The sequence below is a fragment of the Frieseomelitta varia genome, unplaced genomic scaffold (genome assembly GCF_011392965.1).
Source record: "Frieseomelitta varia isolate USP_RPSP 00005682 unplaced genomic scaffold, Fvar_1.2 scaffold_857, whole genome shotgun sequence".
In the NCBI taxonomy this organism is placed as follows: Eukaryota; Metazoa; Arthropoda; class Insecta; order Hymenoptera; family Apidae; genus Frieseomelitta; species Frieseomelitta varia.
The window spans coordinates 59,882-127,963 of NW_025110653.1; the positions used below are offsets into that span (position 1 = coordinate 59,882).

Consider the following 68,082-nt stretch of genomic DNA (forward strand, 5'->3'; position numbering starts at 1 on the left):
GAATTTTCGACGTTCTCCAAAGTTCTATTCTCTTTCAAGAAAACAATCAACGCGTACGAACGTGAACTTCCTAGTATCGACAGTATATCGATATATAGAAGTATATATCGTTTAAGGGGGTATTTTAGTGTGAACTTTTGAAAAAATCGAGTCTTTTTTTTGCATATTCTTAAAAGATAGTTTCAGAAATAAATCTCTGTAACCTTACTATTATTTCTAAAATTAACGAAGTTATGGTTATAAATCTCTGTAACCTTACATATTACTCCTAAAATTAACGAAGTTATGGTTGTTTGAAGGAAGCGACGACCAGCGTCGTTATTACCGCAATACAACTTTGAAGGCATTTTTCTGGAAACTATGTTTTTCAGAACCGTGATATCCCAAACCTAACCCAAACCTAACCAATTGACTCGAAATTTTAAGTATTTGGTACATGTGTGACTATAGCCCCTAACAGAATCAACCAAAAAATTTTATTTTTTATATTTTTTTGGGGCTTCCGAACAAGTTTAACAAAAACATGCAAAAATCGATAATCGAACTTCAAAGTATCGCACCCTTTTTTTAATTACCGACTTTTTTCTTTTGCTTTGGTATCTGCTATAGCCAAACTCATACTAATTAAGGAACATTCACGTTCTTTTCATTTGCAACAAGCAGAATCGCCGGAAGCATGGACGCCGTGAGACGACCTTTTTTGAAAGCGACTATGTTTGAGAATATGCAGTGCCACTTATTTTAACTTTTTTTGTCCCAAAAAATGTTAAAACATCGTTGAAACACGTACAAATAAACCTTGTCAATTTGACTGCAAAAGGTATAATAGTTTCTTTGCAAAAAATTCCCTAACAAAGTTAAAAAAAACACGCACTAGAATATCCCACTTAAGCATGTTCTGAATATTTTTTTCTCTCGTAGTTTAAGTCGTGTCACTTCACGAAAACTTCGGATTTAGGTTCGTTCAACTTCGAGCGTTGACTTGTTCGGTTGCTGTTCTTTCTGAGATTGGAGATTGCTCGACAACTTTGGAAAGCTAATTATATTCTGCATTCAGGAAGAGTGTCTTCTTCTTTTAATGAATTTTGAATTTTAGTTCTTTCCTAAACGAGAAACCTTTTCAATATGTTGCCAATTCGTATTCTTGTTCTGTATGAATTCAAATTAGATCGCGACAGATTTTCAGAAGTGTAGGATCACCTCTGCGTGAGAAAATGTTTAGAAGTTAAATTAATTAATTCAAGTCGAAAATAATTTAGAATTAAAAGAATTGATTAAAGTCGAGAATAATTTTCGAAAGTATCATATAATGACTTTTTATATAAGAATCTGACATTTCATGGGACACGTATAATACATGCAAGCGCCGGTCGACCTTAGTTTTGAAAACATTTGTAAAAGTATCTTTAACACTATAAATTTTAATGTCGTGCATTTTGTTAATAGCTTTGGCTTTAGATTTAATAGCTTGGATTAAAATTAAATTGATTTACTGGAAGAAACATCGAGATATGAATTTATCCAAGGTTGGATGCCAGTTTAAAAGTAGATAAATCGTAGTAATCGACCAAAAAAAAAAAAAAAAGAAAACAGATGATTCTTAATCAAAAAAGTTGCCAGCGAGATTCGAGGTGTAAAGAAAGAAAGAAACACAACTTAAGTTATAGAAACATAACAGAAACTTTGTCAATCATCTAAAACTACCAAGCTACTAAAGTCACTAAAAAGTGTGAAAAATATTTTTGTGAATATGCATCTCAACGTGTATAGAAAAAAGTTATTAGCATAATTTAGTATTTATTTCAGCATTTGTATTATGTCAATTGGATCAGACATTGATTAAAACAAATGAGGGGGGTGATTTAGAATTTGAAAAAAGTGATGAAGTTGAAAAAATTTGAAGAAGGAGTTAAAGATTTTGCAGGATTTACGAATGGATTTAAAGAAGAATGAGAATCGGCGTCTTTAAATATTTTGAAACATCATTTTGACAAATTTTCGTGCGTTTGAATTTTTTGAAAAAACGAAAGGGATGGATTATTTGAAAAAATCGTTTCTGAGTAGAAGTGCGTTCGAAATGTCTGAATTAAGATCAGAATATTTTGTGGAATGTGTAAACAATAAATTTTAAAGGAAACTTAAAGATGATTTGAAAAGAAATGACAGTTGATGTTTTTCAGATGTGGATGCCAAAAAGTTAAAATATTTAAAAGTAGTAGAGAGGAGATTTAAGGATTGAGGAAGACTATCACAAGTAATGAAAGTATGCTACGTTAATTTAACAAATAAAAAAAAATCCAAACTAATTTGCTGCGTGTAATTAATTCAATCTTTTCTCTCAGAAGCTACGTTCGTAATTGACAATGGATAAAAATAAAGTAATTGGCGTGATTGAATAATCAAAATGGAACGCTATTGAAACAGGGTTATTGAATTATCGAATAGAAGGACATTAAAATAAAAACAACGGAAATTAACAATGCAAATCATTTGAAACGCGGAAACTTCACGCTACTATTACATTTAACTTTACATTAAGAATAAATATGACTTGCGTAACTATAAATATGAGACCCTGAAGAATGTTAGTTACAGCTACTAGTGTTGTACGCGTTCGTTGCAAAAAAACTGGGAATGTTATGCGAGTGAAATTGACGAACTGAGTAAAAACTTGTAAACAGTCGTAAATCATGGCAAACGTTACGTCACAGTTTAATTTAAGGGTTAGGTTAAGCTGGTTACGTAGTTTTTTTTTTGTAACGAAGAAAATGTTGCAGGGATAATGACAAACTTTTTCAAGCACTACATCTAGGAACATAGCAGATTAACGAGAAACTAGAAGAATAATCAGGTGAAAGGTAGTAAAAAAGGTATAAAAGATAAATGAGAACGCTGAAAATGGATTTATGAGAATCGATTATCAATGTAAATTATGTTACATTAATTAATTTTAACAATAATATGTACATTATTAATTTTTTAAGGAAGATCGTGATTTTTTACCGAAGGTCGTTATTTTACCGTAGAAGATAAATTCTAGAAGTTCATTTAACCAGATGGAAGAGAAAACACTTGTTCATTCCGGTTATTCGAATGAAGAATGAGAAAATCGTAATATACGTAAATAAAGTGTAGTATCATTGAAATAAATTTTATTTTTGGGAAAGTGTAAAGATCAATCCAATTCTTTTGATCTCAATATGTATTTTATGCTCGAATATTTGGAACTCGACTTGTGACTACGTTCGATTTTCAATTAATTTCGCCTTTTAATCCGTCAAAGATCCATTGAACTGAGAAAAATTTGAATTTAAATCTACCCGCGGAACTCAGACGTCAAATCAGAAGTTCAAAGTATATACTTTTTCCTCTTGAAACTAACAGAAAAAGATTTCCATCCAATCTCATTCTTTTGATCGGAAAATTTACCAAACTAAAAAACTGAATTCATCAAATCCACAAACGTTTGATTTGCAACCAAAAAATCGAGTGATGCATGCACGCTGTACAGAAATATTCAAAATAGATTATTCGTAACATTCAACACGTGATGAATTTCTATAAAACACGTAAAATATTCAAACTATTTATTACAATATTTGTCACACTAATTTCTATTCATAAAAATGCGTTATAAATTATTTATATATATTATAAATTATTTTATATATATTTATAATTATTATATATTTTATATATATTTATATATATTTATAATTATTATATATTTTATATATGTTATAAATTATTTTATATATATTTATAATTATTATATATTTTATATATATTTATATATATTATAAATTATTTTATATATTTATATATGAATAATTATACATATATATATATATATAAGTATATTTAATTAAAATACTGTATATAAAATAATGTATATTTCATAAAAATACAAAATTATATATAATTACATATTCGTATCATCATCCATAAATACGTATACGTACAAAAACACAGAAACGCATACAACAAAATGTTGCAAATGTATTCTATCTCATCTTAAAACCTGATCGAACCAATTATATTTGACGCCAGAATGTTCACACAGTTGTCGGGTAATTATCGTTATTTAATTAGCTAGCCGTCAATGTCTGAGCACTAATCGCGATCGAGCAAGTAAATTTTGCAAAACGATGTCCACTTTCGCAATCGATCGTTACAAACGGTGGTGATCAATTGGAACGATAATAATCGGCTCGTAAAAAAGCGGTTGCCGCGATTCGCTGATGTTTGATCTTTTTATTAAGCGAAGTCGTTCTTCCGTCATCGAGCGTGATCGAATTGCGTGAAGGAAAGAGATTTTACGATTTTTCACGATTTAATAGACGGAGTTGTTAAGCGACGGCGTTGCAAAAGCCAATTAATTCCAAGAACCTGCGATCCGTGACAAAATATGCGAGCATACGTAGTCACTTGCCTCGAAACGTGATTCTTAATCATCGTGAATCGACAGTTCATGGAAGAATGTTGCATATTGTAGTAGCCACCTATCATATCATTAGCCTTCCTAGCTTTCTCATTTTACAATGTTTCGTTATCAATTGCCTTTTATCTAGCTTCCTTCTTCTCCTTCTTTTTGTTATTTTCTTTCTTTTTCTTTTTTTGTTTTTTTGAGTGAGTATCTCCTCACTAGAAAACCTCGATACCTCTCACTAGGTGTTTTCTTACGGAGCAGACTTTGGGTTTTCAATTCATCATTCTGCTTGAGACTGTTTGTGTTTGTGCCGTGATTATTTCCGAGATTATGGGTGTGTCGACGTTCATCTATGATAATTGACCAACTTTTTACGTTACCAGATAGAGTTTTTAAGATACTTGGATCGTGTTTGTAATTTATAGCGGAAGTTACGTACTCAAGGTATGTGTCGTTACGCAAATACAATTGTACGTTTCATCGGTGGAGAATAATTTAAATATGTAATAATATGTAAGTACATTAACTTTCAAAGTGGTCAAAATGACCAATTTATAATTTTCTGTGGAATTATTAATTTTTTATCCATTTATGACAGCGTATTTTTAGATGCTCGAGTGATTTTTAATAAAATATATTAACAAAAGTTTGTGTTCTTTATATTTGTGTATTATTAATTTCTACTTTCATTACATATTAATTTCACAAATATTATGCTTTGGTCGTCGGTAGTTCTAGCGTTAAATTTATAAGAAATATGCAATAGTAATTGAATCAAATAACCACTGTGAAAAAATGTATTTTAGAGTGGTGTGTCGTATCCAGCGAATCTGAAATATGTCTGACTGTTAACGATCTGTTTCTCCTGCGCTTGTAATTCTCTGCGTTACATTACAAGAATAATAACAGAGCGACGGAATATCGAAATATCGAATGATTTAACGTGTAATACGGAATAAAAACGAAAAATAGTGATATGAAGTAAGAATTTTCCATGTGCTTGATCACTAACGTTTTTCTTCACTTATTTCCAGTTTTTTGCATGATATCGATAACGCAAGAAAAAAGTATTACATGTAATATGGAAAAGAACATAAAAATGAACAAAAACATGTCTCGACAGTCATCGAAAAAAAAAAAAAGAAAATAATTACAACAACGTATTTTATATCTGACGAATAACAATCTTATTTCTTCTTGTCCACTTGTAGCTTTTTTTACTTTTTTATTATAAAATTCTTATCTCGAAAGTGTCATTGTTTTAATTATTAGGAATGTGAAATTTCTCATCCAGCGAGCTTGAAATGTGTTATTTAAATGGCCATCGGTTTCAGAGATATTCGTAAAAAATTTGTTTAGTTCTACGTATTTTTTTGAAGTTCTGATGTAGATCGAAGTTAAGCTGAAGGTATAATTACGTTGTACGTCAATCTGAGAACAAAAAAAAAAAAAAGATAATGATGAAAGTTTATAATAATAACCAAGTTTGAGGTTGATATTCAATCCGATCGACGACATTCGCCGAATGATTCAAAGAAATGAATGATTCTTCTTGGAGAAAGTTCCTTTCCTTAGGAATTTAAAAAGTAAAGAAAGAAGGAAACATAATCCAAAGGTAATTTAAACCTGGCCAGAAGCTAAAAAATCTAACTGAAAAGTGTTAAAAGTATTTTTTGTGAGATATCTCGAAAACTGAAACACACGAAGGGAGGAGTTAGTCAAAATTATTGTATCTTATCATTGAAATCAATGAGGAATTCTAATAATTACTAATAAGTAAGAAAGAAAGAGTAATAAGTGCAGTAAAAGTAATAAATATTGTATAGTAAATACATACTTGTTACACTCATCTGTAATTAAAGAAATTTTGGATTTTCTCTTCTGTTCTTTTATATAAATTACAGTAGTATTAAGAAATGAATTAAATTACAGTAGTAATTAAGACTGTGGAAACATTTTCAACAAAATTCGAAATAATGATATAAAAACGATTGATTTCGTCAATACTGTACTCAAAACAGATTTTCATAGTTGTATGCATTACCTATGTGATTATACACAGTTAGCCTGTATATTTCTACGAATTTTCAACGTTTAAGGAAAAACGAAGGTTCCTAATATTTCATAGGTATTAATTTATCTATCAGTTAGTGTTATACAATTTATTTATTTGTTGGTTAATTCTTAATGGCAACGCCACTTGAAATTATTTACTATGCAAAAAGAAAGAAATAAAGAAAAAAAAGGAATAGACTGGAGAAACGAATGTGTCAACGGGAGAATATTATTTATTATAAAGAATGTGCTCTTATTATTATAAATATGACCAGGATAAGGTTTTATTCACTTTATTGTACGTGAAATAATTATACATAGATTTTTGTCTGATCTGATTGAAAGTAACTAATTAATCAAAGCCTGCAAAATTATAGTTCGAAACACTTATTTTCCCATCATGTCTAATTTAAGTGTTTCAAATTTGACATGTGAACCTCTATGATTGACTGTATGTACATTTATATTACGTAGCTAATGTTACGTAGTGAATAAATTACACGAGGAAGATTATGACCCCAAGGTGAGAGAAAAAGTTTTATACTTCGAAAAAGTAACATATTTGTAACAGATACGTAATTCACGTAATTTATTTATTGAATTCTCATTGTGAAGCATGACGCTGAACTCATCATAGAACTATCGAAAGGGACTTTTTATCGCTTTGCGATAAAAAAATTAATTTCAATTTAATGAATTTAAATTTATTCTTAAATTCGATTGTTCCTTAGAATTTGGAGTTGAGAATTTCTGTTTTAATTATATTATTCCTGACGAACGAATTTGTCAAACGTTTCTTTCAAAGCGATCGAACAGAAGTATAAGAGAAAAAAAAGAAGTCCGAAGGTGTCGCTCACAACGAAACAAAGATTAGGGAAGAAGAGAATGACAAAGGACGAAGAGAGAAGCTGCAAATTAATATTAATCAGCACTTCTTCAAAATAGAATTCTCTAATTGAGGAGAATTAATTGACAGAGTAAACTTATATATTACTACCATGACCATAATCTATCCGGTGATGTAACATTATTCCTGATTTAATATATTCGCTGAAGCTATAAAAGTAAGTGTCACCGGCGCGCGTTGATCAGTGTCATTTAAATACGAAAGAGAAGATCAGTAATCAGTTTCTTGCTTTTCGAAAGATTAACGCAGAGAGATGTTCTTTCGGTTGTTCCTCTTTCTTGCGGCCATTGTCGGATTCGCAGTAGCTCAAATTCGTAAGTAAATTTTCGTTCCTCTTTCTTCTTCTTTTCCTTTCTTTACGAAATAATGCACTTAGGCTCTTCGTTAAACATGGAAGTTAAATAATATTTTAAATTTATGTAAACGAGAAATTTAGAGATGAAAGAAGAAGGAGATGTGAGAATTTCAAAAATTGGTTAATTATAACATTTGACGTTACGATAATCGTGATATTTGTCATACCGGAGTTGAACATTTGAGAAATGAGGATTATAAAAAGAAACGTGTTAATAAATTGATAATAATTTATATTAAGTTCTCTTATACAATAAATAATGTCCTATACTTTTCTTGAACCTGAAGTCGAAAAAAAACTATAATGTTTATAAAAGTACAAGCAAACAAATATGAAAACGTCTCTTACAATTAAAATTTAAGAAATTATGATGAAAAGAATAAAGTGATGAAATGCCTAATGTTTAAACTTTAAGAAATTTTAGAAAAAGAACAATGTATTAATAATTATAAATAATTATAATAATAATTTAATAATAATAAGATTTTTTTTAAACGTGAAATTTAGAAAATCACAAGTGAGTGTTAATATAATGATTCTTCGGAAATGAATGCATTCACCAAAAATCGTTCGTCAAATTTCAATGCGTCCTACGATAATCTTTGATAAAAATGCATACTACATAGTGTATATATGTATATTTGATCATCTGTTATATAAAAAGTTAAGCAGCATACAAAAAAATACTATTTATTAAATACTATGTATTTAACATATCTAGTGTTTAAATCTTTCACTTTAGTCGGTTTGTGCAATTCCTGAATTTCATTAGATACTAAATTAATTAAGATTAAGATAGTAGGTATTGTAATTTTTAACAATACAATTTTTAGTGATATAAAGTTTTTAGCAATAAATTTCAAATACTGCTCTCAGACTTTCTTGATGAATTTGACGACTCTGGTTACAAGTTTCATCTTCTTGCAACAAAATTTTGAAAATCGAGAGATACTAACATTATGCGTTTCCAGTCTGTGCACGACTGATTTCTTCTTCATGTTATCTTTGAGTTCTTTGGAACGGTAAGTCATCGATGCTGTAGCATTCTTTAGAAAAGCAAGTTGATGCATATTCATTTTATCTTGTTATATGTATCTAGATAAGAACGACAAGGACAATTTCGATAAACGTTGTTTACTCGTACGCGTTAGCATAAATTAGATCAAAACAAGTGGTAACTCTGTGCAGCAACTTGCAAAAAAGCTAATAAAGCTAATCCAGTATTATCATCTATTAGGAAGTTGTTTCGAATGGTATTTGAAATGCAAGGTAGATTCAAGGAATCACTATCCCAATCCATTAAATGGCATCCATTAAATAGCCTTACGTAACAGAAAATACGTTTCTTAATGCAGTTTATGAAATACAAAAAAAAAAAATGGATTATCATAACATCATTAGACAAGAAAATTACCACGACGTATATATATATGTATTCATTAATGAATAAATATGTCGGAGCCAATTTTTCAAAAAACTTATCAAATGATTGACTGCTATTCAAAAGCTAGAAAGTCGAAGAGTCTGATTGCACGTGGAATTTAGAGAACAATAAATGACAACAATCATCGATAGAATATAGTAAATATTAAGAGACATGTTACATAACAACGTAGATTAGTAAAAACGTAATGACAATATTTATAAATGTGTTTCTCCAACGATTATTATAACACGTGGTATTACTAAAATAATTTACAACAATATGTACGTTATGTATAAGTATTTAAATAAATATATTATAATAATATGTGTGATAAAGAATATAATAGAATATGTCAAATATGAAAAACTTTGCACAAAATAAATATAACGATATCTATAAATCGATTATTGCGTATCAGAGTAATTTTGAAAGCCTTCTCCTGGAACGTGGAAGAAGAAATTGTACGCAATTCTAGACTGTTTATAAATTATGTAACCAGAGTAGCTTCGAAATCTGAAACGTTCAACGAAAGAAGTAAAAAGTTTGCTATCGTTGGAACAACTCGAAACACTAAAATATTCCAACAAAAAAAAAAAAAAAAAAGAGAAAAGAAAAGAAAAAGAAAAAGTTTGCTGCAAATCTACGTCATTACGAACTTATTATTATTTATCGATTATTAATTGTCAAATCCATTATACCTGTTTGCCAGCTTCTTACATACCCGTATGCGGACTCAGAAATCCGAATCTCGACAAATGCATCATCAACAGCGTGATTACTGTGACTGAGAAGCTGCAGCACGGAATTCCGGAGTTGGATCTCCCGCCAGCTGATCCATTGAACATTGGAACATTCGTGCTTACGGACTTGCCGAATTTCAAGGCGGTCGGTTCGGACGTGAAGCTGAAAGGGCTGAGCAATTACCACATAAATTTCTTTCACCTGGACGTTGAGAAGCAAAGGACAGACATAAATATAACATTTGATGAACTGTCGTTAAACTCTGTTTTCAATGTCACCGCTCGGATCTTGTTCCCGATAGAGGAAACAGGAAACGTTCTGCTCACTGCAAGTAAGTTGAATTAATATATCACAATATCGTTAGATATCATTATATTCGTCCTCATCTATAGACGATGAGAAAAGTTAGAAAAATGTTAGAATGATATTTCGAAGAATGACAACAAACCTTGTCTTTTTCCATTTTCTTTTTCTTTTTATTCTTCTTTTTTTAAGTTTCGAACCGATACCGATTCCTATACACTATATCCGATACACCACGTGAAATGTGCACCACGCTCGAGTTTTCGAGGTTTGCCAGAAATTATTGCAATCGTTCACGCGCTAGCAGATAGCAGACTTGACGCTCACTGCGTGCCAACTAACGACACAGATGAAATATGTACATGAATCCGTGGAGGAACGCTGCTCCTTCTGCTTGAACGCCACGTTACTCTCGTAGAATGCCTCTGTATGCGATTTATATCGATTGTAGGTCAAACGATTTCTTGCCGGTAAGCGAACTGTTTCTTCCGAGCCGCGAGAAAATCGAGAAAGATTCTCTCGTTTCTTTACCGATCGACTTCGATGGTTATGTTTTCAAACGTTATGTTTGTCAACTCGGTCGGAGCGCACTTCGTTTAAATATTTTTGGAAACCACGAAGTACTCTTGCTTGCTGGGTGTTTTCTTCAAAAATAGTGTGAAACCCCGACCGTGTCATAAATCGAGGCAATTCCCAAGAAAGTTTTCTAAATAATAATGTTCCAAGAGTATAATAACATTTAACACGTGATTTCCGAAAGCAATGATATAATTTTCGGTTAATATATGTGTAATCGTGCAGTCCGTCTTTCCTTTACGTTAATAATGATACGAAGTAAAACTTGAATGTGTCAATATAATTCCATTATATTTTTATAAATAAATATATATATATATATATATATATATATATAATATAAATATAATAATATAATATATTATATACATAATATAAATATATAAATTTAGCATAAATAGCTTATAAATAAAAATAATTAGCACCTGAAAAATAATTATTTTAAATAAAATAATAATAAAATAATTAGCACGTGTGAAACTTGAATGCGTTAATATAATTCCATTTTTATGTCAATAAAATGATATGAAACAAAACTTGAATGTGTCAATATAATTTCATTGTATATTTATAAATAAATATATATATTATATATAATATAAATATAATAATATAATATATATAAAATATATATTATATTATTATTATATATTAATGCACGTGTGAGACTTAAATGCGTTAATTGTATTATACATTATAAACAAATATGTATATTATATTTATTTATATTAATATTTATTAATATATATATATATATTATATTTATAATATTAATATAAATAAATATATATTATATTTATTTATAATATTTATTAATATATATATATATTTATATATTATATTATAGTTATATTATAAACAAATATATATATTATATTTATAAATATTTATAAATATATATCATGTTTATATATACATTTATAATATATTTATAAACAAATATATACATTATATATTTTAATGCACGTGTATACCCGTGTAACATGTAAATCTGTAGCCATCTGAGCCGAAATCGAATTAACAATGAAACGCACATAGTTTTGTGCAGTTGATGCATCAACTGTGTCACTACACAGAATAGATTGTAGAGTTTTCCTTCAGAAGTTAACGTAACGTTAAACAGAGGGAGGGCAAAGTTAGAAAAATACCATTTCATTTCATCTTCACCACCAGAAGAATTTTGCGGTTTTGCCGATTGACGAAATTTGCCCTTTTCACTCAACGAACGGAATATTAATTCATTTTGCAGGGAACGCGAATGCTCACATAGTCCTGACGTACGTGGTGACCAAACGTGGTGACAAACGATATCACTACTACTCGTCAATGAGCATAAAATTGATTGTCACGGACTTCGACGTAGAATTCCACGGGCACAGCTTTGACAAAACCCTGCAGGAGGCGATCGAGCAAACAATACAACACAATAAGAAGGAATTGTTGGACGCAAGCATAGGGAACTTAGAGAAGGCCACTTCGAAGAAGTGTCTTGAAATAATTAACAACTTGACCAAGCATTTCACGTACGACGAGATGTTACCCGATCGGGAGTAAACCAGACAAGTTAAGCGATCGGATTTGCCAATCACCGGGAAAGGAGATGAAAGGGAAACTACAGACTAAACACCGAACTGAACTGAATCAAACTTTGTGTATTAGAGAGACGAAAGTGCAAGGAGGGTGGGAGAGAAAAGTTTGTACATAATACTGTGGAATAAAGAACACTCGTTCTCAAGATCATGTTCCCAATTTCAATTTCCCATTCGTCGAGATTCGTCGTTGCTTTAGAAGATCTGAATTTTCAGAAAATAATGTTCAAGAAGAGAAAATCTAAAAATGGATGTAGAAATTTTCGAATCATCCTTGAATGTATATTGTATACTTTGTCGCTCTTTTTTTGTCGTTTCTTTTTTTTTTATTCATATATTAAGAATATGTTGTTGTTGTTGTTGTTGTTAACAATGTTAAACGTAATTCACGTTGAGTTTAAAATTTCACATGAAACAGTGTAAAATTTGTGAAAAGGAAATTAAATTCAACGTAGATATCGAATGCAAAACTTGACGGAACATAATGTAAAAATTTGTTGAAAGAAAATTTCTTGATTTCTACGGCGGGAATTAATGTTCAATTATCAATTAAATATCAATTACTCAGTATTTGTTAATATTCTTAATTATGAAATAAGTCGGACAACATCTATCTTCTAGAATACAATATATTTGAGCGATATGTTTTCCAATGTGAAATGTACATTTTGAAAATCATATTATATATATGCTGGTAATAAATTCTGCAAAATAGCATTAGAGCTGTACTTTTATTTTAGCAAGACGGAATTTTATGTATTATCCAAAAAATTATTATACGTGATCAATTCGATGCATTGCCTCCTTAAACAACAATACTACTTTCTTTTGCTAACAATTTGTCAAAGAATAACGATCTTCAAATATCGAAGAATGGCCACTGAAGGTTTGTGATATTGCGAATGTATGCGTGATATGAATACGAAGGAAAAATGCAAGCTAAAGAGAAATAAATCAACGAGAACTGAGGAATTAACATCGCTATTTGTAAATAGTAAAGTATCATAGTCACAGTGAAGTATCATAGTCAACGAAATTCAGTCAGTTATATTTTATTGTAAAAATTTCACAATTATCCATCCCTTGCGTTTCTTTAACAGACTGTGGATATTTATGCAAATTCGTAATTTTTCCTACGCAACTGCATCTACGTCGAAATTAAAACATAACAGTTTGTATACTTTGCATATTATGTGTAATAAATGTTACAGATTTATAATACCAGATTTATAAAAAATTTACAAATTTACAGATTTATAAAAAAAGATTTATTTCTACAATACTTTCGATATTTATAGGATATTATCTACTCAGATATTAATACAAATATATTTCATACATTCTCCGTATGTCATATTTGTGTATTTGTAAATTCCCAGCAAACGCATAAAAATTCACAATCTACCACAAACTTCCAAGCAAAGAGAGAAAAAAAAGAAAAATCATAATTCCAGATCATAGTCTTTTCAGATCTCAAACCTTCGAGGGGGCAAAAGAAGAAGAAAAGAAAAGAAATCGTAATGCCAGATCGTAATCTTCGTTTCTCAACGACGTACTTAAAACAGAAGAATCTCTCAAAGTTGAGCGAGACGATGTTACAGCTGTTCTCGATGCTTGAATTTATCATCTACGATATTTCTCGACTGTGTTTACGACTCTGGGAAGAGCATTTTGTACGGAAACTGTTGTAAAATACCGTTTGCAATGTCTATGAACGCTTTCGAGATGGCGTTCTCGACAGCTGGTTTGATTTCAGTGACGAAACCGTTGAAGTTGCTGTTGATGGCGCTGTTGACCGCGTCGCCGAGAACTGGATCACCGTCGAAGAGGTTTTGCAGACGCAGAGCGCCGTCTTGTACGACGAGTATCTTCGTCTTAAGCTCGGCTACTTTTAGGTAACTTTCGCCGTCTTCCTTCTTGAATTCCTTCATTTGTAACTTCACGACTGCCTTGCAGTTTGTGAAGTTACCTTGCATCGGGCCATTGCCCCGTATATGAAGGAGAATTATTCGTCCATTGATGTCGTAGTTGCCACTGATGGAAAGATGTGGGAGATCCACATCGACTGTGAAGGTCAATGTTTCCAAACTGGCTCTGTGAAAAACGTACATTTTATATTTCACATATAACATGTTATGTGAAATATTAATACGTTAATATAATATTTCACATGTAATATGTTATGTAAAATATTAATATGTTAATGTAATATTTCACATGTAATATGTTATGTAAAATATTAATATGTTAATATAATATTTCACATATATGTTGCATAAAATATTAATATATGTTAGTATAATATTTTACGTGCAATATGTCATGTAAAATATTAATATATTGGTATAATATTAATATATTAATATAATATTTTACACGTAATATGTTATGTAAAATATTAATATTATGTTAGTATAATATTTTACGTGTAATATGTTATGTAAAGTATTAATATATTAGTATAATATTTTACGTGTAATATGTTATGTAAAGTATTAACATGTTAATATTAGTGTAATGCTCATACACTACCATCCTGGACTTTGGATCATCCTATTAATTTTAATAATTAAAATATCGATACTTATTACAGCAAGCTGTTACTATTTAAGTTATATTTATAATTTAAAACGACATGAATTTTGAAAATCCCTCTCGGAAGTTAAAGTCAAGTTGATGAACTTTCTCAATTGTATAAAGGGAGAATTATTACTCTGAAGAGTGTTTCGTCTCGTATGAAACGCAGAGTTTTGTCAAAAATTCTAATATTTAACAAGGTAAATTGTTCAATAATTATTTAATTATTGAATAATCTTTTTGATTTCAAAAGAAATTAACAAGAAGTTAATTTAATGACCATTAAATCTGTTCGACGGCCCTGAAACTGTTATGAAATAATCTTTCAATACTAAAATTCACAATTATCTAAATTTGTCATGTAAAACCGTGTGATTCGATACACCGTTACATTTAAATCGTCGTTTTTGTTTGGTACGAGCAAAGATCATTTGATCAATGGATCATGCGTCATTGACATTCAGCGTTTCCGTTCCATTGGGGTTTCATCTTCTTTTTGCAATTCCCGTGTCACGTTGGTCATACAAATTATTCGCAACTGCCAGAGACGAGTTCGTGTCACGGCCATTCGCGTACGCGCGGAATACAAAGAGGAGGATCTCCTCATTTTATTATTTATTTATGAGTCACTCGGTCAGAAATCAACGTAATTTCTTCTGCTTCACGAGTGAAAAATTGCATTTATTTCGCGTGGTTTCCCGACAAAGTGAATGGTCGTCCAGAACGTATCGAGTATAAAAATATTTCAAAGAAAAGTAAATGTTAAAGGAGGTTGTTGAAAACAAAAAAAAAAAAAAAAAAGTCTAGTCGAGGAATGAAAACCGAAGAATGCGAAAGAAAATTAATCGACCTTTTGGTACAATAAAATAACGAAATATACTCGTAGTGGAATACTCTTAGCGAACTGTCATTAATAATCTTAATAATCCTGTAGTTAATGTCACGTTGATCATTAATTACTAAAACGAAAACATGTAGAATTGTACGTTCAATCACGACGATTTATGTTTCACTGAACTTTCCCATTGTTAATTGTTGTCAATGTCTAATTGAATAAACCTAATTCTGAAAGAGTGAATCGTTCAAAATTTCTCTTATTTTTGACAGTGTTCATTTCTTTATATCCTTGTTAGGTAAATTGATACTCAACTTTCATCGGAATATTTCAATATTCCGATAATAATTCTGAAGGATAAATCTTTTTTTTTTTTTTTTCTATATTGCTGTGAAACAAATTGAACAATTTTAGTTCTAAAGAAAATATAGAACTCGCTGTTGTAATTCACTTGGAAAAATTTATCCTTCAGTCAGTGATTAATTTCTACAAGTTCTGAGAAACAGAATCGATTATCTTAATTCATTCTATCATTCGGTATTAACTCGTCTCTCCTCGGATTCAATTACACTTTCACGAGTACCCTTAACTATTTGCACACGCTAGACAATGTCTTCATTTCCGAATGTCATTTCAAGGCAGGTCGTTCATCGTTCATCACCGTGCTCGTAACACGTGTCATTAGCCGCTTAATTTGACATAATGACGGGCCCGGGCTTTGTTTTATAAGACCCGTGACGCAATCCTCCTTCATATTCGCAGAAATTCGTCTCAAACAATTAAGCTGAAGTGACAGCGAGGAAAATTGAATTTCGCAACAATACAATTATTTACGTAATAAATAAGCTTTGATAACCTCGGACGACATTTTTAGATTAGAATCTTCTAAGAGGAATTGAGTGTAAAAGTTGTAAATTTTGTAAAATTTTCTCCAAGCTCGTAATTGCAGACTGCAATTGTGAAACTACTCATCAACAGCGTCCGCTTAAAATTTAACACAGTATTAATTAAATGTATAAGGTATAATGTTGAATTTTCTTTCAGTCATTCAGTTTTTTCTTAGAGCGTATCAAAATTCTCTGTTATTCCAATGTTTAACGCATAAATGTATTTTTCTCTAAAATACACAATGATTACTGTTTTCTTATTTGTTTTTTTAATATTTACGTTCTTAGTCATGCACGTTGAGATTTCGCAAATTTTCAAACGAAAGAAAAAATAGGAGAGAAATGATTGAATCAGTGACACACATCGTAAGGTCTAGAGACGACGATATTTTTGCTGTTACGTAGATGCATCGTTTATAATCACGATTACAACGTAGACGTAATGTAGTAATGATGCAGAAGCTTGGCATTTCTTCTGAGTCAACCAATTTCTTATTACAAATATTTAACGATGCCGCGTTATTAATCAGCATCGTGTCTTTACATAATTCTAGGAGCATTGAATTTCATAATGAGAAATTGACTTGATTTATTAGAATTGCAAAAATAAAGAAACTTCGTCGGCAAGGAATTTCACGTTACATTTTTAAATGAGAAAAAGTATATACTTGCGTACGTTTAATTTTACGATAATTTATTATGATATTATAATAAAGTCTTCAGATGTTGTGCTGAGTCCTCGTCCCCTTTGCAACATAATTAATTAATCAAACATTCAGAAATCGAAATACGATAGCGCGGACATTTATGGAAATTTATTTATGAATAAATATCTGTGGAGACTTATTTTTATGAATACAAAAGGGAAAACGCGATTCAAGTAGAAATTCTTTTCGTTTGATTTATCATGATTTATTAGAAATATAAAAGAATTGATTGAGCTTCTTGAAGCAATTTTAACGATAAATTCTACTTAAAGTCAAATTTATTTTACAAGATTAGTAAAAAAAATTAATTTTACATTGATCAAAAATTGATGTACCTAAAAACGTGAATTGAAACGTGTATTATACGTTCAAGCATTCAAAATTTTAGCAACCTTTTCAAAAACAATTTTTTGCAACGACTTGAAATCTCGTAATCATTAGTGCGTGATCAAATTTCGCCAAAGAGTTCGAGAACTGTATTCAACAAAAATTTTCTCAGGATTGACAAGGTCCACGGGAGTTGATATTATTTGAACAGTACAATCCAGTCTTTTCGAAAATAACACAAAAATCACGAAGCGAACGTAAACATTAATATTTAATCTCGTAGATGTAACTCCAATTACAATTATTATTATCATTATTTTCCTCTTTAACCAATCGTTTACCTATCATTTCTTTTTATTTCTTTCCTTGAAATATTTTTATTTCAATGTTTAAACTATCAATTTTAATATTCAGATTATTAGAATGGAACTATTCTCAGATTATTAGAATGGGACAGAATGTATCCTAGTTTGCTTAACATAGATTTCGAGTCTCCTTTGGATAATTAAGTTTATTCCACGCTTCTAAGTAATCTTGAATTTGTCTACTCACTTCAGCTTCGTCAATGAGAAATCACTGGAACCGTGAATGATAGCGTTCGTTATCTTCAACTTCAGGTTCCCTCCTGCTGTAGCTGTTAATTCCTTCAACAGCAATGGCTCCAGAGAAGGTATTTTATAATCTGGCACTCCAGTCTTCAACTGCGGTTTCATGTTGATTATGCTTGATTTTATGCATTCAGAAAGGTTCGGCTCGTTCTTCTTGCAAACGTGAATAAACTCAGCTGCACGCAGTCGACAAAGGGAAAGAAGAAAGGTTAGATCACGTCAAAGTTCTTTTATAAAAGAAAACAAAAGAAATTACTTCTCAAAGTTCAGCAATTACAAACTGAAGATATTTGACATTAATCCTTGCGTGCCTACCATTTTCGAACGTTTCAATACTTGCATTCAACTTTGTAATTTTTTTAATTTAATGATATTTTGATATGTAATTGAAATTCGATAATTCAAATTGTTATTTAACAATTCAATATATTTAATGTTTATGAAATATCTCGTAATAGAGAAGCTGTAAGGCTGCAGAAGGAAATGGATTTTCAGTAAGAACGAGAAGAATAAGTTTGTTTCTTTTTTCGTTATAATTAATTAAAATGATAAAATGTATGAAATTCGTTGACCCTAGTCTACCTGAACGAGTAAGTCGAACATGACTATCATAATTCTAAATTATTAATGTAAACAGTATAATTCTAAATCTAATAATATTAATAACTTTAATAAATGAATAAATAAAAATAATCGACCAATTAATTACCACTTTATAATTGTGATAAAAATAATTTCGAATGTATACTGACGTACACTTTTTATACTATTAGAAAAGAGCACTAGATACACGATTGCACACATGATATAAATTTATGCTCTATTGTAATTTTCCACTTTGAAACGTGCCTTTATGCGCGTTTATATATTATTGTTTGCTGCAAAATGGCACGAGAGAAATTAAAATTCAAGTGATTTTCCAATAACGAATAACAAAATAAATAAAAGCGGAATACATATGCAAATGTACTGCTTATTGAATATCGTGTGTGAATAGGTTCTATAGCATAAGATAACGAAAGTAATCTATTAATTCTTCACTTCAAAATCCATAAAAAAAATTTGCATAACAGTATTGAACAAATGGAATATAGAAGATCACGAAGCGATGTAATCACAGTTTTTATGTTGCATAATTGAGAAGAGATAATCTTCTCTTTATTTGAACAACAATTTGAGGAAATAAAATGAAAATGTTTTAAAGAGAAATTTCAAAAAAAGAAAGAACCATTCTATCGCACATATAGAATAATTTTCCTTTAGGAAATATGTGAAACTTTTATTCTACAGCTTTTGCCAAGAAAAAAGAAAAAAAAAGAAAAAGAAAAAAGAATTTGAGAGAGAAAGAAAATTTTGTACAAAATTCCACAAGTGTCTACGATTTTTACACGTGATAAATAACTGCAATTTAAAAAAGAATCTAATTATGCGATATATACTATCAGCGTCACAGTATTTTTATACAATTAATCCGATTCGAGTTTTACAGATTACTCTTGTGTTCACTCGATAAAAGTTGGCAACTAATTATTTGACATTATTCAAATACTATTTTTAAATTTGAACTCACGATAAATAATTAATGAGTGAATAGCGTGAAGAGCGTTATAAATGAAATCATAACTGGCGTGTGTAATATAAATTCGCCTCAGGCATACAAATTTGTCCTAAATCAACCTAATCCAGAGGTAATTTTTAACTTGTCACAAAAATTTATGTGCTTGATAGAACAATTTACTAAATTCTTAGTAGAATGCAAAATACAGAGTTTTGTTGTCTCTGTTCAAATTCTACAAACAAATCTTCTTCATCGGATAATTATGAAAATTGTTGCCTTCGAGATTCATTCGTATTTATTTATATGTACAGCAAATTGAAATACATTAAAATTAATTGTGTTTCATCGGTATATGTGCACATACACTGGCCAATTGCTGTAATTATTTTGTCAATTCGAAAGATTGCTCTTTGTTTCGATTCGCAATTTAGAAGCGGCGTCCTTTTTGAGAATAAAATAGCTTGTTGGAATGGAAAATTATTCTCGACAAATACGAACGTCAATTCCTATTACTATATTACTCTATTAATATTTAGTTGATTATTATCATCAATTATTTGTATTGAAATATTTTTTTAGATGAAATATCTACTGTTTGGTAGAATATTTTCATTACTAATTAATTTGTTAATTAATCTGAATATATTAATATATTATTTTATAATATATTTTGTAATATATTAATATATTATTTTATAATATATTTTGTAATATATTAATATATTATTTTATAATATATTTTATAATATATTAATATATTATTTTATAATATATTAGTATATTAATTTATTAATTTATTTATAATATAATAATATATTAATTTCAATTTCGTTTGCTACATTGTAGATAATTTATTTTATAAGGAAAACATTATCATTGATCGTTTCTACAAAATATTCCAGAGTCTAAAATTTAATCAATAAACTTTTTTAAATAAATTATTAGATATTATGAGTTATACTGTAAACTATAAAAGTACTCACACGTTCAAATTTGCTCGAAACTCAGGTTGCACGATTAAACAAAGTTTAAGGGAGTGTACTGTTACTGTTGGTGTAAAAAACTAAAAAAAAATTTTTTTCTTTCTCTTTCAAGTAGATAATAATACGAAATTTCGTACGGAAAGGATTTTTTGAACAATTCGAATAACTGACAGAGTTACAGTCCTGAAAACGATTTTTCTTTCATTCTAGATAAATGTTATCTTAAAATTTAAAACACGTTCGTTTCGAAACCATAATTTTCACCTAACTGTTTAAAACAGACCCTAGAAACCATGTATCTGTTTAATTTCAAACTTTAAGAAATTATCTTCGTTTGCAAATTTTTGAAATTACCCACAGCGTGGCGTACTGTAATAATTTCTTTAATCATTTTCAAAGAAGCAAGGATGTAGCAGTTTTCAAAGGAAAGAAGAATTTTAATTTCTCCCTTCGTCTTTTACTCATTTGCGAAACGTTCAACGAGTTGAATATAAGAGAAAAAGAGAAGGAGAAAAGATATGCAGTCAGAAAATTAAAATTGAAATTCGAAAATATCACTTACGCAGATCTCGCGCGAGTGCAACGCCAGACATCGCCAGGGCCAATCCAATTACCACGATCGTCTTCATATTCACCCTCTCGAAGATTAATTTCCTAAAGGTCGAACGAAATTTACGAATATACTAAAATGAAGTATCGATGCAAAGTGCTTCTGCTGGAAAATGATTCTCTCTCGAGACGAGAGAATAATGGCCAACCAAGGAACAGGGTTGTTTCGTCACGCGCGAATGATCAGATCGTCGGCCTACAAGTGAATAACGTGGCTTGCCCCAAGTCCTTTTAGTAGTATCTCCCCTCTCTCAATGATTCCCTGCCGTTGTTCGTCGATGATACTTGCTCCAGAGCATCCAGATCAACGTGCTTCGAATCATCACGAATTCTGGTCACGTGATCTTGACGAGACGCGTGTCGCGGTAATTTTATTTTATTACGTCGGCGTATGCACGTGCTCGTGCGACAGTACCTTCGCTACGTTCGTTGGCAACGTAAATTTAATTCGATGTTTGAATCAACGTTGTTGAGATCAGTGTTTCTATTTTTCTTTTTTTCTTTTTTTTTTTTTTTTTTTTTTTTTTGTTTCGGCATCTTTCGGATCTGATAATTCGGATTGACAAGATGTGCCTTTCAATTACACTAGGTAAGAAGACTTAACACTAGGTACAATAATAATAATTATATAGTGATATTTGTAATATTAATAAAAATTCAACTGAGGTGTTGCAAATTAAAATTGAGGAATTTACAAGTTCGTCAATGTATGATTGTTAATGGTCCAATGGCACCAAGAATCATAGCACATAGAATCAATACTATTAATATTCATATTATTATTATTAATATTATCATTATTATTATTATTAAATATTATTTATATTATTTATAATTATTATTATTACTATTATTAATAATCATTATTATTATTAAATATTATTTTTATTATTATTATATCCATATTATTATTATCATTATTAATATTATCAATACAATTGTTATTTCCAGTATTAATATTGACTGACATGATATTAACTCTTGACTCATATCGTTGGACAATTATAATGATTTACGGTTAAATCGCTTATTATTTATACTAGTTTTAAGATATTTGATTTAATTGAATTTCTTAATAATTCTTATAGTATTAATAATAATCACAATACATAGTGCAACGTGTGAATGTGTTATCATAATAAAAAGCAATCTCAAGCAATCTCAGGCGTGTGACGATCATGAAAAAATGAAACAACGGAAAAATCTGTATCGATGTTTGATAACTGATATTAGAGCCAATGCTGTATTATGGAAATTTATTTTGTAAATCACTTATCCAGCAATTAGTTTTCAATAATTTTTGCATTTCCGCTTTTACATAAGCGATTGATTAAAACCGATCTCGATTTTGCATATTTGAATAGAAAATTCTGGAATCCGCAGGAGAAATAGTTTACAAGAACAAACGCCGGTGAACTTTGCTCGTATAACATGCGAAGTCTGTCCTTCGTTTGAATTTAAGTAAATGAAATTCTAGAAAAGTGAATGAACATATTTGATACCTTCGTTTGAAGTAAAAGACGATGTATACTCAGCGTAAAAGTGATTTACGTGTCGTGTTATTTAAAAAGGAATGCCAACATAACCTGGGATGCTTAAGTGTGCAATGAGTTTTTAGTAAAGAAATAACATTTTAAGCGAAGTATATTCGTGTTCAAGAATTAAAAAAAATTCACGTTCAAATTCGACGAACATTATACAATGCCTGTTTAGTGTATATTAAATTTTAGGACGAATCTTGAATCTCTAACCACTCTGCAGAAACCTTGTTAATTTTAAAAATTACGAGAAATTTTCAAATCAAACGTAACTACAGCTGTTATAATTATTGTTGAAATTGGCTGACGCATCGTTCAAATATGTGCAATTTAACAATCAACTCTAACATGATTTCATGTTTATTTGAGAGAAATAATGTATGCACCAATTCATATTCAGATCTTACAAAATTTTACATTTGTATGAGAAAGATAATTTTATTCGCAGAATTTGAACGATTCATTTGCATATATGTGAATGAACATTCTAACGTGGCCTAAAGTGAAGAACGAAGAATAAAGAGTGAATAAAAATAATTCTACGTTTTTATGTTTCTTCGATTAATTCCCATTATCATGCACTATAGAAATCGAAGAAGAGTGATGACTGTGATGATTCGTCTCTGAAGAACGCGACGACGATCCAAGAAAAACATGGTGAGAGATTTTCCTCTTGAAACTTTTCCTTTCTTGCTTGCGATCGTCGGGTAGAAAACGCGATTTAGTTTTCCTTAATGTCAATCATAATATATATAATCGCTAATAAAATCATCAACGGCTGAAACACTACTTTGCACTCCCCTAATTTATATTTGAAAAGTTCCAACTTATGTGTGCAAATTCCGATGGAAATGTTTAGATCTAGATAGATCTCATTAAAAAAAAATCTCAATTACGGTCATAAATATTTGCATCAATATTAGCGATCTTTGAATAACACGTTTAGACAACTGCGACTGCAGCTTTTTTTCTAACACGTATATATCAATTATTATTTTTTTCGTCCAAGAAGTTCCGGAATTAATGAATGATTAAACATGAGGAAATTAATTATTTCAAGGTACATTTTTTGTCTTCAATAAAAAATTCCAGCTCTCACATTATAGTTACAAATGTGATCCGATATAACATAATTTGTAATTCTCTGATAAACGAATGTAAATTTTTCGAAAACTCTACATAACATTAACTTAGTAAATATATTGTTGCCTTTAATAATATAATACAATATATTGTTGCCTTTAGTCATATATTTCAATATATTATTGCCTTTAATAATATATTATTAATATATATTTATAATTAATATAACGATAAGTCTGTATTACAAATTTGTAATATTTTAGAAAGAACAAGGGACTGAAATATTTTTAATATATTAATAATTATAAATATTTAATATTATAATTATATATATTTATTATATATATTTTAACATATTAATAATTATAAATATTTTATATTATAATTATATATATATTTATTTTATATATTATAATTATATATATTTCAATATATTAATAATTATAAATATTTTGTAATACAATTATATATATTTAATAATTATAAATATACTAAAAATATTTATTTAATATATTAATAATTATAAATATATTTAAAATATTTCAGTTCCTTGTTTTTTCTGAAATGTTACAAATTTGTAACATAGACTTATCGTTATATTAATCTTACAAGTGTGCAATTATTCTCCCTTCGTACTTTAGTACAAAAGTCAAAAAATAATTAAATAAGTGGCGGAAAATTATACACCTCCAGCATTCGATTACACGTATGTAATATATATATATATTATTTACGGAAATGGAAAACGGCCTTCGGAGTCGAAGGATAGAAGAAGACAAGACAAGTGGTTGTCAAAAAAATGAATAAGTAATGGAGATATATTTTTGAGGAACAGGTATTTATACGTGTACACGTATGTGGAGTGAACATGCTTGGAAAAGGAGCCAATGTTTGCAAGAGGAGCCCTTGACGCGTCAAGGTAGAAATGGTACCCTGACCCTGTCCTTCGGCGATGTCGTCGAATATCACGAGTACAGACCGGACTTTCCGTTCGTTCACCTACGTTTCTTGAAATCCAACGGATGAGTTGCTCGAGAAGATGGAAAGACAATTACGCATTTGGAATATCAGATTCGAGCGACATCTTCGTGGCTTTTATCGCGTACGCCACCTCGAAACGTGTCGCAGATTCGACCACTTTGATTGTGCGCGAGCGTGTATCTGTTCGACGAAATCGACGAATGTTCCGCAACGAAGCGTAAATAAGGCTTGATATCAAGATCTCTTTGCTTGATTGCGGGAGTTAAGCAAGAATGAGAGATGCCTTGGTGTATTAGAGAATGTTAACCTTTAGATTAAAGGTTAAAATTAAATTAATTTCACGAGTTCGATCTGAATTTCAAGGGATGAAATAGATTCAAAGGTTGATTTAACTTTCGCAGTATTGTCGGATCGTAGATGACTATAGATTGTCACGTAGTTTGTTATATTTAATTCAACTTGATGTAATAGTTTTTTGTTTTAATTCGGTATTCATTGTTATTTCTACGATAGAGAGTAATAATAAAATTAGAGTGAAATTGAAAATTTCACATTAATCCTAATGTTTAATTGCAATTTCATCCTAGATTGTCCTTAACGATATCAGTTAAGAATTTTCACTTTTATTTAATTCAGGGAAATATGTGTTGTAAATAAATGGCGAAGATTTAAGTAGGAGGGAAGTATCTTAATAAATTCAGGTTCAATTTGCTTTTGGGAACAGATTTAAGCCAGATTATATAATACTAAATAGATAATAGTAAAAGTATTTTATGAAAAGTATTTTAATAATATTAAAAGTAAAAGTATTATATGAAGTAAAAGTATTATATAATATTAATAATAAAAGTATTTTATGAAAAGTATTTTAATAATCGTAAAATATTTTTTCCAAGGAAATGCCATAAAAATAAACATAGAAGAGATTAATTTCTTAAAAAAATATTAATTCATTATTAATTTTGGAGAAATTAAGAAGAAATATATCATATTACATATTATATATATATAATATTATAATATATTAAAATATATTATAATGTATTATAATATTATAATATATGTAATATTATTATATATATATTATATTAATAATAATATTATACATATCAGAATAAAATTAATTTCATTTTCCATCATCATTCTTGGAAATGGAGCGAAAAGAGACAAAAATTTATCATCCTTGAGTAAAGAAACATTGTACGAATTTAGTCACGATAAAAATGCAAACTCAAGGAATACCGGTATTCCTACAAGGCGTATTGCACGTATCAAAACATGATTTATTCGACAAAATTATAGCTAAAAACCTTATTCGGATATTTCATTGCATTTTAATTAAAATGCAGCTTTGGTATTTTCTCTGTTATTGGAGCGTGGCAAAAATTCAGAAGTTCAAGTTCGCTTTTCGACATAACGTCACTCAGAGTTGCCTTAGAATGATATCGTGAACATTTCCTGACATCAAACTGTATCACAAGTTTTCATAGTAGTCCAATTTGTTAGATACAAATATAAACAGAATAATTTTTATACTATCTTTGTACAAACAATGTACAAAATATTGTTACACGAAAATTACGCATGCAATGGTAATAAAAAAGACGATTGAAATTAATTACGCATGCAATGGTAATAAAAAAGACGATTGAAATTAATTAATTGTCATCTTCAAATAATCAATCTTGGTCTCGATTAAAGTTCATTTCGCCAGTTCGTGCGCGTGACGCAAGCAATTAGATTATACGGCCAGTATAATCACATTGGTCATCTCTTCACCTGTCACTCAAGAAATAATCATCTTCACGAAAGGCTCCGGAAACTTCAACATCGGAACAATTAGTTATTCTTCCGCGTGGTTTCTACGAACTCCATTAGAAGTCACGCTCGCTCGTTCGTAGAAATTGATAAATTGCGATGAGACAACTAGAGTCTTGGCGTGTTACGAGAAGAAATTGTCGAATTTACTGAATCGAGTAAAAGTGTTACTTGTGCTACTTACAGAGTTATCTCTTTTCGAATACCATTTTTATACTTGAGGGATATTGAAACAAAAGGATTGATCCTTAATGAAGCATTCTTTTTATCAAGTTCATTTCCGTGGTATCAAATTTCGTTGAAAAATACTGTTCAATTTACTGAACCGAATGGTGCAAAAATATTGCTCCTTGCAAAGACTTATCTCTCTTCAAATGCTACTTGAAGGATATTGAAATAAAAGGTTGAATTTTTAGTGAAGCATTTCCATGGTTCGTCGAATTTTGTTGAAAATTTTGCTAGATCGTATTAGATACGACAGTGGCATAATTCTTGCTCTGTCTTTATAGTATGAAAACACTTTTAAATTGTGTTTCTTGTGTGACTCTTTTCTTAAACGATGAATGTTTGAATAACATTACAAATGATTATTTCCCTGAAGAAGCGTCTTCTTCTAATAATTCTTCGAGATCCTGAAAAGAATTTTTAATAAAGTCTTGCCTACGTTCTACATACGAAATACACGTAAGGTGAATAATTCATAAATCATGCAAAGATATCTCGCTTCGTAGAAACTCTGTTGTTTTAATATTTCACTGACGCATGTAACGCACACGTGTTACAACGAACAAGATATTCGTTGCATCATAGTTTTAAAATTAATTTTAAAATGGCTGCGAGCAATTGAACTTCACACTCGACGATATCATTCGACACGTTCGTTTTCTCAGACGTGGAGCTTTGAACAAGTGAAGTGATCTTTTGCAAAATTCGACTCGGAATGAAGCGGTGAATTTTTATTTTAATACAACAATGACAATCGACGAAATAAATATTAATAATTCTTACATATACAAATACGTGAGGAAATATAAAACACGTATAGTAAGCAAGATATAAAACATATATTATATATATAATGTAGAGAGTGATATAAACTGAAAAATGAAAATGGAGGAAAATTAGTGAATCGGAGCGGTAAAATATCAAGCAATGATCCAACCTCCATTATTTTCATTCTTCAGTTAGTCATAATAGAGCAATCAATGAGTACACGAGTACATATGCTAAACATAGTTATAACGCAGTATTTAAGATTCAATATTGTAAATCATCCACTTCTTGCCAGTGTCACACGCGCGCGCACACACACACACACACACACACACACACATTTACAAAATGTCTGCAACACTCTTACACTTGCAATACACGAATAAACGAATAAATGACACAAACGATATCAAAGCACGTGTTTATCACGTTGTAATACGTGTTAATTTTCGAATTAGAATAGAAGACAACGAGACAATTCTTAATTCTGCGCGTTGTTACATCGTAACTAATTCAACCAACTAACTTTACAACCAATTTAATTTCACGTTATCAATTAATTTGGCAGAGTGAAAATTATAATGGTGTGAGTTAAGATTTCGAGAACTTTTATTCGTCTTGTATTTCAATTTTTAAGCGTATCTTCGGTTTCTTCTTTAACATTCTTAACCCGAGTTATTGTAAATTTTTGATTAATTAACTAGACCACGAATTTTTATGCAAATTTGTATTTTTTTTGAAAATAATGAAAAAAGTAAAATCCAGATAGAGATTTGTTGAGTATTTGCAAGAACTATTGTATTCGTACATTTTTGTGTACTATGTGCATTCTGTGTATTCTCTTACCCTCAATTTGTCGTAATAACACGATTCATTTTGCATCTTCGTTTAATAATATTTATGACAATAAATATAATTAAAATATAATTTAACGATAAAACAATTTAGTTAAGACTCTATTTTACAGTACAACACGTTGCCACGACTTGGAAAATATAATTACCTTCTAGTGAAATTAACACCAGACACTACCTTAGGAAAACTAAAAGTAGACTGCACCACTATGATTCTCAATAGCCTAATTTTATTTAATACCCTTCAGTTTTATGTAAGATTAATTTATAAAAATTAATTTTGGTTGCTCTTAAATCGAGAAATACTTCTTGAAAGAGATAAACGAGATGGAAATAATATTCTTGTTATTTAATCATTCGTCTTCCATGAACTTCTTATTTTTTCAGTCGACGGAAAATATTTGGTCATTCTTCTTTGCTAAATGGTTACCAGCGAATTAATGAGACGCCATTTCGGTCCGTTTAGTCGATGATCCATGCGTCGTATGGTACCTGAGCAAAAATCCTCTCGACGAAGCTGGTCATTACTTGAACTAACTTCCTCCTCAGATCAGGTTTCATCTCTTTTAACAATTCTTGGCTATTAGTATTAATGAAGAGATTCAATGCCGCCACTGAAATGAGTTCAAAACGGAAAAAAAATTCTCTTTAGACTTGATTGATCGGTAATTCAAGTATACAATCATCTGAGCAATACGGTTTTATATAACTTCCAATACGTAAGACTACGATTCTTTTATTATAGGAATTAATTGGTTATATTTTTACTAATAATTATATTTATTTTATTTATTTTAGTTATATTTATTTTATTTATTTTAATTATATTTATTTTATTTATTTTAATTATATTTATTTTATTTATTTTATACTGAGAAGATCTCTTTGATTTTAGGTAACTATTTTTCTTAGATTTAAAAGAAATAGATGAAACAGTTTTTAGCTTGTGATATTCATCTTACTGTCAAATAAGATGTCGTATAATTTTTCTTTTGAAGAAAGTATATTGACATTCATGTCTCGAAAAAATTATTCACTTCTAAGAATTGACTTCTGCAGACGTCTTAAAATTAATATTCTTCTAGGTATATTCGTATCACTGTTGTAACAAACTGACAATCTTCACTCACATATTTTTTACTCTCTTTTGCAAAATTGACAACGACATATAATTTAATTATTATATCAATATGTAATTTATTACACTGTGGATTACAGCAGTAAATCAATTAAATTCCAAACAGGAAGAATCAAAATCGTGCTACCTAGTGTAAATCTGTTTTCTAGTCTTTCGTTTTGAAACGCTTGAGGAATTTTGCGTAACTAATTCACGATTGATTTAACAATTTATTACAAAAAAAAAATAGATACTTACGAATTATGGCGTTGCTATCACGAACATTTTCGACGCCCATCTTAATATTCTGCACACTGAAGTCCATCTTCAGCTGCTGCAACCTCAAATAATTACGACCTTGAACTACGAATGGCTTTGCCCTGATAAACACTTTCGCCTTTACACCTTCTGCAATTGTAAAAATAATGTATACTTTTAGTAAAAGAAAATGTTTAATTAATAATTTACAATAAAATTTCTATTCAATAATTGACATAAATTTTCTCTTCGATGTTTCACAGTTTGTGAATTTTCTAAAAAAATTCCTTCAAGCTTTAACAAAAATCATACTTGCAGACACTTTGGTTACAAAGAGCAAGATGCATTTGCATCGAACTGGTTGCATTCTACAAGGCGAATACATTGAAAGGTCAATGGTACCATTCCCGTAAAGATAGGATCAGCGTTTCTCACGTGAGTATGCAAATATCATTCATATCGTATAATTTCGATGCAAAAAAAAATTTTGATTTTACATTTCTAACATTTTCTCAATAACTATACGTAATGTGAGAAATAATATAAAATTAAAAATTACAGGATTTATAAAGCAATTAGAACAAAATTATAATTTATTCGTCTTGTCGAATTTTTATACGAATATTTTAAAGTTCGTTCTTTTTTTTTTCTTTTAATAACACGTGCTATGCATCAACGAGATATTCTTGAAATTAATATTCACGTGTTTAAATTTTAAAGATATGTATTCTTCAATTCTAGAAGCCTCCAGAAAATCACCTTAATGCAGTGAAATATCATCGTTAAAATGATTTCTACGGTGTTGTATTCTCGATAAAGCGCGACACGCGAAACGAAACATAAAAGCCAACTGAAAACCAATTTGCATTGCGTCGGCGGTGAAAGTCGGCAACGCTCTTGACTTTTACCTTTTCACTCAGCCCGCAATGTTCGTCCACCTCTCAAATTATAGTCGCTCACCGTCACAGCCTATTACTAGCAGCAGCCTTCAAATCGATACTTTATCCGACCCACCTGAGCTCGAGTCACGTTTTCACCCATAAACGATTATTAGTATGTTCCACAAACAATGCCACTACAATTCTACAATGTTAAAATAACTCCATGACTAGGTCAATAATCTTCAATTGTAATCGAACAGAAAGGTAGTCACGAGACTATCGAGTACTAGTCTGAAATTATAATTAGAATGTCGAGTCACGATTACTAGCATATTCCACAAACAATGTCACTACAATTCTGCAATGTTAAAATAACTTTACGACTAGGTCAATAATCTTCAATAGTAATCGAACAGGGAGGTAGTCACGAGACTATCGAGTACTAGTCTGAAATTATAGTTGGTATGTCGAGTCACGATTACTAGCATATTCCACAAACAATGTCACTAGAATTCTGCAATGTTAAAATAACTTTACGACTAGGTCAATAATCTTCAATTGTAAACGAACACAGAAGTAGTCACGAGACTATCGAGTACTAGTCTGAAATTATAGTTGGTATGTCGAGTCACGTTTTCACCCATAAACGATTATTAGCATGTTCCACAGACAATGCCACTGCAATTCTAATTAAAATATTAAAATAACTCCACAACTAGGTCAATAATCTTCAATTGTAATCTAACAGAAAGGTAGTCACGAGACTATCGAGTACTAGTCTAAAATTATAGTTGGAATGTCAAGTCACGTTTTCACCAATAAACGATTATTAGCATGTTCCACAAACAATGCCACTACAATTCTACAATGTTAAAATAACTCCACGACTAGGTCAATAATCTTCAATTGTAATCTAACAGAGAGGTAGTCACAAGACTATCGAGTACTAGTCTGAAATTATAGTTGGAATGTCGAGTCACGTTTTCACCAATAAACGATTATTAGCATGTTCCACAGACAATGCCACTGCAATTCTAATTAAAATATTAAAATAACTCCACAACTAGGTCAATAATCTTCAATTGTAATCTAACAGAAAGGTAGTCACGAGACTATCGAGTACTAGTCTAAAATTATAGTTGGAATGTCGAGTCACGTTTTCACCAATAAATGATTATTAGCATGTTCCACAAATAATGCCACTACAATTCTACAATGTTAAAGTAACTCCACGACTAGGTCAATAATCTTCAATTGTAATCTAACAGAGAGGTAGTCACGGGACTATCGAGTACTAATCTGAAATTATAGTTGGAATGTCAAGTGACGTTTTCACCCATAAACGATTATTAGCATGTTCCACAAACAATGCCACTACAATTCTACAATGTTAAAATAACTCCACGACTAGGTCAATAATCTTCAATTGTAATCTAACAGAGAGGTAGTCACAAGACTATCGAGTACTAGTCTGAAATTATAGTTGGAATGTCGAGTCACGTTTTCACCAATAAACGATTATTAGCATGTTCCACAAACAATGCCACTGCAATTCTGCAATGTTAAAATAAATTTACGACTAGGTCAATAATCGTCAATTGTAATCTAACAGAGAGGTAGTCACAAGACTATCGAGTACTAGTCTGAAATTATAGTTGAAATGCCCAGTCACGTTTTCATCAATAAACGATTATTAGCATGTTCCACAAACAATTCTACAATGCTAAAGATCAATAATCTTCAATTGTAATCTAATAGAAAGATAGTCACGATATTATCGAGTACTAGTCTGAAATTATAGTTGGACGAATGTCGTGTCATCCCTCACCGTATTCGCCCCAATAGTCACCAGCGCCGCTGGCTTTCACCAGGAGCAAGGTACCGCTGGATCTGTACTTGGCGGCAGCTCTGATCTTCGGAATGCTGAGGGCTAATTGCAATTGAACCTCGTCCTCCGATATTCTAGCCCTCAAACCAGTCACCCGTAACGTGGAGACTCCCCTCGCCGTGATGTTCTTGAACTGCGCTCTGTATCCATCCGGACCACCGCCGAGCGCGATGTGAAGCTCGTCGAGGATGATCGGCTCTACCTCTGGGTAGCCTAATTGCGGTAAACCTGAAATTTCACAGTCAACGAACTGGTACATTTCTGTGTCGTTGTCGTGAAATTTGATATATCAATTCTGTTAGGTCGAAATTCTGGAATCGAAACGATAGATGATTAATTGATTATAGTAGTTTTCGAATGACGTTTTAACGAATGTTCTTAATTTCGAAATACAGATCAATAGATGTTAATTTCGGTTACCGTTAGAATTGTGATAAAAGAATTTGTAAATGGAAATTTTCAGATTATTGTTGCAAAGGGAAATATTGCGATTTACAGAGCGTTTGAAAATAATTGGCAAGAATGACACGCTCCGGTCTCATTCGAGACGATTTTTCTTCCATTTCGCGCTTTCGAAAGTGGAACGGCGACATTTGAATATTAAATCATGTAAAAGTACAACAGGAGAGCGAATTTTAAATGTTTCATTTCTACGTTTCCAACGTCGCACTATCTTTTGATTTGTAATTTAAAAAAGAAAAAAAAAAAAAGAAGAAAGAAAAAAGAAAAGAAAAAGAAAGAAGTGACAGTGAAAGGAAAATTAATCGGTCGATCGAAATTCATCGTACGTTTGCTCGTTCGTTGCTACACGATCCAACGAGAGGAAAAATCGAAAGTAATAGGCGAGAAAAGACATTTTTTATAGCCGAAGAGGAGGACGAACTCTGCGAGCGTGAAAAATTTCGATGCGTATGTTTTATTCAATGCGCGCGAGCGAACCGAACCTATTCCATCCGTGCTGGGAGTGGAATGTAGGACACTGGGTGACCATTCGAATACACCGTTATAACCTGCTTCTTTGCCGCTCGATGCCTTTTTTTCTCCTCTCCCCTCCGTTTTCAACCGATCAGCCACGTGCTCATCACGATCACGATCCGTAATTTCGACTTCCGTATTTTTTTCACCGCGGCGAATTCTACTTTTAGAAAATGGGTCCGTCCATTCCTATTGCAAGTGAACGTAATGAAACTTGGTCGCTTGGTCTTGCTTTGAAGAATAGTCACGGACTGCAGACTCAGACTAAAGTGGAGTAAAACGTAGACTGAAGACAGACTGTAGAATTTTACTTAAAAGTCTGTGTACGTTTGTTTCGTTCATTTCTCTAGAAACAATAATGTTCTTGAGAACAAACAGAAATAATCTTTATCGTGATGTCAATTGTTAATGTGAAAGGTTTGTTGCTATGTTTGACTTCAATTGTTATTGAAATAATTTTATTATTATTATAATATTGTACTGTATCATATTGCATTAGAAAACAGTGTAGCTTTCATTGCTTTTGTTGCTTACTTCAAAGTTCAAAACTGCGTAGAATGTAGGATAATACGAAGGAAACGTATAAAATATTCAAATTAATTTGCGTTTTATAGCGTTATTGCTATTAATTCATTCGTTTTTGCCCGTTGGAATCACGTGTAAAACAGAAGGTCAATGCATATTTGAATGATGAAGTCGCAGATGATTGATCGAGTAGAGATATAAAATATTTGAAGGAAAATGAAACATTTTATTAGCTTCTATCTTATAATACCTCCAGTTTTAAACATAAAGTTACATTGATGTGTTAAAATACTAGTATTTCTGTAAAAATTTCGAGTTTAAGAATAATTACAAGAAGATTCCGATCTTTCTGAAACACTCGCGCTAAAAAGCGTGAAGCACGAAGCGCAAGTGACTTTCGTTTCCATTGAAAAATTGCACGAATCAATTTTGAAAATATATAGTTGAATTACTAGCAACTACATAATCTTTATATCATCGTAAAGCCTCGAAAGTACCATTAACTTTCTCACACTGTGCAAAACGAATTTCTCCTAAATAACAGTAGCCAGCTTAAAAACGAGAGCATGTGTTATTCCGTTATTTGCCAAGCAAAGTTAGAATAATAATAAATAGTACAGAATAATAAATAAGCAGGTACGTTCAAAGTAGTAAAAAATAATATTTTCAGCAAGAGACATTCGACTAACGAGTAAAAAATATTTCGGTTAAATTATTTCACCAAGCCGTTTCACTGAGAAAAATTTCTTACCATGACGAAAGTGTTCGGTGAGTGCGTTGGCCGATCTAGCGAGACAATTCTCGACGTTGTAGTCCCTCCTGGAGCAAGGCTCTAAAAACTCTAGTCCTCTGTATCTACCAATGGCCTGTACGCCGATTAGCAACGAACACACGCACACCAACAGGATGCTCTTCATCTTCAACTTCTCTTCGACTTCAGATCGTTGACTCCTGTTCGTCGAACGTTCCCCGAGCCTGGCTCGCGTCGATCGAATTTCTCCGCGTGAAATGACCGGCCGTCGGGGATGCGCCAGGCCTTATAGCACCTTGACATTGCCCCCGCTATGTCTTCGAGGCCACCGCGCGAACAACAGAACGAAATCCAACTGGAGGGCTTTCTTCGACGTTGAAATTCAACTCCCGAGAGCATTGTCTCACATAATTACGGAGAACAGAAGACTTGTTTGTTTCTATTGGCACTTTGTCAAAAGATGAGAGATGTTTCTCTCGTTAATTTTTAATTGTGACTGTTGAATGATCAAATTGGGAAAGATGGGGGACACAGGCGAAAATTTTGTGAACAGTAGTGATTGAAAGTAGGGAGTTTCCTGACAACAGTGGCTGTTGAGGACAGAAAATTTCTCGACAGTGACTATTGAAAGTGAGGAAACTTCTTTCTCGTCGTTTTGAATATTCAACAATCATTGAAGGACATAGGAATTATCAAAAATGGGTTTTAAAAGAGTTTTTAGTAATAGCTATTAGGGGCAAAAATTTTATGAATGGTCATTATTGAAAGTTTCTTGATAGTAATTGTTAAAATTATTTTAATCACAATTATTCAGAATAGAAAATTTGTTCCCTTTCTTTCTTCTTTGGGAACGATCGATTATAACTATTAACAGTAATTTGAGAGAAAAGTAGAATCCTGAATCATTTTGATTATTATACATATTGTATGTGTGTGTTTGTATAAATGAAATAGTATATTTTTATATTTGAATAAAATAATGTACTCTCCAATCATTTATAATGTGTAACAATAACATTTACCTCAATAGGAAATTTTTTGAAAGGATTCGGAGATCTCGCTGAAAGATAACGTGTCGGTAAAACAGTGCCGGTAAATCCTACATTTGCCAGTGATTTCAATGCGTGTGTAGAAGATCAAGTACACACTTCAACGATTAGCGCACCAAAGTATCGTTTGTAAAACAAAATAATACACAATTATTTTTGTAAATTATTTATAATTACTTACGAATTACATATTCATAATATTAACAAATTATATTATATATAATAAAAATTAAAGTCAATGCATTCATGTTGGTACATTGAATATCACTGTAGTCTTTTGGCAAAATTAATTATTAAAATGCAATACGACATTTATACAATTTATTTTGTAAATTTTATAACATAACGAATATGTTTATATAATAAATCAATTAATATATTGCAAAATTAGTCAATTAATAAATAATGTTAAATTAATGCCATGTTAAAGAGAATTGATTTTGCATTAATAAAATTATTTAAATTAATTTCAATGTCGTTCTTTAAGAAGTCAGATTTATAGTAAAAGAAAATTCATACTAAAACAACATAGATACAAATTATCCAATACCACGATATTATCGTGTGAAATCACTTTTTCAGCTGTCAAATCAACTTTCTATTCGTTTCGTTTAAATGATTAAATTAAATTAAATTAAATTGAATTAAATTAAATTAAATTAAATTAAATTAAATTAAATTAAATTAAATTAAATTAAATTGAATTGAATTAAATTAAATTAAATTAAATCGAATTAAATTAAATTGAATTAAATTAAATTAAATTAAATTGAATTAAATTAAGTTAAATTAAATTAAATTAAATTAAATTAAATTAAATTGAATTAAGTTAAATTAAATTAAATTAAATTGAATTGAATTGAATTGAATTGAATTGAATTGAATTAAATTAAATTAAATTAAATTAAATTAAATTAAATTAAATTAAGTTAAATTGAATTGAATTGAATTGAATTGAATTGAATTGAATTGAATTGAATTGAATTGAATTGAATTGAATTGAATTGAATTGAATCGAATTAAATTAAATTAAATTAAATTGAATTAAATTAAATTTAATTGAATTAAGTTAAATTAAATTAAATTAAATTAAATTGAATTAGATTAAATTGAATTAAATTGAATTAAATTAAATTAAATTAATATAATTTCGTTCAGGATCAGGTCAGTATTCACAATGTTTCTCGTGGTTTCGTTAGAAAGCGCAAACTGATCTCGAGTCCGTAACGAAACGATTCTCATAAATTCGTCTGCTCTTTCTTCTTTTTCCCCTCTAAAGGTATTACATCAAGGCGACTGATACAAAACACGATACATGTTAATTATTTTTAACGGCGAACTTTCTCACAGTCCCTGTAGTCGCGACTTTCTTCTACAGATGGAGAACGATAGAGACAAAACTGGTTCGCGAAAAATGGCTCTATTGGTCATCATTGTCGAGATTCTTGCGGATTTCTCGTTATAACGAGGAAAAAATTTAGACAACGCTACAAGCGAATTGATCTACTCTTGTGAAAGTTGCTTAATAAATCCAAGTAAATTGTAATTCGGTGTGGGGAGGCAAACAAAAATTTCTGGATTTCAACTTGAAGTTAATTTCCTGAAAGTTCATCATTTCTAGATACAATACATTGGTAAAGTTTATTTTTCGGCAAAATTACCTTATTTCCTGTGTAAATGGTGATTTATTGTAAGGAGTTATTTTGCGATTAGAATTAGTAGAAAGTGATCTTTTGAAATTTCAATGAATTTTTCAAAGCTTACTTTATAATTGGAAGAGTGTACACGATATGAATATACATTTTCTGAGAAAATTTTTATTGAGAAATTGAGGTTCATTGATACAGATTATTTCATATTCTTTACAAAGATTTAAATTTCTAACGAAAAATACTAAATATTCCTCCTCTTGCAACATCGATGATCTAAAATTATTACAATACTTTTATTCTTAGATTCTTCAAGAATTTCTTAACGTACCAATCCTAATTTCCAAAAAGCAGAAGATGTTACAAGATACGATTTATTAGAAAATTACTTGAACGTTGAAAATATGAAGTAACTTTATTAAAAATATGGATATATACAAATGATTGAGAAATTATTTGAAAATTGCAGGATACTTGGATTTTATTGAAACATGCGATGCGATTGACATTGATGAAACACAAAACGTGTGTTATAATGAACAATAAAAATTTGGACAAGTTACGACGAAAATAAGCGGATGTGAACGCTGGACGTCAGAGAAGTTCGTACGTTTAGCAATGAATGTTAAGCACCGTTAATAAGCACCGTAACTCGTGCTCACGATAAGAATCGATCATCGATCGAGTATTGCTGTGAACCGTAATGCGTTTTGTTCGATGTCATGTCAGACGTAGAATGAACGCGTTCAGAATATTTGACATTCCTAAGGCTATTAACGGCTATTAACATCGATACGTTTTTTGTATTTCAAGCGTCAATTTTTTAGACGAATAACTCATGTTTCTATGTACAATCGCTCACGAAAATATTCGAACGCTTACAACAATTTTCTGTGTGTTATACAAAATATGTTTTAACGTACGTGTATAAATGAAATATAGAAGTATAAAAATTATTTATAAATTATTTATATTAAATAATTTGTAATGTAAAATTATTTAATATAAAATAAAACAATAAAACAGACATTCATAGGAAATTTTAAAGCGCAGAATTGCAGGTGACGAAAGGAAATATATACAAAATATACAGAGTATAGTATATATACTCTATATAATATTTGACTGACAAAATAATTTTTTATAAATGTCTGCAGTAGGTATCTTATAACTTCTGTATACACATGTTCAAATTGTACCAATATAGATACATTTAGTCGTTTCTCATCACAATGATAATAATTTTTTCGAATTTTTTTTTTATATAATATACGCGTAAAATTTTACCTGCTTTCGTGTATCCACTGTAGAAAAACGTGGCAATTTGAATTAATCTCTGATCCACCGAATGAAGAACATTGGACGATGATCTATTTGCTTATTCTTTGTCACAGAGAGAACGACGAGACGGCCATTTTCTCCGTTATCTATTTCCTTTCGACACAAATTATCGACGAATGTTCGATGAGGGCCGATGCACCACGAGAGAGAATGCGAGGTCAGAGACCGTCAGCCTCTCAAGGCGAACGGCTATCCCGACAGAAGAAGAAAGTCTCGTATTCGCTTCGTTACGTTCGTTAGCACGAACGGAAGAAGAGAAGATCACGATTGCTGAGAAGCCCTTGAATCGTAATTTGCCATCGTAAAAAGCCAATTGCGCAGTCCTATCGCACGAAGATGTTATCAAAGAACGAAGGATATGAACAGAATAGACATACTTCGCGAATCTTCGCATTGCACGTATACCGAGGTACTGTTCGGGCAGATCGAGGAAATTTGAGAACGTGTCTGAAAAGTTAGATTGTTCATTTCGTGAATTACTGAGAACCAAGAGATTATAAACACTTCGATTTCTTGAAATTTTACGAAATTATGAAATCTACGTCGAGGACGTCATGATGAGAAAATATCAACCAGTGTCGTTGAGCGTTGGGAAGCCTAAAAATCTTTTAGATAATTTTGGAATTTTTAATTCGATTGCATCTCCATCACAGCGAGTGTGAAATGAAGAATAAAATTGAATATCCAATGTAGCGTGACAAAACGAATTACTACAATCATTTACAATCGTGCAATACTATTTCAGGATTGATTCTTGGAAATTTCTTTCGCAGCTTCAGTATTAAATAATGGAATTTGACACTGTAAATTAATTGTAAATGAAAGTTGGTTATATTTAATAATATTGTAAATAAAATATAACCAAATGGCCTCAATAGATTAAATAAGATCATCAATTTGAATATCTTGCAGAAATGCTTCTTATTTTGCAAGAGTTTCAAGTGATCGACGATTCCTGTTTTTAAAAGTGAAATTTATCACAATGTTTGGCAAATATACGACAAGTCTATAAGAAGTGTATAATTATCTCCACCGAATATAAAAATAAGATATCAATTCAAATGATGAATCTAATTAATTGCATTGTAGAGAAAAGGAATGAAATTGCTAAAATTCTGTCGTTGAATTTTTTGACGAAAGATTGAAAGAATGTTCCTAAAGTGACCGAGAATAAGCAAGAGACTTCGTTGCAAAGAAATCATTATAAATCCATCTTCGTTTCTTCGTTTGCGAGAATTATTTCTACTTTTTGTATATTGCAAAAACCATGCAATATCCCATTGCCTATCAAAGTATATCGTTCGCCATTTATTCTGTATCAAAAGAAATTTCAAAAAAATCAGGGAAATGTTTGCAAAATAAATAATCTTAATTCTTTGCAAGATTAATTCTACGAAGATCGCAGCGTCTTTTTACGTAATGAATACATCGTCTTTTCATCATCTATTTCAATATTCATTATCGTTGCATAATAAGTCATATCGTTTAGTTTCGTCATCACTTGTCAGAGATGTCTTCTTCTTTTTTTCAACAAATAGTTATTTCGAAATTCCTCTAAATTAAAATAAATATCTAGTTGATTTTCATGTATCATTCTGACATTTCAAGGATGAAATTTACATCCTCTCCTTCTCTATATTATATACGTAAGTTCTACCATTTTTGTATTATTATTTAAATATTATTTGAAATAATCGGTATAAAAGTTACATCTATAAATAATAAATGAGTATTTCTGAGAACAGTCTTCCTCGCGTTTCCTTTTAAATTCGAGGTAAATTGATTGACATGTCAACAATGAGTAATGCAAGATTTCCTGTAAAACGTGCGTCAAACTTTTTCAAAAAATGCAAGTTCAAATATATGGTAATTAAATAAAAAATTTTAATTACCATAATAAAAAATTTTAATTACCATAATAACAATTACCATCATTAATAAAAAATTTTTCCACGATTCACCGAAATGAGTGCTTTTGTTCATTGTCGTGCCTTGTCGTTCGAATCAAAATTTTCATCAACCGGTAACAGGCTTCGGCTTGATAATTGTCTCGAAAGGAAAATTGGAAAAGGACTTCTGAAAGCCCTCTGTAAACGCGGCAGAGACAAGATCGTTGATTATGCGTCTGGTAAACACGAATCCTGGTTGCCACGTGCCATTTATTATTTTGTCAAGTATGTTTTCCAGCATTTTGTGACCGTACAGCAAATTTGAGATATGGAGCTTCAAATCTCTGATCTTTTGCACATCCACGCTGACTCGAATCTTTTCCCCTGGTCTTCTGGTGATGGTTGTCGTTTGAATGAGATCGTCTAAGAAGAAAGATGATAATATAATTATCCATAAGATAATGTTATTATTATAATAATATTATTATTATTATATTATTATTATAATAAGATAATATTATTATTATAAAGATGATAATATAATATAAATAAATTGTTTGAAGGTAAAGTAATAGTATGGAATGCTGTCTTACAAAGATCCAATGTGAATCTTCCTCTGTTGCTTATGCTGGAGCTCAGTGCTGTAGCTTTAAACTCATACCAACCTGACAAGTATTTGTCTGGGAAACTCTGAGTGTATACTATCTAAAAATTAATCGTAAATATTAATTATTTATTGTCAATTTATTGTCATTTACTATTAATTAATATTGAATATATCAAATACAATATTAAAGAAAATTTCTCTTTGGGTTTTCCTTTCGAACTCAATGTTAAATATCACGTTGTTACTAGTATATAATTTAATAATAATATCCTTATCTTTTCATGTCACGTTGCATATAAAAATGTATATATAAGATATATATAATATATATATATATTTATATATACATATATAAGATATATAAGATATAATATAACATATATATAATATTATATATATATTTAAATATATACACATAAGATATATAAGATATAAAATATATAAAAATAATATATAAAAAAATTTTTAGAATATTTACTGAAAACAATATCATTTTCTTCAATATTGATTTTTTAATATTGATTTGCAAACAAGTAAAAGATACAGAATTTATCATCATCTTTACCCAATTTCGATTCTCTGCTACCATTTACAAAAACATAAAGATACTTACAAATCGTTCGAACAAAAGTTTCTACCAAAACTCGGAATCTTTTTAATCCCCGCCATAAATACCATTAGGTTCGACAAATATCTGATATAATCTGATGATCAAGTATCTGTGCTTACTCTATAATTTGTGAAGTCGCTGACGAATTTCGTCACCTTGCTCCTAACCCATCCACTCTCGGTAACGTTCTTCAGCGTCAAGGTGAAACCTAAATTGGGCACTCCTCGCGATACTGACACTTCTTTCGCGAAAAATGGATCGATAGGGTCTACGTTGTACTGGGGGAGGCCAGTTTTGAAGTAAGGTCGAATTGCGTTTAACCCTTCTCGTATACATTCGTCGAATCCTGACACGTTTGGATGACAGTCCTTGAAATGGTCCTCTGAAAAAGGAGAATATCATTGGGATACGACAGTTGAAGAAGTCCATTTAAACTCGTACGGCTGAAATAAAAGTTGTATTAGAAGAGAGAAAAAAAAGATATGGAGCAAGATGTTGCATGACGGACTAAAAAGGGAAAAGTAGATTGGGGATAATCTCCAAGACTCTGGGAGAATAGAAAATTATGTTACCATATAAAATATGCAATAATCTCGATCGTAACAGCGAATAATGGTATAAATATATAATTATGAAAATTATATATTGTATGAATATATAATTATGAAAAATGGTGGTAATTATTCTGACAAGAAAAATGGGGACATGTCGAGGGAATATCTAATTACGAATTGAAAGCGTGGCAGATTTGAATTCTGCTAGGTGGAAGATTAGAATAATTTTTAATTAGAATAAGAATAGAATAAGCGTAAAAGTAGAACAATTTTTTAATTTAAAATCTATGAAGGATCAAGCTTTAATTTAATCAAAATTACATTTTTATAAACTCGAGGATATTAGACTGTGAAAGTTGGAGGAAATTTTTTTTTCTACTAGTTTTAGTTTAGCAAGTTTATCGATGCATTTGTTGTAAAAAAGATAATTGAGAAAATTTCCGGGATTACCTTTGTCGTCTAGTATTCCTTTCATCCTCTCTAAAGGAGAATGACTTGAAAAATGTACTCTCATACTACTTTATCTTCTGTGAGAACGTTTCCATTATTTTATCTCTAATACCGATGATAAATTAAAATTTTTTCAATTTGAATATTGTGTAATTTGTATTGTGTTGAAAATTTAATTTTAATTTGAATGTTACTTGGCAAAAACTATTAATAATTAAGAAGAGACTCCCACAATCTTTTTAATTGCACTCTCAGAAATCTAGATTTGAACAAAAATTCACAATCTGTTTATTATTGTCCCAGATACTGACAACAGGGTTACTCACAGTGAAAGTCAAGTTATCCAATATCACGGTAATATTTGAACGAAGCATCTGTCGAAACTTTCTTTCGCGTAACTAGCCGAGATGTTACGTGAAGAATCGTCGAAAGAAGGTAGCTTGAAGAGCAGATAACAAGTAAGAAATTGCGTAAATTGCGTCTACGACTCTCGCATTACTCGTATTACGTTTGCGACATGATATCTTGATCCTTAGTGAAAACTCGATTTTCCTTTTAACTTTTCACTTATACTCACATATACTATGAATCACAAACATACAACTTATTCTATTGTTATAGCTTCAATTTACATTTGAATTTTGTTTTAAAAATACCAATCTTTAAATTAAAAACCCAATTCTCCTAATTCTGATTCATAAATTGTTAACATTTTATTAAATTATCAATCTTGTACTGATTCACGTACACATATAAATATTCTATATTCTGTATTATTATAACAACAATGTCCAAATTTCTATCAATTCTGACAACTTATCGTACGATTGTAGCACCAGTTTCTAAATCTTCAAAATCTTCTCTTAACTTAAATTCGCAGATAACATTTTATCTTCAATTCAGACATATTCACATTGCATTCGCCCTGTTATTAGTACACCAATCTCTAAAACGAAAATCGTCTCTTAACTCTAACCTACCTAATTAGACGATTTCTCACAAATTAATACTTTATCCAATCTCTTTTACTCAGTCAGACGTAGTCACCCTGTCATCACAACACCAAATAAGCGTTTCCTTTTCTTCCACTTCTCGTTCACAAATTAAATGAAAAGAACATTCGAAACCTGCCAAACCTGCGTCTTAGATCTTCGTCCCAGACATTCTACTCATTCTGCTTTCGCAACGACAACTTCCTATCACAAATGAAGTGAGAAATCAACTCAAACATGCTTCGTTTCAAGTTGTCGTTTCAAGACGATCGGATGAACAAAATTTTGACAGAGTCATACGTTCCACTCCCTGGGAATCCTCAAACAGCACCAATAACCAAGCCAACACCTCAGTCAATAATGGTTCGTCAACGTTCAAGGTCTTTCGCTTACCAAAGTCCGCTTTTGTCGATGATGCACGTAAGATGAGGATCAATATCACAGAAACCTTGGTCGACAATGACATCTCGGCGATCGATAACGTGCCAGCCGCCACTGGCGTGGCTACACGTTCGCGATTAAACGCGCGAGAAGCGAAATTCCAAGCAGACGTGTAGACGAACGACGCTTACACTTTCACTCTCGGCCTGAGGTCTGAGAGGAAGGTTAACTCTGTTGGGTTTTGTGCACAGGATTTTCAGCGGATCTTATATAATCCAGCATCGAAATACCACCGGAGGGGACCAACATCCTGATTATTAAAAGTAGAGATTCATTCGAGTAGTAAAAAAAAAAAAAAGAAAACGACACGCGAGCATTGAATTCTAGATTCTTGCGAAAATTTATGTTTTGCCTAAACATTACACGATCCGAGAAGGGGAAGAAGTTTGTTTTGACAGTTTAAAAAAAAAAAATAAAACGAAAGTTTTTGTTTATTGACGTTTGTTCAAATTCAAACATGTCGTGAAGAGATTTTTAATCTCTGGGTCTGATGAATATTTCAAATTTCATTACAAAAACGCACGTAATGTGGAAGAATTGAGATATCTGAAGCAAAGTATTTATTATTCGACTGCAGATTATATCTGTGAAATCTAAGAATGCAAAAATTTATAAAACGAATACTATATATATTAATAGAGTATTTATGATAATGTAATATATTTCTTTAGTTGTATTTCTAAAAAAATATATATTATCATTCTCAAAGGTATATATAATCACGAGAATCTGCAGTTTATTTATATACCTGTATGTATTATGAAGCGAAATAATTTTTTCTTATTTTCCCGTCAATTTTGTAACTTAACATAGTTTTAAAATTCAGGTCATATGCAATTTTAATATTTTCAAATTTTCCATAAACGCATTCACATGAGCAGTTTAGTCATGCATCATATATCTTCATACATTTTATATATCTCTAGACAACACAACTGCAAAATCCGCATAAATGCATAAAAATCTACCACAATCTAATGATTACCAATAACGGAATATTGCTTTGTGTTCTCTGTCGTATTTTTTTTTTTTTTTTTTTTTTTTTTTCATTCTAGTGAACGTCTATGTCCTTGGTGTGTTGAAGTATGATCCTTAGGTTTACAGTCTTCAGATGGTCATGCGAGTCGAGTAACAAAAGGAATGGCTGATTTGTGATTACTAGTTGATTACGTAGGATTTCTTCCAAGAAATTTCGACATTTCGTAAAATAAAACAAATCTCCTATTAAATTTTGTAAACAACATTTAATTTTTAAGTTAATCGTAACACCTTTTGTATAATAGATGAGAAGACGCGTAACCTCTCTAGTAAGCGAAAGTTCCTTACGTAATATAAGGGTATTACAATACGAGCTACAGCAATAACATTTCAAGAATAACTTGTTTCAAATTTTTATTTACAAAACTAAACGGCGTCACTTTCAAAGTACCTACCTTTGCTTTCAAGATGCATCAGGTGCATTGTTTGTAACACTTTCTACAACTCGTTTTGTGTTTATGTTTACTTTTAATTCTAAAATTTACACTGACGTAAATTTCAAACGTTAAGTGGATTAAAAGTCTATAAAATTTCATTTTCTATTTTCTACTTGAGGTAACAAACATGTCGTAGTGAATATGAGTATAGCAATTTCTAACAAGGATAGTGACTTCGAAAAGTAATTTTTTATTTTATTTTTTATCTGGAGAAATTCTTTGTATAGAAGAAACATCTATCAGCGTCGAGCAATTCTGAATTTCTTTACGCCTTCTCAAAGACAACCAGATATACAGTCGAGTAAAACCTGACTACGAACTCGTATAATGGACAATTACACAAAGCTGAAATATATTGAAAAACTCACAAATGAATATATTTTATGTGAGTGTACGTATTCTGTAAAAATTTAATTTTGAACTTTGAACGTATATCTCAGTCATTGTACCTAGAAAATAATTGTATAACATACATGTCCGTATAATATACAATTAACAAGTACGAAACACTTATATGGCATCTTCGTAACTTCAATACTTTCATGAATCCATACCAAGTGTTCAGCCTACCGAAAATTTGCTTGCGCAACGCTACAGTCATGATTACATTGCTAAATTGCCTGACGGTATGGTCAAAAACACCATTACGGCAATTATCTCTTCACTTCATTGCAATACTGCCTATACCATAAATCGAATTCTGCAATTTTCATCAATAATCAACTGTTACGTTGTAACGATCGTTACGTTAACTTTTTTTTTTTTGGCCACATAAATTTTATTGATTCTCTATTGTATTTGTTAATTCTCTTTTACATTTTATACGACTTGATATATTTCACGTATTATATAATTAATTTAAGTATTTTTAATTATAATTAAAATACTGAAGTGGTATTTACTCATTAAAGTAACTAAAGTACTCACTAACTTACTTACTAAAGTGCTCGCGTATTATTATTATAAATTATAATCAAAGAACTGAAGAATTCTTCAAATTTTAAGCGACGAACTTTATATATACTACAATTTCCTATACTTACGAAGAACTTTTAATTCGTAAGTTTTCTTCAATTTATTGCCAAAAGTGTAAAATTGTAAGTTTTAAAAGTGTAAAATTGTAATTCGTAAGTTTTCTTCAATTTATTGCCAAAAGTGTAAAATTGTAAGTTTTAAAAGTGTAAAATTGTAATTCGTAAGTTTTCTTCAATTTATTGCCAAAAGTGTAAAATTGTAAGTTTTAAAAGTGTAAAATTGTAATTCGTAAGTTTTCTTCAATTTATTGCCAAAAGTGTAAAATTGTAAGTTTTAAAAGTGTAAAATTGTAATTCGTAAGTTTTCTTCAATTTATTGCCAAAAGTGTAAAATTGTATCGAAAATAAAGAACACAAGCTCGTCCAATAAGAAAAAAAAAGACCGGAATATTCTACAAAAAAAAAAACTACAAATTATTTTCCGAAAAAAAACCGGAATATTCTACAAAAAAAAAAAAAAAAAAAAAAAACAAACGACACGCGCAGAAAAATATACCTTTTAGTAGAACATACACACACGAGAAAATACTCCAAGAAAATGCTGGCAACTACAATTCCCAAGGTTTAAAAATCGAGCAGTGATACGAATCGAGCCACGTATTCCACGTTGAAGTATGGTAATCTGGATCTTTAGTAGCGTGATCGGTTCGGGTCGATCGAGGGATCGCGCGCGCGGCTGACACCGGAGCTCTCCCTTGGAAGAGAAATTTTCCTTCCGGGGTGGCGCGCGCGAATCCATCCTATCACGACCGGCTTCGGATCGCATTTCGAATTTATCGCCTGGCAAGTCAACGTGATCGATTCTTGATGGTTTTCGGCGCATCTTCCTCGCTCCATCTCCTCTGGCAAATAAATCCGTTCGCGGCAATTACGGTAAAAGGTTTGTTAATAATTAACCCCTCTGCGGAGCCCTTCGACGCCGTATTCGAGCTGTTTGCCATAAAATTCTCTCTACGATGGCGGCGTGTGACAGAAATTATCGAGGATTTAGGGATTTACGGGGATATGAAACGAGGGTTTTAGAGCGTTGACGTTGGTACAACATCTGATGGGTACTTAAATCCACTGATGATAAATGTATTAATAATTGTAATCGAGGCGGTTAGAGGAAAATGATAAGATAATTATCTCAGATCCTTCCATTTTTCTTTTGAAAGAGAAACTGAAATTAATCAAAATTTGATAACTCTATCAGTCTCACTAGTTCTCGTCTAATTGTTTAAACATTTGATTTATAATAATTTCCGAATGTTAACAAATCGAGTTTGCGTAAAGCTCATTTTATGAATGTTTCATTTTATCTTCGTGCCATATCGACGATACATTGTAGTTCCGTGACACTTTCATAAAAAATTTATCACTGGCAAATCATGGAAATAAATATTTTTCCTTTTTTCTGTCTTCATTTGTTTTCTCAGTTACAATGCTCTCTCGAGCATTGAAAATGCTCCATTATCTTTCAGAAATGTTTTCCAGTTCAATGCGACGCGTGAAGAATTGAAGTTTTTCCCCTCCTCCACCGTTGTCTGACATATTACGGAGCTACCCTACTTGTTGAATACACCTCGCTCGGTATCTGATGTTTCCACTTTTAATTAAGTCTCGCATTACCCTACAATTACACAGCTCATAATTCCTTCACCGAAATCTCTCAAACTCGAGATCGTATCGCGTTCGCTGTTTATACGTATATTTACGCCGTTCCGACTAATTCTTGTACAAACGCGACCACGTTAATTAGCACCGCAACCCGATCCCAACGACTCGATATGAAAACTGCTTTCACCCGGGGGGGCCCTCGAAACTATCTAGAAACACAAATAACAACAACGAACGACGCACTTGTTCCTCATTGAAGTTTGTTATTGCCTTTGCTACTCGGGAACGGAGAAACGCTAACGAAATCAGAACGAAGAACACTCGTTGTTCGTTGAATCGACGTAAATTGTAAATGGAGAGAGAAAAATTCTCTTTTATATAATTAATCGAGCAATTCGATTAAACAGAATTTAAAAATATAAGCGAAATGAAGTTTGAACGAATGTTGAATCTCCGTTGATGCTGAAAGTTCGAAAATTTCGAGTGGTAATTAATTGTTGACAAATCGACGTGTTCACCTCAACTTGCCGAACTTACGAACGAAACAACGAACGAATCGTCGTAATGAAGCAAGTGTCGTATTAGCGAACGGGGAGAACATTAGAATCGGCATGGCGGTCTGAGTCATAATTAAAACGAGCTCCGTGATGGAGATCGGGCTACTGATGGCGTGGAGTAGCCGAGATTAAATTGAGTGGCGCAACGCGCGGCTTGCGAGGGCCGCATAATGCCGCATGACCTGTCGAGACCTCGCGTGTAAAACCCATAACTAACCTACAAATACCCCCCTGAAAACTTTTGTCGTGACCCTTGCTCAGGCATCCGGTGGACCGCAGTGTCATTAAAATGGCAAAAGGAAACTCTGCTGATAAACGGTCTCGAATTTCCTACCTTTCGCAGAAAGGTCTGCAACGCTCTGATATTTTATTGCAATATTTTTTCTAAAACATTTCTACGTTCCGATTTTTATTGCACAACTTTTTGAAATATCTCTGCTACTAGGATTTAATTATTATTTTTTTCAATCATCTCTGCTGCGTTCATTTCGTCAAAATTGTTAAATACTCTTAGAAATTATTAAAAATAATTAAAGGAAATTATATATATATATATATAATTAGAGAGAGAGTTTGCAAGAGATTTTGTATAAATTAATCTTCACTAATTACTAAATTTGGTTAGTAATTTAATTTGTACAAAATTTCGTAACGATCAGTTCAACGTGTTATGATTTCGTTAGCCAATTATTTAAATAGACAGAATTTAGGGAACACCCAGGACAAAGATTAACCAATTTAATAAAATCATCCGTATCACGTGAGCAACGTCATTAATACATTTCTAAATATTGAAATCACTCTTCAAACGGAGTTCGAGTGGATGTCCTAAAAAATATCAGGACGAGGAATGCCAAAGATTTATGTCAGGAGATATATTTTGGCACTAATAACTTTAATTTCCCGCGAACAATGTGTCTTGTATGTTATATCTTCGTGATCTGCAACTTTTTCACATATATACATTGATATATATACATTGTAACAGTTCGCAGTGCTGTTCGGCCGATGTTGTGCTTCTAATATCGCATCAGCGTTCCAGTTTGCAAAGTTCGAAAATATATTCAACCGTACAACTGTATATTATTAACACATTCTGTGTCACTTGAGCGGCGGGTGGACGATAGTCACGAGCGAAATATTGCGTGCCATTTCGTCCGCGTATCAGAAATTCCGCGATACCACGAAATTTTCCTCGAAATACTTCGAGAGTACGATAAAGATCCCTCTATTACTCCCTTTGTACAAACATTACATTCGGTAATAATTAAAAATATTAATTTCGACCCGGCTAGTCGGTAATTTGATTAAACGTTAAGTGGAAATTAAAAGCAATTCGACAAATCGGAACGTGAATTAATGTAAATTAATTTAATATGCTCCGGATACATATTGGATATCAAATTTTAATTACACGCTAAACAACACCGCGATGCCCTCGTATTTTCCAATGCTCTCTCCGTACCATTAGCCTATTATCGAATTCATGAAATCTATCGAGCCAACTGGACTACTAATAAACAGGATTATTTATTGCTATCATTGTCATTTAATAAATATTACCTGCTCTGTAACTAAGTAGATTGTATTATTGTTCGCTAAACGATTTGGTTCAATCAATCCTAACTGAGGGCTCATAGTATAGCCATAGTATAGCCATATTGTCCCATTTAAAAGTTTCTCGATTTTTAACAGCCAGTTCGTCATGAATAAACGAAATGTTTCGACAAATTAGATTCACCTGTTTATCTCTCTCAGAAACATGTCTGGTTGATAATATTATATAATAATAATATAATAAAAGTTTATATTTGTATCGCGTACACAGCCTGATTTTTTAATTTATTGGAAGTAATTCTACAAAAACAAATCACGTATCGAACAATACAAACACTGTATTTCTTAGCAACGTTGATTATGGTTGCCACGTGTAGAACTTTATACTGCTTGAACGCCTTTTCTAACTACGCTGCTTTCCACCGAAGAAGTTCAATAAAGTAATACAAAATCACACGAACCGCCGCGTAACTTTTATTGGAATTCATTCACAAGTTGCGCGATTATCAACGAAGTTGAATTGCACTTCAACGTTGCTATTCAAGCGTGAAAGTTTCTCGATCGTAACAGCGTATTATCTAGAGGGTAATGAGAAGGAATCGCGAAGAAGCGCCGAGTCTTCCAAAAAGAAAACGAAGAAAAAAAAAAAATAATACAACTCTGGCAGTTTGTTTGGGATTTTCCCCACGTGACGAATGATCCACGATCCTTTTTTTCCATTCGCGAAATTCTACCGTTCAAGCAACGAGAGAATTTCAAGCGACTGATGACAGCTGTACTCTCGACGAACTATTTCAATAACTGGCTCGACGGAAGTTTAAAATATTTTCGTGATTGAAATATGCCATTCTCTGGCGAGACACGTGGTCATTTAAATTTTTGTTTCTTTTTTGGAAAAAATAAAAAAAGGAGGAAAAGTACGAAATAACAATGTTCGCAAACGAATGTAAATCTCTTCTGTGCGTTTAAATCCCTTCGTCGTTGTTCGCGTGGCCACTTGCTTTTATTAAATTTCCATTTAAAGAAAATAGAAATAGAATTGTCTGTAGATAATTCTAGAGAATAGAAGAAGCGTAGGCATCGATTTTATTCACATTTTCAGTGGATTTAATTCCAGAATCTCAAAATCGTAGACATCTTAAATCCGATAAAACTCGAGAAGTAGCAAGCTGAAATAATCTAATTTCCAAATGAGAACGTTTTAAAAATTGATTCTTCTTCAACTGAAAAATTTAATTGAGGAACTTATTAACAATGCCAACGAAGATGAATATGAAAAGGAGAGAAAAAGGTTCGTTTATTTTTATATTTTAAAGTATCGATCCGTAGCATAATAATTCCGAAGCCAAACGTTACCCTGATCACGTGTGTCTAGTACGCGAATTTGGAACCTAATTGCTCCGTTACATGCCAATAATGCGCACATCAAACGCCAATCTCATTTTCTACGATTATCGTGTACGATTCACCCTCGTTAGGTTCTACATTTAATCGTATGAGTTAAGCGTATTACACACTGCAATTATAACTAATATAATTTCACATAGGACCGGTCGTAAGCCGATTAATTAGGCTATTCTGAAAATATAACGCTTCCCATCTTACGATTAGTGTCAACAAACAAAGTCGGTAAAAGTAATTTCCACACTACGGCGAAGCTTCTCTTATTCAAACTTTCATTATTGGAATGTCTTAACTTTCGTAATGAACTTGCGTTTAAAACTCGAGAATATTATAACTGTACGTTTGATCTCTCAATATGTATAATTAAAGTCTCGTTGCCAAGATTATCTCAGAAACTGTATTAACCATATTTTGTATATGCGAAGGTAAGATAATATTTATTAACATAATAACGCAGGATATGAAGTTAATCAATAGTATAATCAATGTGGTAGTTATATCATTGATACTGGAGCTACCAAAATGGACAAAATGACCAAATTAAAATTGTTTGTTATTTTACCGATGTAAGCCAGTGCATTGTCAGAGATTTAAATGATTTTTCGTCAAATGTATGAATAAAAGCTTGTGTACTTTATTGTATTACAAAGTATTCTATTTTTTTTATTTTTTTTTTTTCTATTTCTGGTGGAGAAATACTAGAACTACCAAAATGATCAAAATGACCAAATTAAAATTATTGTTAAATATTTTACCGATGTAAACCAATGCATTGTCAGAGATTTAAATAATTTTTCGTCAAATATATAAATAAAAGCTTGTGTACTTTATTGTATTACAAAGTATTCTGTATTTTTTTTTTCTTTTTCTATTTCTGATGGAAAGACACTAGAACTACCAAAATGATCAAAATGACCAAATTAAAATTTTTGTTAAATATTTTACCGATGTAAGCCAGTGCATTGTCAGAGATTTAAATGATTTTTCGTCAAATATATAAATAAAAGCTTGTGTACTTTATTGTATTACAAAGTATTCTATATTTTTTTATTTTCTTTTTCTATTTCTGATGGAAAGACACTAGAACTACCAAAATGATCAAAATGACCAAATTAAAATTTCTGTTAAATATTTTACTGATGTAAGCCAGTGCATTGTCAGAGATTTAAATAATTTTTCGTCAAATATATAAATAAAAGCTTGTACTTTATTGTATTACAAAGTATTCTATATTTTTTTATTTTCTTTTTCTATTTCTGATGGAAAGACACTAGAACTACCAAAATGATCAAAATGATCAAATTAAAATTTCTGTTAAATATTTTACCGATGTAAGCCAGTGCATTGTCAGAGATTTAAATGATCTTTCGTCAAATATATAAATAAAAGCTTGTGTATTATAAAGTATTCTATTTTTTTTATTTTCTTTTTCTACTTCTGATAGAAATTTTTACATTTCAATCGCGTTACTATCGTTACGAATCAAATATTTACCTACTCGAAGAACTGATCGTTTCTTTCCCGAAAAAAAAAAAAAAAAAAAATGTACGAAGAAGCTGCCCGAGAAAATAAACTTCCTCGAACGTAAGTAATTTATAATACGGATAACATCGACAATAGTCCGTAACAGATATATCCACGTGTAGATATTGACCAATAAGTTACCGGTCGCTGTTGCGCGACACAAATTCTCGAAAACGGTTCCAAGTGAGAGAAATCTCATCTGGCCCCGCGCGTTCTCCGGCTTCGGCAATAAACAGCGCGGTGGTCGCACCTGACCGGCAATGGCTCTCCATTAAAACCGGTATAAATTCGCGGGCGTAATTACGAAGAAATCTTCCGGGGCTCCGCCGTAGTTCCCGATGTTTCATGGAACTCGGACAGAAACCGGGCACGTTCTCCTTCGCCCGGTGTAATTTATGACCGCGAGATTGCAGCTTTGGTAATACGGTAATGGTAAAAGGGCAAAGGCCGCCGGTTCGGTGGCCTCATTAACGTCGAGCAGGATATTCGGGCAGTTTCGCAGCATCGCTGTGTTGCTTCGGTTTCATCCACCGTGATGAAGATTCCTGCATGCAGAAAGTGCCTCTCATATTCTCGCCATTTCTTTCGCAACGGGATAGCAAGACAGAGGAATTATACAGAGTGAATGGAAAAAAAAAAGAGTTCACAAGTTCTAGCTGAAAGTTATGAAAAAAAGTTACCACCTAACGAACGTGGGTGTCGAAAGGAAAAATTAATAGTTTCAAAGTTATAAACGACATTTTTTGTTTAGATTGAAATGCTTGTGAAGAAAGTTGGAATCTTTGAAAGAGTAATTCTTTAATTCTTTAATACAGAGGTGCGTGCACGAAGTCTAGTCTGGTAATAAAAGAACGCGAAGTTAGGGTGCAAATTTATGCAAGTCTCGTGTACCAAAGAATACGCAAGTTACTGCGAATGATTAGATAATGAAGTCTCTTGGAAGTTCAGAATTAAAATTCCAATTCTCTACGTGACTCTACGAAACAAAAAATTATCCTCGCGTAAATTTTTCGTGCATTATATTACGAACGTAACGAAAAAGACACAATCTGCATGTAGATTCGTCAAATAAATCGTAAACGAATGTTTCGCGAAAATTAGAGTCGAATTTCGCGACGCCATTACGATCTGACGTATCTGCATGTAGATTCTATTCCGCGAAAATAGAAATTCGCACGAATGCGTGGGATAATTACCCGACGGCATTGCCAATCGTTAGATTCTATTTCGTCCAAGTATAAATTCGCGCGAACGCGAAGATAATTGCTCAATTTCGAAGAGATTGCCAATCGTTAGAGACTTCTGATTTGAAACGAAAATGATTTACGAAACGCACACTTGCGAGAACGTTCTAACACACATCCTCGTATATATATATATATATATATTTAGTTTCTCGTATTAGCTGATATCACAAATGATATTAAGCCGAGCTTGTTGAGCGGTCGTGTCGAAAACTCTCCTACGTCCTTGGTGGGCGTTTGCACTCGGCGAAACCGGACCAGAGCTTTTAAAGCTCCGAAATTCCTCGCGCTACGGGAAATTTTGACCAGCAAAATGAATTTTAAGGTTTATTAAGCGCGACGCGTGCCCTGGGTCGCCACCGGCACGAAAGTATGTAATACATTCTGATAACAAGCAAGTGACGTAATTGCGAACAAAATGGCTACTAGGAGACTCCGTGACGCTTGACAGATAATCGTACGAGGCGCAAAATTGTTGAAAATTTCGAATTTGAAGATCTTTCTTTTTTTTTTTTTCTTTAATATTCTACGAGTTTCGACAAAAACGTCTTTGTATAAAAAGAGGATAAAATGAGAATGAGAAAGGATTTACTTCTTTATTGCAAGTTGCAAAATTGTCCAATCTTCTCTAATTGCTGATTGCCACTTGATCAATTGCTACCTCTCGTAAAATTGCGAAGGAAGGATTCGTTTATCACGCCGAATTGATCAAATTTCGAAACTTCACTTCGAAGATAATCAAAATCAGCGTATACCTGCTTAAATCCAAATCGTGAAAATTAAAGCGTGAAACTTCTTATTTCCGAGGCCCGTTCAAACTCCGGGACAGACTTTCTCTGTTTCTTTTCTGCTTTACCTCCGAAAAAAAAAACAGAAGAATATCCATATAATGATAATGAGAATCATATACATAATAACAACATTAATCTAATCCTCTCGGACCAAGATGAAATACGTAAGAAAGCAAAGAATAAAACAAGATCAAGTTTCGATGTTATAGATATTACATCACATACATAGATAGTTTCAGATAACTTTATAATTTTAGATATTTAGATATCATTGTCACACTGCATCGTGCCTCTTAAAACGAAGAAAACTTTCGAAATTCCTTTCCCAGTCGCCCAGCGAGAGGTTCCCATTTTTGGAGGTGTTCCCGTAATCCCGGGAACTTCTAACGAGACGGTTTTCATTATTTCGCCAGAAATTAAAACGACGTACCACGTACCAGGGGAGGGCCAGGCGATTAGCCGGTGCAGGAACGCAATATATACAAGCGCCTGCAGAAATTCCGGAGATGGGTAAGCCGATTTGCCTGTCTGCCTCGCGCGAGACACGCGATTAATTTTCCAAAATCAATACAGCCCAGAGACGAAAATTCCACCGATTACCGCGTCTTTCCCAATTTTCATTGGCATCATCGTGCCAACGTTAGGTTACAACGATAAAACGGCGATGAACGACGGTCAACGAAGGGGTTGGTATTCCGTACTTCGAGTAGCCAGAGAGCGACTTCTTACTCAGACTCGTTTATCGATTAAAACGAGCCATCGATGCTAATGGAAATGTCCCGGCCGAGGTCATTAAACGAACGAACTCGACCTATCGATTGGAACAGCGGAACAAACCATGGTGTCGACGAATGAAACGTAATTAAGAGGGTAAGTGATGCGAATTAATCTTCTGTTAGGGGTGGACTTCTATTGGACCAAGTATTGCGAAAATTTCCTGCTGCTTTGGCACAGTTTGCTTACTTTTACAGAGTAAACGGGAGTGATCAGTCGTCTCTCTCTTTCTCTCTCTCTCTCTCTTTCTCGAACGTAGTAAAAATTATTTTTTTCACTTGCAGCGAGATGACTGTCGATTGAAATTTCAAACATTCCTGTCATCAGTTACTTGGAAATCTCAATTGTTACTGTCATTTAATTCGCAGGAGAATCTACGAATAATTTCTGAATTTCAAAACGGCCAACGTCGGAATTACCAGAGGATGGAAACGATCGGTTTGCAATTTTTCATAAAAAAGATCAATATTCAATTGCGTGGAATCGCAAGATCAATGAAATCAATGCAATTTTTATAACCTAATTCTTAATGCTGAATATTACTAAATTATTCTGGAAGGTTGAATTATAATTCATAATTATATATTCATAAAGGTTGAATTCAATTCATACGATTTACAACTGAGTGTTCCACCGATTTTCGGCCTGATTCTCATCCTTCTTATCGCACTTTATTCTCGTTTCGTACAGGTTTCACACAGTTTATGCTTTTTCATTAAACTGACAACCGTCCACAGTTCTTTCTTTAATACCCTTAAAATTCCTTTGCGCTCGACGTGGATGAATCGCGAGCACGGCCAACGGAGACAGAGAACTAGCTTCTAATCAAGCGAATTTAGCCAACCACTGCCCCGAACATTCTCAAACCACAGTTCGATCCGCTATTAAGATACCCCCCGCGCTAAGATAGCAGAAATCCCGATTTGTGTACAATCGATACGAGGGCCAGGTGGGAGAGGGGTGCGAAATTAGCGAGATAATTTAGACCGGCAATCGAGATAACCAGCCCCTATCGAGAGTGGATGCGCGCTTTGTAACGGAACGGCGGGTGAGATTTCGAGAGCGAGCCAAGAACCAAACGAGCAACGACACCTTGACCCGATTCCCCGCGAGTTGACGTACTCGCGATCGTTCACGAAACGGTTAATATACTTTGACGATTTTTCATAACGCTCGATAACGAACGGCGGAATTTTCCGCGGCTTGCGACTCCTGTCTGCCGCTTTACCGAGGCCGATCGACCAATCAGATAAACCCGGTCAGACCGGCATCGCACGAACTTTCGCCGTTTCATTTATGCGATTAAATACCTTAAAACCTTCTCTCGGGAAACCATAGAGAAAGAGAGAGAGGGGGGAGAGAGAGAGAGAGAGAACGGGAGATATTAGGGGGCTGATGGTTCGCTGGACCTTCCAATTAAGGCTTGGGATTAGGATCGGTATGGTGATTATCGTTGACATTCGCGCATCGATTGTTTTCTATATTTAGGGAAAATTGTTTCGTATATTTTTGCAGTACAGTATAGTGACTGTTATTGACATTCGCGCATCGATTGTTTTCTATATTTAGGGAAAATTGTTTCGTATATTTTTGCAGTACAGTATAGTGACTGTTATTGACATTCGCGCATCGATTGTTTTCTATATTTAGGGACAATTGTTTCGTATATTTTTGCAGTACAGTATAGTGACTGTTATTGACATTCATGCATCGATTATTTTGTGTATTTAGGGAAAATTGTTTCGTATATTTTTGTAGTACAGTACAGTGATTGTTATTGACATTCATGCATCGATTATTTTGTGTATTTAGGGAAAATTGTTTCGTATATTTTTGCAGTACAGTATAGTGACTGTTATTGACATTCGTGCATCGATTATTTTGTATATTTAGGGAAAATTGTTTCGTATATTTTTGCAGTACAGTATAGTGACTGTTATTAACATTCATGCATCGATTAATTTTGCACATTTAGAGATAATTGTTTTGTATATTTTTGTAGTAGTACAGTGATTGTTATTGACATTCGTGCATCGATTATTTTGCACATTTAGAGATAATTGTTTTGTATATTTTTGTAGTAGTACAGTGATTGTTATTGACATTCATGCATNGATTAATTTTGTACATTTAGAGATAATTGTTTTGTATATTTTTGTAGTAGTACAGTGATTGTTATTGACATTCGTGCATCGATTATTTTGCACATTTAGAGATAATTGTTTTGTATATTTTTGTAGTAGTACAGTGATTGTTATTGACATTCGTGCATCGATTCGATTTCTATTTAAGTAACATTTATTCGACACATTCGAAGATCGATTTATTTCCGATTCCATCAAGATAATTATAATAAGGTAAATACCGTCAATCACGACGAAACTTTATCTTCAAGAAGATGCGAACGAAAAGATGAAAATTACAATACGAAACGATAAAAGTTGAATCTCGTTTGTATCGCGTGATTCGTCTGGAAGATTTACCGCGAAGCACTCGACAGTAAAATAGTAATAAACTTTTGCCGCGTCTGGCCTGTCTATAATTACTTAAATTGCTTTATACCGCGGGCGGGAGTTCTCAAACGTGTTCCACGTGCCACGAAATTTTCCTTCCGCAGGAGAACCCTTAGGACCGATTTGGGACCCGGTGAATCCCTTAGGATACTTTCACGCGTCTGCCAGCGGACGTGAGAGGAAGTTTCCTCGGGGTAATAAAATGCAATTCGCGACTGAAAGCTTCGTGCTCGTGCTACCGTAAGATAATAACGAATTTTCATCGACACGAACGAATTTTTCACTTTCTTCTGGCAAATACGCACGCACGTGTGAAATGAAATAGAAATGAAATAGAGCGACGTCGCTTGTCGTCGATCGCGATATGATCGAAGATCAACGATAGAACGACAAAAGCATACTAATGGCTGCTTGTTTTTACAACGGAGAAAGGAATTGGCAAAAACCGACTCTGCAGTGGAAACAGAGAACGATCGAGTCGGTATGAAGCCAGTGATAGCACCATATGACGTATCCTGCAAACACGTGTCAGCGTTTACTCTCGCGGAAGGGCAGTTTCGAACGTTTGGCTCCGCTGTTTTTCGGGAAAGGAAAATTTATCGTAACCGTGACCATTTTTTTTCCCGCGTCAGTCGTTGAACGTAAACTTACATTCGAACAGTGAAACTACTCTGTACAATGGAATAATGTATCTTTAATTAAATGTAATTAGACGAAATTCAATGACGATTTCATACGATTTTTGATAATTGGATAAGTGGAATTTAAATAATGTATACAGTTGTATTGAAAGATATTTCTCTAATACTTATCATAGATGATTTGCCCATTTTCCAATCTCAAGTTATTTCTTCACTCTTAGTTAAAGCATTGAGCCGCAATCTTCATCTTCTACCATACTTGATCGTATTTAAAACATGATGCTCAATTTTAAAACGAATTATTAATCATATCTAAAACAAAATATTTATTCCTTAAATCAAATGAATCACAACAAAATGTCGCAACGAAATATTTGTGTCGTTATTTGATTTATTAAAAAATTGTCCGATAACGTATACGATAAAGAGACCTTAAAGCTACTGACCCTAGAGCTCGGAATTTCACTTGCTGATGAGAATACCAAGAACCGGTTTTTGCCGAGAAAGGTAAGAACTTTTTTAAACGCGAAAGATGGTAAAAGGTAATTAAACGAAGTAGTCAATTTTACTGTCCAATAAAATTTTTATTTCTCATAAAAAAAATTCTCCTTTCATTTGTACGCACAAACTACTTTCTGGCCAACTTAATGCTACGCACTGTTCATTACAGTTCTTAAATTCGCGAGATCGAAGGTTTGTAAGTTCCCGAGATCTCGAATTGAACTCCAAAAATTCGTGACTCGATTCGAAACTTTTCGACCACGTGCATCTTGAAGAAAAATTTCTCGACCCAATCTGACTCGATGTTTTTAGACATCTTATTCCACGCGCTCGTTGTGTACACGCCTTACGATGAACCGTGACAAATTCATTCACTCGCGATTCAAATCTCACGGCCGGTTACTGAAAGATGCAAATGAGGAAGCCATTGGCGAACGTGGATGCTCGATGCGATCCGGGCATGGCCTACGGTTTGTATAATTCATTCGTACATTTGAGCAGCGCATACAAGCGTTCACCGATACCGGACACGTCGCCATAATGGATGGAGGCGAAGAGCGTCGGTCGAATGCTTGATACATTTAATCAATCGAACGAATCGTCGATCGACCACGGAATTGCAGGCCGCCCTCCGAATCCAACTTCGCTTTTTCCCCAATTGATGAACTCGCGTAGAACGTTACGACGTTTCGGTGAATTTGGATTTCGCGGTTTACCGTAACTCGCGTTACTTCACGTTCGTTTCGCAGCTGCCGCTTTCCGAAGCGATTCTTTTTTTTTTCCAGTATTTTGTAGAATGACACTCTCCGTTGAAAGAGCCTCGAGACAGTTTGAATTTTTAATATTTTAATTCAGTTTTTAGATCAATGACTGTAAAATTTTTAAATTTACTGATAAAATACTCAAGCAACGAGACAAATAATATTTGGTAATTTTTTAAGTATTTCTTTTAGTAAATTTTTAAATCAGCGACAGTAGAATTTTTAAATTTACTAATAAAATACTTAAGCAACGAAATACATAATATTTAGTAATTTTTTAAGTAGTTTTTTTAGTAAATTTTTAAATCAGCGACAGCAGAATTTTTAAATTTACTAATAAAATACTTAAGCAACGAAATAAATAATATTTAGTAATTTTTTTTAGTAAGTTTTTAGATCAATGACTGTAAAATTTTGAAATCTACTGATAATATACTTAAGTAACGAAATAAATAATATTTAGTAATTTTTTTTAGCAAGTTTTTAACTCTGTGACAGGAAAATTTTTAAATCTACTAATAAAATACTTGAGCAACGAAATAAATAATATTTAGTAATTTTTTTAGTAAGTTTTTAACTCTGTGACAGGAAAATTTTTAAATCTACTAATAAAATACTTGAGCAACGAAATAAATAATATTTAGTAATTTTTTTAGTAAGTTTTTAACTCTGTGACAGGAAAATTTTTAAATCTACTAATAAAATACTTGAGCAACGAAATAAATAATATTTAGTAATTTTTTTAGTAAGTTTTCAAATCAGTGACAGTAAAATTTTTAAATCTACTAACAAAATACTTGAGCAACGAAATAAATAATATTTAGTAATTTTTTAAGTAATTCTTTTAATAAATTTTTAAATCAGTGACAGTAAAATTTTTAAATCTACTAATAAAATACTTAAGCAACGAAATAAATAATATTTAGTAATGACACTTGGTAATAATACAGTAACTGGAAATTTAATTTAATTTTTCCAGTTTCAACGACAATTGCACGACTCCACCCAGTGGACGGAAGAAATTCTCTCGATTCTTTCTCTTCCTTTCGCCACAACTCAGTCAGCTCGGGAGAAGAGAAGAGACGTCATAACGCTCCATCTCGCGTAATCGCGAGTCACATTAAGCTCAACAGTATCATCGCGGAAACGTCCAAAGATTACAACAGCCCCTTAACATTCATTTACGACGGCTGCGGAACTATCCCCTAACTAAACCCACAATAAACCCACAAGCCGCAATTGTCCTGCTTAATTCAAATCAGATAACGCGAAACTACCTCTCCCTAATGACCGCCTCGATCAAGCTCTTCGCGATCGTCTCTGAAAACAAGAGAGACCTTTTCCATTAACGGAGAAGGCGCGCGAAGAAAAGAAAAAAATAGAAAAACAAAAAAGAGAGAGAGAGAGAGAGAAAGAGACAGGGATACAGAGCGATACAGAGTGCATCAGATACGTCGATACTAACTCTCCAACAGGTCGATCGAATTCGCATCGCTGTATTTTCACGAAGCTTTCCAGCGTAACGGACTGCGTGGCTGGTATTTGCACGCGAACAGGATGCAACGACACGTCCGAATATGATCGAAGACGCGATGGGAAAAATTGCGGACGCAGCTCTCGAAATCGTGTTACGCCATGGTTGTTCACTAGGCGAACACGCGCACGCGTTCGATCGAACGTCGCAGCAGCCGCGCTCGTAAAATGTCACGGCAGTCGTTGCTCTATTATTTCGCTGCCGGCCTCGCATTTGCATCAACAAATATTCGATGATTTTTGCAGCTGTCTCTCGGCCCGGCTGACCGTTTCGTGTTATTCTGTTAAATGTGGTTTATTCTTTTCTTTTTTTTCTTTTTCTTTTTTTTGGCGAGTGGATTTTTTTTTTTTTTTCATTACGGATGTGTTTACGCAGTTTGGCAGGAAGGACAGCGAAATATTGGCTTTCTTATTGTTAGCGAAGACTCGAGCGGCGTGGATGAGCAACTTGTTGAATACGCGGATAGTTGCGAGCAATTTGACGATGGAATTCTTCTAGGTTACTTTGTATTAGTTGGAATTGGCGAGTTGTTGTGTGAAATGGGTCACACTCCTTTCAGATTGGTTGCAGGGACGTTATTATTTTTCAACAAGTGTATATAACAGACACCGTGTATATTGTTTTAAAAATTGTATCCGTGCATGAAGTTAATTTCTTAGATCAAGTATCGAGCGTTGCAACGTTGAATTTTAAAATTAATTGTCAAACCTTCTTAAAAATAAGAAATTGCCTTCCTAAGAAGCTGCGAGTTTAATATTTAAAGTTACGAGTTTAAAAAGAAATGCGTTCAATATTGTTATCAATAATAGTGTATTCGTTAATTAATCTCAGTAACGTAATTCCACAATTCCACGGATAAATCCTAATTTTTTTTTAGCTCTGTGACTTATCGTCCCCAAAAAGTACTATACAGCGGTGAATTAACGACAAATTCTGCGAAACACGGTCACCCATTAATAATAATAATAATACACAGTTAACAGTTAATAACAGCAACACGAAACTACGTATTCATAATTCTTCGTATTTTTCACAATTCCACGCTATCTCTGTTATTTATTACTCACGCTCTAAAAGACGACTCTTTTCGATTATCAATTACACGGATAAATCCTAATTTTTTTCCTCAGCTCCGTGATTCATCATCCCCCAAAAACTGCTGCACGGCGATTAATTAGCGTCATTTAAACTTGCCAAATAAATCCTGCGGAGCACGGTTCGCATATCAAACTCGCCGGCAAAAAAAAAAAAAAGGGAAAAAAAAAAAAAGAAAAAAGGAAGTGAATTGCCAGCGGGATCTACAGGATCGGACGAGCGTATAACTTTTTCGTTGTTTAATCAGCGTCGCAATCAACGCGGTGTTACGCGAGCTGGCTCGCACGACGTCCGTGTTCCTAAATCAACAACACGCTCGGGAAGCTGCGGAAGAGCATTCGCAGCTCGAGAGCAGAAAAGCCTCGACTTCGTACACGCACGGGCGTATTGTCCCGACTCGCGGAAGGAAAAAACAACGGTGATTCGATTACCGATCAGAACCGTGTAGATTGTTTGCCTTAACGACGTTGTTTCACGCGAATGAACCGCGCGATTCGTCTGTGAGAAACGCAGCCACGACTCGTCGTTTATCGCTAAATTACAAAGTAACAAAGTTCGAAGTGAGCATGACATTTATTACGAATGCAAAAATCAAAAATTAACGTTGTTGAAACGTTTCTTCGCGAAGTTTCGAAATTGTCAGCCATGTCGAAGACGAAGAAATTTGCTGCGAGTGCAGGTATGTTCGGTGATAGTTTAGAAAAGTTGATAATGAAAATATTGAAACTTTGTTATTAGAGACATTCCTTTTATATTTTCGTTGGAAGTGCGTTGAAAAATAATGGGACAGTATTTGGAGATACCTTCACTTCACCTAAATAATTTTTCAATTCCTTAAATTAATCGAAACTGTGAAAAACACTGTAACAGCGAGTTTTTGAATTTTGAAATTGATAACTCCTAAATCAAAATTTGCTGGTAAGAAAATTATAGAAATACTTCAATTGGGTATGTATAAGGTATTTTAAACAAACTTCAGGATCAAAGTTATATTTGAAAAAAAACGACGTTCTATTAATACGAACAATAAAATGAATCTGTGTCGATGAAACAATTATTAAGCAGCACGAAAAATTACAGAGGATGAACGAAAACCAAGATTCAGCTCAACACTTTCAAACGTTTGACTTATTATTATATAGAATATTTGAAACATATAGAGTATTTGACAGTTCGAAGAAATAATTTTTAAAACATAATGAAAAAATTATTCTTTAACTTAAATTTCATTTAAATTTAATAAAATTAGTTTCCTCCTATATTTTGATGTTTTATTTAAAAAAATAGGGAAGAAACTTTTAACTCATGCCACATGTACATACGTATCATAAAATTATGAACATCTCATTGTACTTCTCAGCGAGCGTCGTGAAAAATCCATGACCAATCCATGAGATTATTTCTATGGGACAACTTATTAAGCCGAAATTGACGAATTATTCGCCGTTAACGAACAAAATCGGAACGGGCACGTTTCTCATTTTCTCAGGTATTCGATAAGAATTCAGACGAACTGATAATTACACGCAGCCGACATAACAGGGAGCAAATATTTTCGTCCACAAACGAGGGTGCATGATGCATCTGAGGGTGCACCACATTCGTCCACGCACGTAATCACGATCTTTTCTTGTTTGACCTCGTTGAAAGTCCTATCGGTTCGCCGATAATCCGATATCCGTGTTCGGTGATCGCCGATGATTGTTAGGGTCGCATTCGAATGGGCTCGGGTGGCAAAATGCGAGGTGATTTGAAAAGAATGAAATACAACACGTGATGGAGATATCGTGATATATTCATCTTTGTTATATTACTGTTTTGCATTAATGTCTTTTTCTGACTGAAAATTGGATATCATGCAGAGTAGCTTGTTATAAGAAGTTCTTGCTGGACGTCAAAGAATAGATGTCAAACGTGATAGGTCCATTTTTGTCCATCAATATCAACGTTATTTTTATGACCGAGCGTCGCATAATATGAAATAAATAGAAATTATAGAAGTTTATTCTATGTTAAGAAATTGTAATTACATCGGAGCCAAAGGTGTCACTTTCGAGACAATATTTTAATATTCTGACAAGTTGAATTACGAATTGCATCATTATAAAATGCGTCATGCAAACGTATGTATGCGTATGCATATTATGCAAATGCAGAAATGCATTGATTAATGCATTTGAAGCGAACAAACAAAACTGCTGAAAAACGTGATACAAAATGTAAAACAAAATATGATTTCCTCTGTCAATGGGGGTACGCTCGTAGATAATATTAAATCAAACATGACCATAATTGTGGATTGTATATAATAAAGAAAAATCAGACGAAAGAATGTAACCCGTTGATATTTTACGCTCGTAGAATTATCCTTAATCAAATGTTGCACGTTCATTTTCACGTTGACGATAATGAACGTTCCCAAAACTAATTACAAGACAAAAATTAATCGCCAATTTATCATCATCTTCAGGACAAGTTGATAACGATAATGATAGTTGTTGAAGCTACTTTGTATAAATCATATTCTTACGTAGACTACTTTGGCCATTCGTTACATCAAAGAAAATTTCTTCCGCTCGATTAACGTTGTATTTTTTCACGTCATTTATAACACCAGGATGAAAGTGGTACTTTAATCGTGCGGCTGTATAAAATGAAGTGCCCCGGTCGGTGAAAGAAAATCTTATCTCTCGTCACGTCGCATAACGCGTGGATTTTTAACACAGAGCTTCGCGAGAAACTGGATTCGAGAATTGCGAGCTCATTAAGGTCATTGATTCTAACTAACCTAGTGGATGCTGGATTGTGAGCTGCCTGCGAGAAACGAGTCTGTTTTTTACTAATAAATCAATGTCTAGAGACACTTAATTTTTATGTTAATTGCAGAAACTCCGTGAGTTGGCCGCTTCAAGGTGTATTTGAAGTGTCATTTAAAATGGTCCCTTCGAAAAACAATAATAAAAAATTGTTCGTTCTAAAAATAAATAAATAAACAAACAAACGAAAAAAGTGAATGAAAAATATTTGCTGGTGCATGACCAACTTTGATTTGATGAATGTATGAATGTCGGTTTGACGACAAATATTTATCTACAGAAAGATCTCCATATATGCGTAGTATATATTCCGATCAAATTCATAGATTGTTATGTTTCAACATTTATATAATTCAATAAATCGTAATAGAAATCAAAGTAGAGAATGGTGGAGAGAAAAGTGTAGACTGGAAAATCTTGGCTCCTACATTTAATTATTTAAAGTTTCGCTTTTTTTTTCTGTGAAATGAACTATATTTCTTATACCTTCGCATTCGCATTTCGAATGATAATTACTGAATAAACTAAGTTGAATTCGACATGATAAAATAATAATAACTTTCCTCGGTTATTGAAACTGAATTTCAATAAGAATTCATCGACGACCGAGTACGGATCTTCCCATCGCTTCGAGAAATTTCGAACAGCACGTTCCATCCCCGTCACTTCCGTCAACTCGCTCGGTGCCATTTTCGTTAATAACGCTTCCCAGCGCTGTGTATTAGACGAAATTAATGTAATTCCAAATAAATTGCGTCTTATAATTCTCGCCATACGTTCGTTCAACGAACACGAACACAAAAGCGTAATAGTTTCATTAACTATCACTATATTTCATCAGCTATAGAACCAACGACATTATTAATTTAATGAAAAAGGTACCTATATTCTTTTTTCGCCTGACACAATATTTGTTGGAATAATCGCTCTATGTAATTTCAGTAATATTAGCATGGAAATTAAAACCATCGCAAAGCCTGTAAAAAATATTCTGGGACATGCAAATCGGAATTACATTAGATATTTAACTTTCTCAACAGATTTGTTTCGTTGTTGCAGGAAAAAGAAGGCTAGATGAACGTAAAACACGGTTCAAAGAGAGAAGTATCGCAATTAACCTATTAAACTTACTAATGGCCCCCTTGCTTCTGACGAAGTGTCTCAAATTTAACGACAATCGTTTCAAACTCGACGTTTAATAGACATTAATATTCGTCACGCTCCCGTCTTAATTATAATAATCACTTCCTGCTGAAGTGCTGAAATTCTTGCTAACTGTTGCACGTGCAGTTCAATCTCAAGAATTCCGAAATAACGAACAGCACGCCGTGCGTGGAGAGTCAGCCAGCTACAGTTGCCGCCATCTTGATGTCACAGAAAAACGCCGAGGACTTTGTTTCTCGTTTATAAAATTATAAAAAATTATAAAAATTGAAATTGAAAAATTATAACGAAAAAAAATTCACTCGATGACAGTCTCAACAACTCTGTTGAAATTAAAAGCCTTCGACTTTCGAAATTCGACCAAGCTAATAAACGCCGAGGA

At 32.3% G+C, this 68,082-nt stretch overlaps 4 protein-coding genes and 2 long non-coding RNA genes across 7 annotated transcripts; 3 read left to right on the forward strand and 3 right to left on the reverse strand.

Annotated features, from left to right (window-relative positions):
• Positions 1–3,935: 3,935 nt before the first annotated feature.
• Positions 3,936–5,900, forward strand: LOC122536625. The gene is made up of 2 exons (XR_006308441.1): positions 3,936–4,942; positions 5,236–5,900. It is a non-coding gene; the product is annotated as an uncharacterized LOC122536625 (long non-coding RNA).
• A 1,651-nt stretch (positions 5,901–7,551) lies between these two features.
• LOC122536623 (circadian clock-controlled protein daywake-like) lies at positions 7,552–12,527 on the forward strand. Its single transcript, XM_043669116.1, has 3 exons — positions 7,552–7,705; positions 9,882–10,244; positions 12,042–12,527. The coding sequence occupies exons 1-3, from the start codon at positions 7,645–7,647 to the stop codon at positions 12,344–12,346; spliced, it is 729 nt and encodes a 242-aa protein (XP_043525051.1). The 5' UTR covers positions 7,552–7,644; the 3' UTR covers positions 12,347–12,527.
• LOC122536624 lies at positions 8,236–9,323 on the forward strand. The gene is made up of 2 exons (XR_006308440.1): positions 8,236–8,768; positions 8,846–9,323. It is a non-coding gene; the product is annotated as an uncharacterized LOC122536624 (long non-coding RNA).
• A 1,381-nt stretch (positions 12,528–13,908) lies between the features above and the next one.
• LOC122536628 (circadian clock-controlled protein daywake-like) lies at positions 13,909–21,690 on the reverse strand. 2 transcript variants are annotated; one of them, XM_043669119.1, is made up of 4 exons: positions 21,622–21,690; positions 21,426–21,544; positions 18,267–18,498; positions 13,909–14,475 (listed from the first exon to the last, which is right to left on the reverse strand). In XM_043669119.1, the coding sequence occupies exons 2-4, from the start codon at positions 21,490–21,492 to the stop codon at positions 14,031–14,033; spliced, it is 744 nt and encodes a 247-aa protein (XP_043525054.1). In that variant the 5' UTR covers positions 21,493–21,544; positions 21,622–21,690; the 3' UTR covers positions 13,909–14,030. The 2 variants fall into 2 exon arrangements, with proteins under 2 accessions (XP_043525054.1, XP_043525053.1); XM_043669118.1 differs by having other exon boundaries at positions 21,426–21,687.
• A 6,247-nt stretch (positions 21,691–27,937) lies between these two features.
• On the reverse strand, positions 27,938–35,407 carry LOC122536626 (protein takeout-like). Its single transcript, XM_043669117.1, has 4 exons — positions 35,135–35,407; positions 32,824–33,111; positions 30,115–30,264; positions 27,938–29,353 (listed from the first exon to the last, which is right to left on the reverse strand). Exons 1-4 carry the CDS (start codon positions 35,298–35,300, stop codon positions 29,202–29,204), a joined length of 756 nt encoding a protein of 251 aa, XP_043525052.1. The 5' UTR covers positions 35,301–35,407; the 3' UTR covers positions 27,938–29,201.
• Positions 35,408–38,845: 3,438 nt separating this feature from the next.
• LOC122536629 lies at positions 38,846–44,878 on the reverse strand. Its single transcript, XM_043669120.1, has 4 exons — positions 44,669–44,878; positions 42,399–42,661; positions 41,656–41,767; positions 38,846–41,485 (listed from the first exon to the last, which is right to left on the reverse strand). The coding sequence occupies exons 1-4, from the start codon at positions 44,739–44,741 to the stop codon at positions 41,190–41,192; spliced, it is 744 nt and encodes a 247-aa protein (XP_043525055.1). The 5' UTR covers positions 44,742–44,878; the 3' UTR covers positions 38,846–41,189.
• Positions 44,879–68,082: the final 23,204 nt, after the last annotated feature.

Excerpts from the sequence above, each read along its gene's own strand:
- LOC122536623 (XM_043669116.1), top strand. The coding sequence starts at position 7,645 with ATGTTCTTTCGGTTGTTCCTCTTTCTTGCGGCCATTGTCGGATTCGCA. Across the intron at positions 7,706-9,881 it reads ATTCGCAGTAGCTCAAATTC|CTTCTTACATACCCGTATGC; the intron begins GTAAGTAAATTT and ends CCTGTTTGCCAG. Across the intron at positions 10,245-12,041 it reads AAACGTTCTGCTCACTGCAA|GGAACGCGAATGCTCACATA; the intron begins GTAAGTTGAATT and ends TTCATTTTGCAG.
- LOC122536628 (XM_043669119.1), bottom strand. The coding sequence starts at position 21,492 with ATGAAGACGATCGTGGTAATTGGATTGGCCCTGGCGATGTCTGGCGTT. Across the intron at positions 18,499-21,425 it reads TGCACTCGCGCGAGATCTGC|CTGAGTTTATTCACGTTTGC; the intron begins GTAAGTGATATT and ends GACTGCGTGCAG. Across the intron at positions 14,476-18,266 it reads TTCTCATTGACGAAGCTGAA|AGCCAGTTTGGAAACATTGA; the intron begins GTGAGTAGACAA and ends CGTTTTTCACAG.
- LOC122536626 (XM_043669117.1), bottom strand. The coding sequence starts at position 35,300 with ATGAAGAGCATCCTGTTGGTGTGCGTGTGTTCGTTGCTAATCGGCGTA. Across the intron at positions 33,112-35,134 it reads CACCGAACACTTTCGTCATG|GTTTACCGCAATTAGGCTAC; the intron begins GTAAGAAATTTT and ends GTGAAATTTCAG. Across the intron at positions 29,354-30,114 it reads TGATAGCAACGCCATAATTC|TGGCGGCATTGAATCTCTTC; the intron begins GTAAGTATCTAT and ends AACTCATTTCAG.
- LOC122536629 (XM_043669120.1), bottom strand. The coding sequence starts at position 44,741 with ATGTCATTGTCGACCAAGGTTTCTGTGATATTGATCCTCATCTTACGT. Across the intron at positions 41,768-42,398 it reads GCGACTTCACAAATTATAGA|ATAGTATACACTCAGAGTTT; the intron begins GTAAGCACAGAT and ends ATTAATTTTTAG. Across the intron at positions 41,486-41,655 it reads AAGATTCACATTGGATCTTT|ACGATCTCATTCAAACGACA; the intron begins GTAAGACAGCAT and ends CTTTCTTCTTAG.